At 53.7% G+C, this 66,920-nt stretch overlaps 6 protein-coding genes across 20 annotated transcripts; 2 read left to right on the forward strand and 4 right to left on the reverse strand.

Annotated features, from left to right (window-relative positions):
* Positions 1 to 1,357: 1,357 nt before the first annotated feature.
* On the forward strand, positions 1,358 to 5,693 carry Erfl (ETS repressor factor like). The gene is made up of 5 exons (XM_052180033.1): positions 1,358 to 1,424; positions 3,774 to 4,008; positions 4,222 to 4,417; positions 4,524 to 4,641; positions 5,248 to 5,693. Exons 1-5 carry the CDS (start codon positions 1,358 to 1,360, stop codon positions 5,691 to 5,693), a joined length of 1,062 nt encoding a protein of 353 aa, XP_052035993.1.
* Positions 5,694 to 6,733: 1,040 nt separating this feature from the next.
* Positions 6,734 to 29,754, reverse strand: Arhgef1 (Rho guanine nucleotide exchange factor 1). 13 transcript variants are annotated; one of them, XM_052169159.1, is made up of 32 exons: positions 29,614 to 29,754; positions 28,152 to 28,266; positions 24,758 to 24,804; positions 24,577 to 24,657; positions 24,143 to 24,256; positions 20,490 to 20,588; positions 20,300 to 20,342; positions 19,840 to 20,086; positions 19,508 to 19,537; positions 19,187 to 19,286; positions 18,966 to 19,062; positions 18,851 to 18,886; positions 18,319 to 18,459; positions 17,357 to 17,462; positions 16,421 to 16,432; positions 15,528 to 15,695; positions 15,080 to 15,225; positions 11,480 to 11,626; positions 11,184 to 11,266; positions 10,897 to 11,022; positions 10,647 to 10,761; positions 10,466 to 10,566; positions 10,156 to 10,233; positions 9,698 to 9,773; positions 9,464 to 9,631; positions 8,279 to 8,366; positions 8,104 to 8,190; positions 7,873 to 7,940; positions 7,705 to 7,791; positions 7,407 to 7,570; positions 7,207 to 7,306; positions 6,734 to 7,078 (listed from the first exon to the last, which is right to left on the reverse strand). In XM_052169159.1, exons 3-32 carry the CDS (start codon positions 24,779 to 24,781, stop codon positions 7,068 to 7,070), a joined length of 2,943 nt encoding a protein of 980 aa, XP_052025119.1. In that variant the 5' UTR covers positions 24,782 to 24,804; positions 28,152 to 28,266; positions 29,614 to 29,754; the 3' UTR covers positions 6,734 to 7,067. The 13 variants fall into 13 exon arrangements, with proteins under 13 accessions (XP_052025119.1, XP_052025083.1, XP_052025101.1 ...); XM_052169123.1 differs by having other exon boundaries at positions 24,749 to 24,804; XM_052169141.1 differs by lacking the exon at positions 28,152 to 28,266.
* A 1,131-nt stretch (positions 29,755 to 30,885) lies between these two features.
* Positions 30,886 to 35,485, reverse strand: Cd79a (CD79a molecule). Its single transcript, XM_052169176.1, has 5 exons — positions 35,345 to 35,485; positions 33,658 to 33,951; positions 33,350 to 33,468; positions 31,479 to 31,547; positions 30,886 to 31,347 (listed from the first exon to the last, which is right to left on the reverse strand). The coding sequence occupies exons 1-5, from the start codon at positions 35,412 to 35,414 to the stop codon at positions 31,234 to 31,236; spliced, it is 666 nt and encodes a 221-aa protein (XP_052025136.1). The 5' UTR covers positions 35,415 to 35,485; the 3' UTR covers positions 30,886 to 31,233.
* Positions 35,486 to 40,755: 5,270 nt separating this feature from the next.
* Rps19 (ribosomal protein S19) lies at positions 40,756 to 45,432 on the reverse strand. Its single transcript, XM_052169180.1, has 6 exons — positions 45,316 to 45,432; positions 44,775 to 44,845; positions 44,418 to 44,518; positions 41,600 to 41,783; positions 41,136 to 41,190; positions 40,756 to 40,821 (listed from the first exon to the last, which is right to left on the reverse strand). The coding sequence occupies exons 2-6, from the start codon at positions 44,843 to 44,845 to the stop codon at positions 40,795 to 40,797; spliced, it is 438 nt and encodes a 145-aa protein (XP_052025140.1). The 5' UTR covers positions 45,316 to 45,432; the 3' UTR covers positions 40,756 to 40,794.
* Positions 45,433 to 52,194: 6,762 nt separating this feature from the next.
* Positions 52,195 to 57,531, reverse strand: Dmrtc2 (DMRT like family C2). The gene is made up of 8 exons (XM_052169185.1): positions 57,308 to 57,531; positions 57,072 to 57,226; positions 56,051 to 56,127; positions 55,664 to 55,844; positions 54,829 to 54,955; positions 54,009 to 54,069; positions 53,696 to 53,870; positions 52,195 to 52,674 (listed from the first exon to the last, which is right to left on the reverse strand). The coding sequence occupies exons 1-8, from the start codon at positions 57,529 to 57,531 to the stop codon at positions 52,562 to 52,564; spliced, it is 1,113 nt and encodes a 370-aa protein (XP_052025145.1). The 3' UTR covers positions 52,195 to 52,561.
* On the forward strand, positions 54,658 to 65,391 carry Lypd4 (LY6/PLAUR domain containing 4). Of its 3 annotated transcripts, none has more exons than XM_052169192.1 (5): positions 54,658 to 54,797; positions 62,520 to 62,706; positions 63,103 to 63,246; positions 64,568 to 64,894; positions 65,156 to 65,391. In XM_052169192.1, the coding sequence occupies exons 2-5, from the start codon at positions 62,640 to 62,642 to the stop codon at positions 65,374 to 65,376; spliced, it is 759 nt and encodes a 252-aa protein (XP_052025152.1). In that variant the 5' UTR covers positions 54,658 to 54,797; positions 62,520 to 62,639; the 3' UTR covers positions 65,377 to 65,391. The 3 variants fall into 3 exon arrangements, with proteins under 3 accessions (XP_052025152.1, XP_052025149.1, XP_052025155.1); XM_052169189.1 differs by lacking the exon at positions 54,658 to 54,797 and adding an exon at positions 60,080 to 60,252; XM_052169195.1 differs by lacking the exon at positions 54,658 to 54,797 and adding an exon at positions 60,080 to 60,252 and having other exon boundaries at positions 62,520 to 62,642.
* The last annotated feature ends 1,529 nt before the right edge of the window (positions 65,392 to 66,920 follow it).

A 66,920-nucleotide genomic window follows, 5' to 3' on the forward strand; every position in this document is an offset into this window, starting at 1 on the left:
CTAATGGGTGGGGTATCTGAGGGAAAGGGTCTGTGGGGGTGTGAGGGGTCTCTGAGCGCAGGCAGGATGTCTGGTCTAAGGGCTGCTGCAGTGACTGAGCGGTCAGGCTATAGGCGAGGGTGTCTGAGGGGCTAGGCTCACAGAGGGCGAAGGTGCCGGCAAAGGGGTGAGGTATCTACAAAGCAGGTTCTCTACGGAGTGGGGATTTGAGGGATCTTGTGCGGGGAAGAGGCAGACCCAAGGGGAAAGAATGTCCTAAGATGGGGTGAATGTCACGGGAAGCAGGAAGCGGTGTCAGAGGACAGAGACCAGTCAAGGAAGGGGCATCTAAGTGGGGATGCCAGTCCGAGGGCAAGGGTATCTGAGGGAGAGGCTAGTCTGAGGGCAAGGGTATCTGAGGGGTAATGCCAATCTTAGTGGACAGGTGTTTGAGGGGGGAGACTGTCTGTGGGGAGGGAGTATCTGAGAAGGGAGGATGGCGGATCTTAGAAAGAATGGAGAATCTTCTTTGAGCAGCAGGTTTGAGGCAGGGGTCCATGGGTTCCTATGGGCAGCAGGCTTGGGTGGCTCTACCCTGAGAGGAAGGGAAAGGACTGTGTGTGTGTGTGTGTGTGTGTGTGTGTGTGTGTGTGTGTGTGTGTGTGGTGTAGCTCCTAAAAGGGGTGCCTGAGAGGCGGGCAGGCCAGTCTAAAGGGAAAAGATAGAGAACCTTCGATGACGAAGAGCAGTGGGCTGGGAGAGTGGTGGTCTGTGGGCTCAGAGGGCAGAGGGGGCTAGGGGCGTGTCTACTTGGGGAGAAAGGCAAGGGCTGGGCCTGCGGCTCCCAGCCTAGCTAGCAGGTACCCAGCTCTGCCAGCTCTGAGCCGGCCACTGCTGCAGTGTGAGCCTCAGAGGGAGCTGCAGGGGGTCAGCCAGGTGGGGGCGAATTTGTGTTTTTGAGCAGCGTGATAAATCTGAAGTAGCTGGAGAGAGCCACACAGCAGAGGGAGACAGAAAGACCCAGGGACCAATCCCTCACTCCCCCAGAGGTCAGGCGGGAGGCAGGAGATAGCCAGAGCCCGTGTGCGGGGCATCGCAGCGGGTGGAGGGTGTTGAGGGTCCGCGAGTGGCAGATTGTCAGACTTTAGTGAAGAGGACCACACAGAGGAGGGTGCAGGGCAGGGGGTGGGGGGGAACAGCTGCTTCAGTTAGGGACTGCGGGAGGGGAGAGGGCGGGCCTGGAAGGGCTGAGTACTAAAGGTGGGCTGGCATCAGGTTGAGGTCCTGGGAGGGGAGGAGCCCCGCGGCACCCCACTGGCTGACCGGGTTCTCTCCTGCTGTCCTGTCTCTGTCCCGCCTCTGCAGGGCTCGCTCTACCATGGACTGTAGCTGTGTCTCGGACCTCCTCTTCGCCCCGCCTGCCCTGCCGGCTCTCTGGACCCCTGGTAACTGTCCTGTCCATCCTCACAGCCCCTCGGTTCCTTGTTGTCTTTCCTACCCCCCTCCCCCAGTCTCTCTCACGCACCGTTTCTGTCCCCTGGCCACAAACCCTTTGATGAGAAACTTGATCAGAAACTTCTTCACGGTCTGCTATCCCTGTCACCTGCTTGCTGGGACACAAGGGTCGAGGGTCTTTTGGAGGCTGAATGAGGTGTGGGGAGGGATGAGGACTGAGGGACTGAGATGCAGGATTTCTCCGCCATGTCCATCTAGGCTGCACCTTCCTCGGTAGGGCAGAGCCCGGAGCTCTAGGCTAGGCACCAGGAGAGGCACAGCCTAGAGGAGAGGCGTGTGGTGCTTAAGTCAGGGGAAGACCTGCTCGGGCGTGGATGGGTCACTAATAAGAGGGAGTCTTTGAGATCATCTGTCTGTCTGTCTGCTCCGAGTTTCACTGTGGAGCGTAGGCATGCATGACACTTCAGTGTTCCTGAAGGGGTCACAGAGGGCAGGTGTCTGCAGGGGGCCATCTTTGTGTGAATGTGTGCCTGCTCATATACAGATTGGACCGCAGAGGCCACAGGGATGATTCCGGACTCCACATCGCAGGGTCAGGCACGTATACCTTTGGCGTCTGGCAGCCTGCGTGCTCGGCTCCTGCGTTGGTGGTTGGTGGGGTAGGGAGGATTTGCCTGTCTCTGGTAGTCTGTGGAGCTCTCAGTGGACCTATGCTTTGCAGGGTGTGGGCAGATGGCCCTGGGCCTGTGTATCAGGATCTGGGCCTGGATTCCAGACTGTGTCTCTGTGTCCCTCCCACTGCTAGGATCCGGGGTTGTCTATGCCTGCTCTAACAGTCCTCTCCAGCATGTCCCTTCTAGTCTCTTGGTTGTGCAAACATGTTTGTGACGCAGTGGCTTTCCAAGGGAAGTGTGCTATGGGTATGGATAGGCCAGGGTCCATGCAGACTGACTGTTGATGGCATCTGAGGTAAGATGGCTCAGAGATGAAAACTCCCTTCCCCTAGGGAGCGGCAGCTGCCTGTCTGTTGGCAGTTGGGGCATCACCTGCACACGTATGTCCGTATGTCCGTATGTCCCAGAGGGCAGCCTGGGTGAGATTCTGCTCCTCCCTGCCTCCTGCTTCCGGAACGTCAATCCAGAGAGGTCAGGGAACTACCCCCGGCTACACAGCAGCTAGATACAGGGACCCAGGTCTCCCAGCTCAGCACAGCCCCTCCCACACCCCAGCCTTCGATGGCTTCTTGAGCCTTCCCTGGCACTGCTCTCAGCTTTGCTAGAGACCAGATTTAAGCATGTGGTGATGTCGGGGCAGGTAGGAAACAGTGGATGACAGAGGAGCTGGCGACGACACTGGGAAAACCCAGGGGTCAGTGGGATGTCTGCTCCTGGTCTCTAAGTGTGTAGGGATAATAGGAACCGGAAGTTCCTCCCAGGGTAAAGCAATGACATTGGACCATGCACTGCCGACATGCATATGCCTGAGTGTAGACCTGGGAGGTGTTTGGTTGTCACTGTTACCGTGCCTGTGCTGGTCTGCCCATGTGGGGACTTCAGTGTCGTGGCCTCATTATCTCTATCACAGCAGGTGTTAGCTGGGCCCCTGTGTCTGTAACTGTGAATGTGGCGGGCGATAGATGCCCAAGGCTGGGTTGTTGAGTCCATACAGCGTGGGCAGCCTGCATCTGTTGGCTTGAGCAGTTCCAAACATGACTGTGTGGACTAACATGGCGTGCGGATGTCTGTGTGATGCGCTGTTTGCTGTGGGCACCGATAGGGCTGTGCCTGCATCAGACATACAGCCTTCTACTGGACAGCCTGGAGATGAGCACACGGGAAGGGACAGACTGGAGGCGGATACAGCTGCATACAGGCCGTGTGTGTGTGTGTGTGTGTGTGTGTGCGCGCGCGCGTGCGCGCCAGTGGGGGCTTTAGGCAGAGGGCACAGCACACAAGTCACAGGAAATACCTCAGGCCTCCTGACGGGGTGAACACTGCTCAGAGTTCACAGCCACATCTCAAGACAGCTGTGGATGCAGGAAACAGGTCCCTCTCAATTCCACCTTCTTCTCCCTTGCTGATCTGGGGTGTGTGTGTGTGTGTGTGTGTGTGTGTGCAGGGGGTCCGCACCAAGGCACGTTGGGAGGACAAACCTAGGGGCTTTCCCCAGCTGTTTAGGTAACTTAGGGAGCAGATTCAAGCATGGTAGGTCTAAAGAGTAACTTACACACCTGTAAGATGCTCCTCAGAGACTGGATGTCTCAAAGCTGCAGAACCCACTGATACCTGGAGCTCCCAACAGTTTCCTAACCTTAAGGCCTCCCTGTCTCCTGTCCCTAGGGTTTGCCTTCCCAGATTGGGCCTACAAGCCCGAGTCATCCCCCGGCTCGAGGCAGATCCAGCTGTGGCACTTCATCCTGGAGCTGTTGCAGAAGGAGGAGTACCAGGGCGTCATCGCCTGGCAGGGGGACTACGGGGAATTCGTCATCAAGGACCCCGATGAGGTGGCCCGCCTCTGGGGCATTCGCAAGTGCAAGCCCCACATGAATTATGACAAACTGAGCCGGGCCCTGCGGTGAGGAGGGGCTGTGGGCCAGACCCCCATCCTGCTCTCTTCTCCCTTCGCTGTCCCTTCTGGTCCCCCCCCAAAAGGTGGGGGCGTTCCCTCTGTATCCTAGGACTGGATCCCAGTACTTGTGAGTGGAAACTGGGTGGGGGTGGCGACAAGAGGAGCCCGAGCCCAGCGGCTGCCTCACCCCTCCCCAGTACCCCATCCTCTCTCTCACAGTTACTACTACAACAAGCGCATTCTCCACAAGACCAAAGGGAAGAGATTCACCTACAAGTTCAACTTCAGCAAAGTTGTGCTTGTTAATTACCCACTGCTGGATGTGGCTGCCGCAGCCACTGGCTCCCCACTCCTGCTGACCCCTGGGCCCTTTGCCGGGGCGCCTGGGCCAGATGCTCCACCCTTGACCCCTGAGGTGAGTCTGGATACTGCAGTCTTAGTGACGAAGAGGGGTTAGTGCCCTGACATCATGGTCATTCCCAGAGGGCTAAGCAGTGCCACCTCCCTGCCTCCCTCTCCAGACCCTGCAGAACCTGTTCTCTACCCCACGCCTAGGAGAGCCAGGGGGCCGGACACCCTTATTCACCCCAGAGACAGATAAACTACGTCTGGACAGCCCCTTCCCATTCCTGGGTTCCGGTAAGGGCCTGGGGGCTGGGGGCTGGGGGAGGGGATCTGCACAGGTGGAGAATGGACTCCAGGAGACAAGAGAGTGGGCTGCCCAGCTGTGTCTGTAGAGTATGTGTGTGTACCTGTGTTTGAAATCCAGGGACGGCATGCGGCGAGGGTGTAGCTCAGTCAGAGAGCTTGAAGGAAGCGGGGTACAGTTAACACTGCGGCAGCTGGGTGTGTTGCACACACCAGAGATCCCAGCACAAGAGAGGGACACTGGGAGACGCTGGAGGGGCGAGCTCAGACTAGACTGACTACAGGTCAAGTTCAGTACCCAGCTGAGATCCGAGAGACCCCGCGCTCAGGAGGCCGAGGCAGGCAGACTACAGCTGGAAGGCAACTTGGGTTACATAATGGGAACATTTCTAAAAACCAATCAAGGCAGAGTAGGCCCGGGAGGGAGTTGGCTCCTTGGAAGGAAGGCTTCAGGGAGAGGCAGGTTAGAGGAGTGGGCAGGGGAGGTGGAGGGTGGGAGACCTTAGTGGGATGACTGGGGAGGGTAGGAAGACCATGCAAATAGGCCCCGGGTGGCTAGCGGGCCAGCCTGACCTGTTCCCTATGCCCCCCCCCCAGGTGCCACCGGCTACTCCAAGCCACCCAGCCTGCTGGGTCCTTATGGCCGCGCCTTCCCTGAGTACCCCTGGAACTTTAACCCATACCTCACGGGCCCCTTCCCCAAGCTGGCCCCCTCTCTCTACCCACCTCACTTCTACCCCAACCCTCTGGGCTCCCTGGGCCACCTGCCCACTGCAGGGGCTGGGGGCGGGCCCGCGGCTACACCGCTGCTTGCTGCCACAGGGGAGGGCCTGGGCCCCGAGCGTCCCTCGGGACTTGCAGTGGCCCCTCGCCTGGCACTGCCGGGGGCTGGAGGTCCAGAGGCCACACTGGCTGGGAAGGAGGACAGTGACTCTGAGCTGGAGATCACGGACGTCAGTGGCTGCAGCTCCGACAGTGAGGGCGATGAGGGTCTACCAGTGTCCCCCAAGACCAAGTCAGGCAAAGGGGGGACCGGCAGCTGAGCAGGTGTAGGGTGGACTCTGCTGGTGACCAGGGCAGTCACCCATGAGCTTCTACTTGGTCTGCCCTTAACACCAGCCCAAGGCCCAGGACCAGCCCCTGGCACCCTCCTGGCCACTTCCAACCCTGAGTGGGGGCCACGCCCTCTCTACAGAGTGGAGAGGAACAGGATGGCCTCTCGTCTCCTCCCAGGTTCTGATTTAAGGGGGATAACCGCCTGGCCCCACTCTCAAAGTGCAATATGGCGCCCAGCCTCCCCCCGACCTCCTACGTGCTGTGACCTGCGTGTTCGTGTGGCAGTGTCCCCAATCCAGTGCCAGTCCCCTCTTGAAATCCTCCCACACAGGTCCCCCTGGGGACTGGGAGCTCAGAGCAATAACCCCGCCCGCCCTGCCCTCCCAGGAGGGCCTCTCCCCACTGGCTCCCGTTGAGATCCCACAGCCACCTCCAGAGTTTACTACAAAAATAAAAGAACTGAGTGTGCGACGTAGATGCCTCATTCTGGATGAGCACGGGGCATGCTTCACATGCAGTGTGCAGGTCCCTGTCACAAGTGAAGGGGAAAGGTACAGGTGCTGGTCATCAACCTGACGACCCGAGTCTGAGCTCTGAGACCCCGGGGTCGGAAGGAGAACCGACTCCCACAAGCTGTCCTCCGACGTGGCATACACGTGCGCGCCCCACCCATAATATACTAAATAAAAATGTGAGGCAAGCGGATAGATGGAAGGATGGGTGGATGGATGGATAGATGGGTGGATGGATGGTGGATGGATGGATGGTGGATGGATAGATGGGTGGATGGATAGATGGGTGGATAGGTGGATGGATGGATGGGTTAGGGTTAGGGATGGGTGGATGGATGGATGGATGGTGAATGGATGGATGGATGGATGGGTGGGTGGATGGATGGATGGGTGGCTTGAAAGGAAGCAGGAGTCATGGAGGTGAATGCAGCTCAGACCCAGGAAGTCATTACCAGTCAGTCAAGGACATGCCCGGACATGGGGCCTACTGCCCAACGCCCTCACACACACAGATCTCTCCTTAGATAATATATATTAAAAATAAACCTCCAATTCAGGATATAAAAACAGAGCAAAGGCACTTGGGGCAGGGGATGGAGGGTTGAGCCCCCCGATAGGCAATACTGAGATGGCCTGAAAGTGGGGACTAGAGGGGCACCCTAGGAGTGAAGCCCTGAGTCCCCCATGCAGAAGGCAGGAGGGAGAAAGGCAGAGGCCAGGGAGGGAGGCAGGGCCTGGGCAAGTCCGCTCTCAGGTTCAGCCAGCCTCCTACTGCTCAAGGCCTCTGGGGTGTGAGATGCTGAGGCAGCTGTGGGGTGGGGGCCTCGCATCCTCGCCCCACTCTTTTCTTCATGAAAGGCCTGAATGTAAGAAACACGGAGAGAGAGGGAAAGGAGTTGAGAAGAGAAGGTTGATGGAAGACAGGCAACTGTGGGACAAGGGTCCCCTTCCGCCCTCAGAACAGCATTGACCCCAGCTCCCCACTCACCTGTCTGAGCAGAGCGTTCGGATGCAGCCAGGTTGGGGGACAGAGTCCCCCCAAGCTGAGACAGGAGGGGTCTTAGGCGACAAAATTCCTCTTCTAACTCCTGGAGGGGATCACAAAGGAAGGATGCCTTTCCTCCCACAGCCCGCCCATGGCCCCGCCCACGGCCCTGCCCACGGCCCCGCCCACGGCCCCAAGCATACCTCCAGCTGTCTGACGGCCACTTCTAGGCTAAGCAGGTTTTCCTCAATCTCCTGGGTGTGCACTGGGCCAGGGGCACCACCACCAGGCACCCCATCCCCATCTCGGGGAGGCCCCGCTCCACTGTCCTCCTCAGTGCTTAACAGGAGCTGTTTCAGGGACCGTACTGGCCAAGGCAAGAGGAACAAGGTCACGAGGGGCAGGGCCGAGGGCCGGCTGACAGCTGAGGGATGAGGTGGCTATCTTTCAGAGGCTCCATTTGACTAGACACTGGACCCTGAAGATGCAGGGCTGGCCTACCTTTCTGAAGGGCTGTGGCAGCAAGCTGGCCCTCTGGGCCTGGTCTGCAGAAGGGCAGGAGGTCGCTGAGAATCCGCTCTGTCCGGGCTGGGTAGGCAGATGGAGAGGGATGCTCAGGTCCCGCCTGGTTTCAGGTGACCTCCCCTAGCCAGTGACCTTGAGACTTACCATCAGCTGGAGAGATGTCTGTGCCTCCAGTGCCATTCTCAGAGCTGCTGAGCAGGGGTTCTCGGGTGCTAGGGAGGGAAGCTAGGAGTGACCCCATGTCCCTGGCCCAGAGGCTGGCAGGTTGGGGTACAGACAGCTGGAGGCAGGCTGTGCTGGACTTGGCACACGCATCTGTGCATGCACAGGACACTGTGACCACGCCCCTTCTCAGCTTGCTCCTTGACCCCTTACCTGCTTGGGCTGGGACGGGGTTTGGGGCGGGAGGCAGGGGCAGGGACCTTCAGGGACCCAGCAGTCTCAGTGATGAGGGCACACCAGCTGGGGAGACAGGACAAGACCAGAGGCGGTCAGCACACCTAACCCACCCCGTGCGGGACACACCTCACGCCTTCCTTGGGGTTCTCACTTCTTGCGCTCCGATGATGTCTGTGCCACCAGCTCATATATCTGGGCATCCTGGTCCCAGGTGAAGATGACGTAGAAGGCTCTGTGATCTGTACAGGGAGGGCAGTGGTGTGGCTTGGAGCTGTGGTTCCCAGTGTGTCCCCCTCTTGGGCGCTGTCTGCTATTCTCCCCCTTGTGTGACACAGCTCACACTCACTGACCTGCTAACACTGAGCGAGGTCTTCGTCCACAGCCCTGAGCGTGTCAGGCCCCAGAGCCTAGGCTGCCCTCTCCTGAGAGTCCCTCCACCACCATGGCCCTACCATGACCTCTCAGCAATGCTCGCAAAACCCTCTGCCCTGGGCTTCTGCCTTATGCTCCAAGTGCCTCCAATTCCTGAACACAGGGAGTGGGGCAGCACTGCAGGGGGAAAACTAAAACTCCGCTGAGGCAGAGCACGCTTTTCTGTAAATGCAGGCGGTCTCCTCAATTTTTGCTCGTTTTTAGTTTTGTATTTTGTTGTTGTTTTTCCAGACAGGATTTCTCCACGTAGCCCTGGCTGTCCTAGAATTCACTCTGTAGACCAGGCTGGCCTTGAACTCAGAAATCTGCCTGCCTCTGTCTCTTGAGCGCTGTGATTACAGGTGTGCGCCACCAAGCATGGCTATTTTTAGTTTCTTGAGGCAGGGTGGTCCTTTGTAGCTCAAGCTGACCTCACACTCAAGTTCCCCCATCTTCTCTGCCTGCCTGTCTACCTATCTATCACCTATCTATCTATCTATCTATCTATCTATCTATCTATCACCTATCTATCTATCTATCTATCTATCTATCTATCTATCTATCTATCTATCTATCTATCTAACGTATGTGAGTACACTGTCATTCTCCTTGGAGAGGGCATCAGATTCCATTACAGATGGCTGTGAGACACCATGTGGTTGCTGAGATTTGAACTCAGGGCCTCTGGAAGAGCAGTCAGTGCTCTCAACCGCTGAGCCCTCTCTCCAGCCCTTCCCGCAACCTCGCAGTGCTGTGATGATGACAGTCTGTGCCCCCCTCCATCATCCTTACTTAGTCCCGCCCATTTCCTCCTCACCCGGACCCTTCGCGGTCTCTGTCCCTTCCCAGAGAGGGCTCTGCGGCTCTCAGAGTTCCACTGCCCACGTCACAGGATCCCTGCATCAGATGACCTGCCCGCACTCACCAGTGGCCACCTCCCGGGTCATGGCGGACGTGAGCCTGAGCACGGGCCGCAGCATGGTCTTGCCGTCCGGCGTGGGTGTTAGCGTCCGGCTGTGGGACTTGAGCAGCAGCCTCTCGTCCTGGCGCTGGAGCAGCAGCAGCAGGTCGTCCAGCAAGAGCACGTGCACCTCTGTGGGCAGGCAGCAAGGTCACCCCTGACCTCTGCCCCTGGCCCCGCCACCTCTGGGTCACTCACCTACAGCTTTGTCTTTGGTTACTCGCCACGTGAGGGGGCCTTCATGGACCAACTTCTTCTTAGTGATGTCCAGGTTCTGAGGCAGGAAGGAGCCACGGTCAGCTAAGGTGGTGAAGCGAGGGGGGGGGGCAAGCTGCCCAGCTAAGCCGGGAGTGAGGTCAGGGGTCACCATGGACACCCTGTGGGAGGGAGGTGGGGATGGAGACTCCCTGGAGGCATTCTCAGCTGCACTGTACAGACCACACACACACACACACACACACACACACACACACACACACACTTGTGCTTCCCTTCTTTTGTTTCAGGCAGGCAGACAGAATAACCACTGAGGTCACGAGACTTTGTAGGATAAGCTCTGAGAATGTCTAGCTGTTTTCTTAGCTGGTATCTGTCCACTGACAGCATCTCACGCGGCTCAGGGCCAAGGTAAGCGGAGGGAAGGCTATGGGGGTCACCTTGAACTCGCTCAGCATAGGGTCACTGCTTTGTCGTAGGTGGGTCAAGTCCAGGCGCCGCTGGTAATCCTTGAGCCGCTAGGACAGAGACAGGAGGGTTACAGGGAGCTAAACCAGGCACAGGGGCTGACCCTCAGTGACTCCAAGGTGATGGGTAAGCAGTGAACTAAGGCCAGCTTCCGGGGCACAAGCCGAGGTCCAGGTCTGACCTCCAGCAGTCCTGAGAGGACTCCAAGGCCACTGACCTCTGGGCCAGGCACATGCACTTTCCCACCATGCCCCGGGCCAGGGCAGCCACGCCCTGGCTCACCAGCAGGTCCTCCATGTCACGGACGGCTTGGTTGACGTGGTGCAGAATCTCCCGGCAGCACTCAGCCGCAAGCTCCACTTTCTCCCGTTCCGCAGGCTCTTCTGCAGGCAAAGGGAGGGGTGTGAGTCCTCACCCGCATGTCCTCACTCAGCGGCCACGGCCGAGGGAGGCCGGGAGGTACCTGTGTTCTGCCCAATGCTCTGTAGCAGCAGCGGGTACTTGGTCAGCCGCTGCATCTCCGTGGGGATCATGTCCTTTAACTGTAGGCGCCGGCATCGTGGGCGGCTCTCAGCCTCCTGAGGAGCAAGCGGGCAGCGCAGGGGTAGCCCAGGGTCTTCTGTCCTAAGACCCAGCGTCCAGTCCCAGCCCTCATCCCTCACACCCAGGACCCCACACTGTCCCCATCCCACGGGGGCTCGGGTCCCACTCACCTGCACGAAGGCACAGAACCGAGGCTCCTTGCGCTGTTTGGCTTTGAGCTGCTCTAGAGCGAATGACTGGCGGCTGCAGAAGCGGGAGGAGATCTTCTGGAACCATGAGCCCTCAGCACCATCGAACTGCAGGGAGAGTCAGGCCAGGGCCGGTCTCAGGTCGGGCTGTCAAAGCGTTCTCATGCAGCAATGGAAGCCCTAAGTACGACAGGCCTGGGGCCCGATCGCTGGGGTATGTAGGGACAGGACGGAGAGTCAGTGTCTGGGGCCAAGTCGGGGCGCCTCACCCGGGCCAGCAGCACATCGCCGATCTCCTCAATGAGGTAGCCACTCTCCTGTCTCCGCTTCATCAAGCGATCGAGGAACAGGGCTGTGGGGCACAGTGGAGGAGGTGGTTTATTGGAGCCTGGTTTGGCTTGCTGCTATCTCAGGCTGCACGTGTGTGTTTGACCCTTGGGGCTGGTGGGCTGTTGCACACATTTTATGTGCTCGTTTACGTGTCTGTGCCTCTGGGGCGCATGCTGTGGGGACAGGTATGTGTGGTCCCCGGGAGCAGGCCAGGCCGCCTGTGGCTGGCACTCACAGTGCACCTCGACGAGCTCGTCCAGGCTGGGGAAGATGTTCTGCAGCTCCTCTAGAGGGAAGAAGCCGCCATCCGCCATGGGCTGGTAGAAGAGGTCATGCAGTACCCGCAGCATGCGCACGTGAGCTGCCTCTGTCACCAGCAGCTCTGTGGGCCCAAAGAGGAAGCATCTCGAGGGAGGGCACAGGCTTAGAGCACTGGTTCTCAACCTTCTAACGCTGAAACCCTTTAATACAGTTCCTCATGTTGTGCTGACCCCAACCAGAAAACTATTTCATTGCTGCTTTATAACTGTAATTTTGCTACAGTTATGAAGTGTAATGTAAATATCTGATATGCAGGATATCACATAAGTGCCCCCCCCCAAAAGGGTGGAGACCCACAGGCTGAGAACTGCAGCTCTAGGGAAAGGTTCAAAGCCATGCTGGGAGAACGCAGAGGCTGAGGAAGGCTCCCAGACACTGGTGAGGCCAGAACGTACTTTGGGAGAAGCCATTACTGCCTTACGTAGGCACTGAGGAATACTACAGCATGCGCGCGCGCGTGCACACACACACACACACACAGATACATAGACACACATAGACACACAGACACACACACAAACAACAAACACACTCAGACACTCATATAGACACAGATACTCAGATATATACAGACATACAGACACAGACACACACACACACAGACATACACACAAGACATTCACACACAAAGAGACACATACAGACATTCAGACACACACATACAGACACACACACACACACACACACTTGTGCTTCCCTTCTTTTGTTTCAGGCAGGCGGACAGAATAACCACTGAGGTCACGAGACTTTGTAGGATCAACTCTGAGAACATCTAGCTATTTTCTTAGCTGGTATTTAATCCACTGACAGCATCTCACGTGGCTCAGGTTGTGCTGGAACTCAAGGTCCTCCCACCTCAGCCTACTCAGTGCTGGGGATACAGATGTATCACACAATGGTTCCCTCTGATATAGGTTGGCAGCTTCAGGTAGAGGGGACAACCCTCGATCTTCCACGACCAACCAGCCGTTGGGTACCTCAGCAAGTTTTAGGGGCGCACAAGTCTGCTGTATTAAATACATTATGTGCTGACAATGGTGTGTGTGAGCTCATGAATCAGGGTTTCATGAAGCTAGTCTGGCCTTGAACTGGCTTTGTAGCTGAGGATAACCTCGAACCCCCGACCATCCCTCCTCTACCTCTCAAGTCCTGAAATCACAGGCAGGCATGTCAACATTCTAAATGCTGTATTTCTCTGGAGAGAGACTGCTATATAACCTAGTGGGGCAGTCACTAGCTACGTGCTGCTTTTTCTATTTTAAATATCACAAATGTAAATGAAACATGATAGGCAGTTCTCAGCATAGCCACCACACGTCAAAGGTCCATTGCTAAGGTAGGCCTAATGGCGCAGCCCTGTAGGCCCAGACTCTCAGGATGCAGAGAGAAAAGTATTTTGAGTTCCAGGCCAACCTGGCCTACAGGGTAAGACTTTGTGTCACAAAACAAAAGCCAGAACCAGTCCTGGGTGGCACACAACTGCAATCCCAGCACTCAGGAGGTAGAGACAGGAGTATCAGGAGTTCAAGGCCACCTCAAGCTACTTAGAAAGTTAGAGACCAGCTTGGCCTATAGCGTGGAGAGATGGCTCAACAGTCAAGAGCACTAGCTCTTCTCGCAGAAGCCCAGATTTCCAGCCCTCACACAGTAGCTCACAACCAGCTGTAACTAAAGCCCCAAGGCACACAGGCATCTGCAAGGTATAGACACTCATATGCAGACAAAATACTCATACATATAAAATAAAAAGAAACTGTTTAAGTTAAAAACAACAAGCGAACAAGTCGGCAGTGGCTGGGTTAGGTGGGACATGCCTTCAATCTCAGCATATGGGTGGCAGATATGTCTGTCTGTTCACAGAAGGCCTGGTCTACAGAGTGAGTTCCGGCACAGCCAGGGCTAGTTTGAGACCGTCTCCAAAACAAACAACAAATAAAACCTAAAAACCCTCAAAAAAACCAAATAGCTGTCAGGGAGAAGCCCAGGAGAGGCAGAGGAGAGCAGTTTCACACTGTTTCTAGCTTCTTTTTCTTTTTTGGTTTGTTCTGGCTTTGGTGGTTAGAGGCAGTCTCTTGATAGAGTCCTAGAACTTGGTATGCAGTCTAGTCCAGCCTGGAACTCACAGACATCCACCTGCTTCTCACTCCAAAGGGCTGAGAATAAAGTGAATTTCATTCTTTAAATCAATCAATCAATCAATCAATCAATAAATAAATAAATAAATCGGGGCTGGAGGGAAGGCTCAGTGGTTAAGAGCACTGACTGCTTTTCTAGAGGTCCTGAGTTCAAACCCCAGCAACCACATGGAGGCTCACAACCATCTGTAATGGGATCTGATGTCCTTTTCTGGTGTGTCTGATGACAGCTACAATGTACTTAGGTATTATAATAAATAAATATTTTTTAAAAAAGAATTATTTATTTATTTTATGAGCATACTATAGCTGTCTTTGGACATACCAGAAGAGGGCATCTGATCCCATTACAGATAGTTATGAGCCTCCATGTGGTTGCTGGGATTTGAACTCAGAACCTTCCTAAGAATAGTCAGTCTTAACCAATGTGCTATCTCTCCAGCCCCCAATAAGTAATTCTTTTTTTTTTTTTGTTTTGTTTTGTTTTTTCGAGACAGGGTTTCTCTGTACAGCCCTGGCTGTCTCAAACCAGGCTGACCTCAACTCAGAAATCCACCTGCCTCTGCCTCCCAAGTGCTGGGATTAAAGGTGTACGCCACCACCGCCTGGCTAATAAGTAACTCTTAAAAAAAAAAATCCAGGGCTGGAGAGATGGCTCAGTGGCTAAGAGCACCGACTGCTTTTCCAAAGGTCTCAAGTTCAATTCCCAGCAACCACATGGTGGCTCACAACCATCTGTAATGGGGTTTGATGCACTCTTCTGGTGTGTGTCCGGGGACAGTGACAGTGTGCTCATATACATTGAATAAATAAATAAATGCATACATACATACAAAAAATATCCCACACTCATGTGCAGATATACACACACACAGAGACACACACACAGATACATACACACACAGACACACAGATAGGCACACACACACAGACAGACTCATAGACAGACTCACACAGACACTCTCATGCACACAGAGACACACACATGTGCATACACACACACTCATGCTCACACATACACACACAGACACTCACATGTGCACACACACACACTCATGCTCACACATACACACATACACAGACACACTCACATGTGCGCGCGCACACGCGCATACACACACACACACACACACACACACACATACACACATGGAGGTCAGAGGACAGTCTGTGGAGGTGGCTCTCAGCCAGCGTGAGGACCCTGGCGGCTGTCAGGCTGGGCCGCAGGCCCCTCTTACCTAGTAAGCCATCTCATGGACCCTAGCTTTGAACTTCTGATCCTCTTTCCCTTTGGCTGCCTGTTCCCCGGGGCATGCGGCTGCAGTGACAGGCTTTGCTGTCTGGCTGCTGGCCGCCCGCCCGCCACCCCTTGCACTCACCGCTGATGACCTCTTGCCGTTTCACTTGGCTCTTGGGCAGGCTGAGCAGGGTCTCTGGGGGCACGAGTTCCCTCCAGCCAGGAGGTTCTTCTGGTTCCAGTTCCAGGCCCGACCGTCCTGGCTCCCCATCATCTCCGGGCTCCGGGCTGTGGACAGAGGCACTGTCAAGCCCCACCCTGGAGCTCCCCAGGGGAGCCTCTTGCTCTTCTTTAGTTGTAAGCCCTCTGTGGCCTTGACATCTGATGCCCCCGGGAGGCCATGACACAGACTAATCCCCGGGTCTCTAGAAAGCCATGTCCCACCTCCCAGCTCCTCAATGGCCTGTGCTGTCCACAGCTGGCCCCAGCAACCTTGGACACTGGATGTCCCTTTCTCTGAGAGTCTAGCATCAACCCACCGCCTCCCAACTCTCTAGGCTCCCTCAGCTTACGACGGGGAAGTGACGTACGTGGCTCGTCGGGTAGGGCCAAGCACGGCCGTGGCAGAGCCCGGGTCCATGTCCACGTCGCTCCGGGAACGGCCCCCACCCCGGCCCTTAGCCCCGAGGCTGCCCCGGGAAGGCCGTCGGCGGTCACTCACCCGCAGGCTCTCTGAGCGCCCCAGACGCCCTGATAGCCTGGACCCCGCGGCCAAGGACAGAGACAAGGAGAGACCAGGACACGAACAGCCAACAGGGGAGACCAAGCAGGACAGGACAGACCAGGGCCGGGGCAGGGGAAACCAGAACAGACAGGACAGGGACAGGGGAAACCAGAACAGACAGGACAGGGACAGGACAGACCAGAACAGACAGGGCAGGGACAGGACAGACCAGAACAGACAGGACAGGGACAGGGGAAACCAGAACAGAGACAGGACAGGGACAGGACAGACCAGGCAGAGACAGAACGGGGACAGGACAGACCAGGACAGGGCAGGGCCAGCCAACAGGGGAGACCAGGCAGGGGCAAGGATAGGATAAACCAGGTACGGACAGGAACGGGACAGACAGGACAGGGATGGGATGAAAGAAGCAACAGAAGAGAGAAGAGAGGGTCAGAGGTGATGGACTTGGGGAGGTGCCTGGGGCTGGGAGTGGCCCCAAGGGTACTGAGATTTGGTGGGCAGATGGAAACCCACTGTGGCCCACAGGACCAGCCCCCCTCCCTTCCCTGAAGCTGGGGTCAGGGAGAGGGACAAGGAGAAAGGATTTCCATACTTAGCTCAATCGGGAGGGTGACGTACCTACCCAGCCCTCCCCTCACAGGGGGTGAAGGGGAGGAGGTGGCCATGGGGAGGGGGAGGGGCTGGGAGAGATGGGGGAGGGCTGGCCCTCCCCCCACCCAGGGCCCAGGCACCCACCTCTTCCACCTTCTGGGGAGAGAGGGCAACAGGGTCAGAGATGGACCAGGTGTGCCCGCCCAGCTCCCCATACCCACCCAGGGTTCCCCAAAGCAGCAGCACAAGGACAGGCAGGGGGCAGAGCCTGCCCCCCAACTGTGAGGGGGACAAGGCCCCCAGGACACAGCAGCCTGAAGCACAGAGGGGCAATAGACACCAGGAGCAGGGCCATGGGGGAGGCGGAGCTTACTGAGGAGGGAGGGGGTAGGATAAGAGATGAAGGAAGCTGAGTGGGTGTGAGGAGGAGGGAGAGAAGGGAGAAGAGGGGGAGGAGGGGGAGGAGGAGAAGGAAGGGGAAGGAGAAGGAAGAATAGGGGGAGGAGGAAGAGGAGAAAGAGGAAGAAGGGGAGGAGGAGGGGGAGGAGGAGGAAGAAGAAGGGGAGGAGGAGGAAGAAGAAGAAGGGGAGGAGGAGGAGGAGGAGAAAGGGGAGGAGGAGGAAGAAGAAGAAGGGGAGGAGGAGGGGGAGGAGGAGAAAGGGGAGGAGGAGGAAGAAGGGGAGGAGGAGGGGGAGGAGGAGGAAGAAGAAGGGGAGGAGGAGAAGGAGGAGGAGGAAGGGAAAGGAGAAGGAGGAGGAGTAGGGGGAGGAGGAAGAAGAGGAGGGGGAGGAGGAGGAAGAGGAAGAAGAGGAGGAGGGGGAGGAGGAGGAGAGAACCTGGCCTGAGGAGGCCTGAAACAGAGGGTAAGGAGACCAAGGGCGGAGGGGGAGGAGGGGAAGGCGAGGATGAAAGACGCCCAGAGACAGGCAGGAGGAGGCCGGCGGCACAGATGACTGAGACAGGCAGGTGCAGACTGCGGCAGCGATCCCAAGCGCCAGCCCTGGGCCCTCCTGCTGCCCTGCTCTGCCCTGCCCTGCCCTGCCCTGCCTGCCCGGGCCCTCCCAGCACCGCAGCGGGCACCTCTCAGTCTCGCCGTTGTCCTCCGTGCTCTCTGGGGGTGCCAGGGGCTCCAGGCTGGCAGGGCCCTGTGGGGGTGTTTCCCCCGGCTCCTGCGGGGTATCCACACCTATGGAGAGAGGGGCGTGGGTGGGGGAAGAGAGCTGGTTGGAAGGCGTCTGTGGTGGTCTCCCTGGCGGTGTGTGCACTGAGGGAGGGCTGGAAGGCGCAGTTACCACCCACTCACTTGGTGTCAGTGTGAGAGGACAGAGACACGCCCAGACCTCAGAACACGGGAGCACCGGAACTACAGAGTCCTCCCACCCGAGGGGGAGGGGACTGGAGGCGCCCGGTCCTCTGTCCACATAGCCTTAAGGGGAATGGACAGCCCCACTGAGAGGTAAGTGAGTCCAGAGAGGGAAGTGGCTTCCAGAACGCAGCCCAAGCAAACTGCAGAAGGGACCTGAACCCAGGTCACACAGCTTCCGGGACCTAAGGGCTAAGCTCAGAGACCTGTTGCTGTGGGGAGAAGGACGGGGCATTGGGGTTCACCATTCAAGATGACACAAGAATGTCATGCGGACATTCGTCACTGAGATTCCAGGAAATGAGCCCCGGGGACTGTTGGCCACAGTTGGATTATAGGTCAGGAGGGATACAGCTCATCCGTGCAGCCCTGGCCAGAGGCCAGCAGTGGGGGTTAGGGGTGCAGCCTGGTGGCCGAGAGAGAGATCCAACCCCCAGTGCTAAAACCAAAGCCCAAACAACAACAACACTAGAAACCTTGTTCAGGGATGAGGAAACATGACACCAACACAGAGGTCAGAGCCCAAAGGGTAAACTGAGGCAGAGGGTAATTACTCCCTGACCAGGAGCTAGAAAAGAAGCTGAGGACAAGGACAGCTCTCAATGGGACAGGGGCTTTCTGTCACCTGAGCAGGGGCTGAGGGCTTGTGGTACTCCCGCCCCGACTCAGAACCGCTTACCCTGTTCCCGGGAGTCGACAGTATCTGCAGACACAGGGTGCAGGGAGACTCCTGGGTTGTCCTGCCCAGGAGTGGCAACAGTCCTGTCCCGAGAAGACACGCCCAGGCCTCCCTTCCGCTCTGCAGGGCCTGGCTTCTCTGTGGGAAGACGGGAAGGAAGAATGGAAAATGGGAAATAAAACAGGTATCTAGACTCGCCTGTGCCTGCACCAGGGGACACTGTGCTCTTGGACTTCTTCCACACCAGAGCCCCTCCTCCCATGCTCAGCTCTTTACTGCTCACTCCTCCCTCAGACCCAGGGCTCCAGACCCAGCTGTCCTCCCTCAGACCCAAGGCTCCAGACCCAGGCCTCCTCCCTCAGACCCAGGGCTCCAGACCCAGCCCTCTTCCCTCAGACCCAGGGCTCCAGACCCAGTCCTCCTCCCTCAGACCCAGGGCTCCAGACCCAGCCCTCCTCCCTCAGACCCAGGGCTCCAGACCCAGCCCTCCTCCCTCAGTCCTGCATGGACACCCCAGCTACAGGTTCATTACCATCAACTTCGACCTTTAGATGTCGACAATCTGGAACTGAAACAAAAGAGTGGGATAGTGAGCTTGGGTGGCCTGGGACCAAGAGGGTGGGTAAGGCTGAGGCTAGCCCTCTTACCAGATGGCTCTCCCCGGTTCCAACGGGCAGGGTCTAGGATACTGCTCAGCCCTTTCTTTGTCTTGGGGGGCTCGTCAGACCTCCGATTCCCCATCACCTGTGGGAAGATGGTGAAAAGGAAGGCTACTGTTTCTAAAATGCACTAAGGACCATAAAGCAGGACTGCAGGTACCCAGTGGGTTCTTAGAGACAGATGACAGGGCCAGATTTGATCTCAGCACCTTTTTGCGAAAGAAGTTCCTCCCCGACTTCTTGTCCCCACTCTTGGTCCGGACTCCAAGGTGGCGCATATACAAGCTGATGGCGGTGACCACAGCAGCACTGAGGGGAGGAGATAGTGAGGTGGGGGCCCGGAGCAGAAACAGGAGCACGCATGTCCACAATGACAGACACAGTCCCTACAACCCCTCACCCACTTCCTGTGGACATAGGAAAGGGGTGGCTCCCAGGCCAGGAGCTAGGGGGCCACTCTAGGGGGCCACGGCTTCCCCACACCCACCCAGACCACGCCTTCCTTTCATAATACTCCCCATAGCTGTCACCTTTTCTCTTCATCTGTAGAGATGGTGTGTCTGCAAAGAAAGATTTTTACCATGAAACCACAAAACCTGGCTTCCCTGTCCACTGAGGCTCACTTCCGGGCTCTGTCTCCTCAGTAAGCAGGGTAAGCAGAAGGAAAGCAGTCCCGGAAGGCCCATCCCAGAGGACACGCATGCTACATACACAGGACCGCGGACAAGACCCAGAAACTTCAATGGGACCCCAAGGTTGTAAGAGTCAGGCTGAACTGAACTCTAGGCAGGCAAGACTATAAACACTAAGACCGACCCCGACGGAGACCCACGCGGGAGCCCAACTCCCATCACCCACTCACTGGATCTCCTCCAGGTGGGAGAGCAGGCGCTCTGCCACGTGCCGCTCGCGGGCCTCAGAGCTGCCTCGGTCTTTCCCAAGCCAGGGCTCCAGCAGGCTCAGCTCCTGCTCCCAGGGCGTCATGCCCATGAGCCGCTTGGAGCGGAAGTCCTCCAGCTGGCGGCTCACGGCGGCCTGCTGGCTCTGCACCACCTCTTGTACGAACCGCCTCTGGACATCCTCAGAGATGAGATCCGGCCGTGTGCGGTCTACAGACAGGCATGCCAGGGCTGGGGACCACATTCCGGGGGCCTGGCTCCCAACATACTTGGATCACTGTCCCCACCCATGAATTCCAATATGTCCCTGTGCTGCCACCACCAAGAATGAATGACTGAATCACAGCTTCCACCCCATGGGTCTGGGGGGGCTTGTCCCTCCCTGGAGACCCTCCCTTATCCCCAGACCCCTCCTCTTCTTACCAAGTTCAAAGGCGACATTGGGAGGGACCGGCACCCGAAGAACCTGCTCAGGGGAGACGGAGTAAGGTGGCAGGTGCAGCTCAGGAGGCCTTGGCGGGAAGGGTCTGAGGGAGGGCACTGGGGAGGACCCAGGCTGGGAGGCTCCTCCACAGGGGGACATGGGGGGGGGGGCAGCAGGGCTGTGTCTCACCGCAGTCTTCTCCAGGAAACTGTGGTAGAAGTCGAGGAAGGCCTTCTTGGCTTCTTTGGAGCCCAGTGAGCTTAGCATGTCTGCATGCAGGCAGCAGAGCTGGGGACACAGAGTGAGTGGGGCTCTTTCTCCGGGCTCCACCACCACACTCCCTCTTGGGATAGCCCAAGCAGCCTCCTGACCGCTGCCTGTCTGAGGTCAGACATGACTTCCTCTGGGAAGCGCTCTGACCTCTGCCCCAGCTGTCCAGGCTGGTCCCTGAGACTCCCTGGGTCACTGTTATCAACACTTTCTTATCCCTTACGACTCTCACTATGAGCTATGTGTACTAGCTGTTCTGAGGATTTGGGAACACCAGAGGCTATTCAAGAACCTGGCCCATCACCATTATCACCACTGTGTAGGTGGGGTCTTTGACCAGGTGTGGTGGAGCATGACTATGACCCATCATTCCCCAGGTAGACGTGGGAGTGTCAGGAGTCCACGGTCATCATTGCCCACTTGGGAGTGAGGCCAGGCCAGGCTACATGAGATCCTGACTGTTTCTAAAAACCAATGGTGCGGAATTGGAAGTTCAAAGCTTAGTGCCTTGGCGCCAGCCTGTAGCCACAGCCCTGGGGACTTCAGGCAGGAAGATCGGGGAGGCGTTCAAAGTCCCTGACTCAAAAAAAAACAAAACACCACCAAAAGGAAAGAGCTTCAGCCGCATGGTAAAAGGATCCGGGCTCAAGGGCAGTACTGGGCAACCGAGACCTTATTGCAAACTACAAGGTAAAGCCAGCATGGGCGGCGCCTCCCATCACGGGCTCAGAAGCAGATGCAGGAGGCCCAGTGTGAGTCCACGCCTCTCTATAAGACTGTCTCAGGAGGGCTGGAGGATGGGCCATGGGGTAACTCAGAAGGGCTGCACAGGCTGAGCCGTGAGCCGCTGCCTCTCTAGCTCTGACTGAAACCCACGCCTGGCAGCCTGAGTGCCTGCAGACCTTGGGGGCGGGTTCCTGGAGATCATGCTCCACAGCCTTGCCAGTCAGAGGAACTCCCTGATCAGGAGACACTGCCTCAAAAATAGAGAGACAGAGCCGGCTTAGCTCTGCCTACTGCCAGGCCTGCCAACTGGAGTTCAATCCCCGGGAATTACATGATGGGAAGAGAACCGACTCCTAGGGGCTATCCTCTGACCTCCACACACATGCTGTGGCATGCACGCATGCACACAGGCACCCACACACATGTTCATGCAGAAAGTAAATAAAAATTTAATAAAATTTAATAAAAATTTAAAAAGAGCTGGGGTGTAGTGGTGCATGACTTTAACACTTGGGAGTCAGAAGCAGGTGGATCTCGTTCAAAGCTAGCCTGGTGTATACAGTAAGTTCCAGGACAGCCAGTGCTATGTAAGAGACCTTGCCTCAAACAAACAAACAAATGGAATAAAATTTAAAAAGGAGAAAGAAACTAAGTAAAAGGAGATCAAAGAAGACACCGGCTGCTGGCCACTGGCTTCTGCACACAATGCATATGTACACATGTATGCACATATCCCATTGGACACAGATAGACCACCTAACACACACTCACACACGCTAAAGATAACGAGGCTCGGGAGGCAGCTTGGTGGTAGTGCTTGCCTGGCACAGCTGAGGCCCTGGTCTAAGCCTCAGTACCGCCATGAATGCACACGCCTGCTCACTGTCCCGCGGCAAAGGCAGGCTCAGACCCAGGCAGCTGACTCTGGCCATCTATAAACACCGTGAGCGATCTGCCTAGGGCGCAGAGTGGGGAGGAACAGACACGAGATGGGTGGGCAAGTGGGGGCCACTCATTCTTGCCAGGTGTCTGCTGAGCCTGCCTACGGTGCCGGCCGTCGGTGGGTGACACTGGAAAGGCACAGACACCCTGACTGGCTCCTACAGCTGCTGCCTGCCAAGTGACATGTCCTTAGTTATGCTTGGGGACACTCCTGTGCAGGCAGGAACGCCCCCCCCCTTTGTGTTTTCTTTTTTGTTCGTTTGTTTGTTTTTGGATTTGGTTTATTCGAGACAGGGTTTCTCTGCGTAGCCCTGGCTGTCCTGGAGCTCACTCTGTAGACCAGGCTGGCCTCGAACTCAGAAATCCACCTGCCTCTGCCTCCCCGAGGGCTGGGATTACAGGCGTGTGCCACCACCGCCCAACAGTCTTTGGTTTTTTGAGACAAGATTTCTCTGTGTAGCCGTGGTTACTTGGAACTCGCTCTGTAGATCAGGCTAGCCTTACAGAACATTTTATGTTTCCAGGTTAACACATCTACGTCTGTTCTTCCACAGTATGGCGGGCGAGGAGGCGGCATAAGGGCGCCTCCCACAAAGCCAGAAGACATCTGGCTCACACACAGCACTCCCCACAGTCCTGGAGTTAAGTACAGTACGGCTAGGACAGGAAACCTCTGAGCTCCAGCGCTTAGGCAGGGACAGCCTCTGTGTCCCCGGGAGGGACAGCTTTTCCCAAGCATGTAGACGGAGAGAATGTATCCGTTTCTCAATTTTCCTCCAGTTCCTAAAGCTTGGTGTCAGGGCAACTAGCTGCAGACTTCAAGTTCATGACTTTTTCTTGAGACAAGGTCTCATGTAGCCCAGGCTGGCCTCCAACTTGCTTAGTAGCTGAGGAGCGTCCTCTTATCCTGAGTGCCTGGGTCACTATGCTTGCTTTACGCAACGCCCAGGCTCAAACCCAGGCCTTCGCACTTGCTAGGTGTATCTCCTACCAACCAAGGCACACCCAGGGCCCCCCTGTGTCCGTCTTTCTTCACCCTGGGGTGTCCCCGCCTGTGATTTCTTCTAGTGTCCTAGTTTTGGTTGGGGGGGTCCTCCGTGCATTTTCATGTAGTGGGAGACCCTCGGACATCCCCTGCCAAGTAGCTTGTGCTGGGTGGTATCGAATCTTCTTAGGAAGAGGTCTAACCCCCATGCTCCCACCTAATACCCCCCTATCCCACACCCACCTACCTACCCACCCACCCCTAGCCAGTGCTGTGGCTTCTTGCTAAGTCAGGGACTGGGGTTCTACTCCATGGGTATTTCTGGACCACATAGCTCTGTATCTGGGTCTCCCAGGTGTCTCCTGCCTGGTCCCAGAAGTTTCTTTTGTTTGAGGTCAAGTCTGTCACTCAGCCTTAGCTGTCTATGAAGGTGGGGCTATCCTCCTGCCTCAGCCTCTAATGTGCTAGGATCACAGGTGTGTATTATCTTGCCAGGCTCAAGAAGTTTCTAGCTTAGCAACCACATAGTTTGGGTATTTGGATCAAGGTCTGAGGGGCTCTCTCAAGTCTGAGATGGCTAAGGGAACCAATTCCTTGATGCAGGACTGGTGACACCTGCTGAGAAGGCCTTGCTGCCACCCCCAACCCTTCCCACCACCAAGGCCAGCTAGGTGAGGGGCAGTATTACCAGCTGGAGATGCTTGAAAAGGGCAGGACAGGCACGAGAGGGTGCTGGGTTATGCCCTATGTACTCGGGGCTGGGCTCCCTGCCTACTGAGGCTCACCGGGCATCTGCAAGCCTGCTTTTTATATGTTGTCTGGGCTCCTATTTCTAAAACTCACGCTGTGCTCTGGATTTTCCAGACCTTAGTTGCCCCGCCTTGCTCGTCCCTCCTGTGCCCCACTCTTGTCCCCTCACCAGCGGGCCCGGCTCGAACTGCAGGGCCACGTGCTGCAGGAGCGCCATGAGGTGGGCCGGGCGACGCTTCACTTGCTCCAGGCTCTGGAACTGGCTGTTTTGATCTTCTGAGTTCTGGAGGGTGGGGACAAGGGAGCTGAGTGTCCCATCCTAGGCTTGCCCTACCCACCTCTCAGGGGTTTCGTGGCAGGGAACTGGGGGTGGATGGGCCGAAGCTGTAACCCAGACGGTAAGGGCAAGACGTTGGGAAGAAGGGATGAGACTTGGTTACTGAGCCAGTCCTGAGAAGGGAGGTGAGTCACACGGGGGAGGGGCAGTGATCAGCTGGGGTCAGTGAGACAGGTGGACTTCAGTGGACACTGTGAGCAGAGAGGACACATCCCAGGAGGGAGACTGGGTCCCTGGTGGATGACTGCCCACCCCGCCCTGCTCACCGCCTCTAGCTCGTTCTCAAAATCCTCATCCTCGGCCCCGATGATGATAGACACCAGGCCAGACCGGGGAGGCCCTGGGGCCTGCAAGGGGAGACGTGACTTCAATCCACGGTGCTCCCTACCTCCCAGAGCACCAGAGCACCCTCACCTTGGCTCAGGTCTGCTCCCTCACCGCACTCACCGCCCCTCCGGCGACTTCTCCCATCTCCAGGACTCCACTGGGCTGGGCTGCAGAGAGGAGGAGCAGTTAGGGGCAGGGAGGAAGTGCCCGAGGCCGGGCAGTTACTCACAGATTCCTGGCCCAGGTGCGGAAGGTGAGTAAACACCCCCACCCCACCCCAGCCTCCTAAGCTCAATGGAGCCTCTGTGTGGCGACAAAGAGCTCTTCACAGCCCAGCTGAGGCAGAGAGACCAGGGTCGGGGGAGGCAGGCGGGTAGGGGAAGGGGGGGCAGGTGCTGGAGCCCAGGAACATGGGTCCACGGGTGGGCTGGGTGGCTGTGGGTAAAACCACTAATTTGGGTCACTAAAGAAGGAAGGGCCAGGGATCCAGAGGGCTAGTCCTCAGGGGGGAAGGACTTAGGAACAAGTAAAATTAAAAGAACAGTCCTTAAGGAGAAGGTAGGAAGGGTGTGTGTATATGTGTGTGTGTGTGTGTGTGTGTGTATGTGTGATATACTCTGATCTGCGGCAGGCCTGGGCCAGGATGTTGCCTCTGAACCCACCAGCCCCATTTCCTGTGACAGGAAACGTCAATGGTGAACCCCCAACCTCCAACTCTTTCTACATGAGAAAACAAAACCCTCTCAGACGGGCACACGGAGCTCTTGGACCTGGGGTGTGTGTGGGGGGGGGGGGGGAGAGGGTGTTCCCAGCTTTTGTAGCTATGGCCCCAGAAAAATGATCAAGAGGGTGGGGCTCAAAAGCCCACTCCCAGGTGCGTGCCAGCCCCCCTGGCGTCTGGGACCCACCTCTCCTCTCAGACCCACCTCATCCTTCCTATCACTTCTGCTGGCCCCTCCCCGCCTCCCTATCTCTCCTCCCCCATCTCAGGACAGCTGTTCTTCCACAGCTGGTGCTGGTTCTGTCCAGCTCCCTGCCGTGTCTCGTCCCATCTTCCCTCGACGCTCCCTTTCAGCAGTGTCTTCCAGACCCTGATTAGTCTGACTAACTGTGTGGGTCAGGGTCAGGAGGGAAGGAACGGTGGAAAGAGCAATGGGTGGACCAGAGGGGGCGGGGCGGGTCCCCACACCCCAAAGCTATTTATAACTCCCGCTGCCCGAGACCCGCCCTTCTCCCTCTTCCATGAGCCTCCTCCCTAGCACTCAAGGAGCAGTTGCTCTGATTCTGACTTCTGAACAAAGATGCTTTCTGGCGTGTCCAGAAGTCATGGTGGGGTTCCCCAAGCAAGGCACCGCTTGCATTCCCTCTCAGAAGCTGTACCTGTCCACCATAAGAGCTCAGGCAATTTCAAGATGTGAACACTGTTGAGTGTTTAATAAATAAACGTGCCAACCACAACAGCAAAGTAATCGTGGTTGGAGTGACAAGCCATCCAGTGTGTAAGCGTTGTTCTGGGTTAATCAACTCAGCTTTTGCTCTTCTGTTTTCTAGGCAGGATCTCACTCTGTAGACTGGCCTCAAGCTTGAGGGCATCCTCCTGCCTCCGTCTCTCAAGTTCTGGGATTATCGGAGGGAAACAGTGTCTAACCCCATCAACTGCATTATCCCCCCAACTGCAAGCACCCACACACACTCATCCCCTGAGAACCACCAGGCCTTCAAAGACCACGCTTTCCAGTCAGACCTTCTAGGCTGGAAGCTATGAGCACAGACCAGGGGTTCCCAGGCTCATCTTGGTTAGCAGGAAACATATTCGCCTGAGAGACCTCAAAGCAGCCAAGGAGGGTTTGGGGGTGTAGGTCAACGACAAGACACTTGTCATGTAAGAGGCCTTGAGTTGTACCCCGAGCAGCACCAGCACCAAGCAACGTAACCAGATAAACCAAAAAGAGAAAGAAGACGTCTCTTAGACCTACACTCATCTTCTCTTCCTTCCTTCCTTCTTTGTTTCCTTTTAAGACAGAAGACAGGGTTTATCTGTGTAGCCCTGACTATCCGGGAACTCTGTACAGCAGGCCAGCCTTGAACTCAAGAGAATCACCTGTTTCCTCCTCCCTAGTGCTGGGATCAAAGGCGTGTGCCACCATACCTGGCTTGTACACATCATTAGAAATGGCCCCCTTAACCCTCAGGCTTTATTAACTCACGGCCTCCCCACCCCCGCAAAAAAGGGAACGAACCCAAGGAAGGTACAAAATTTGAACTAAGGCTCGCCAGAAGACCCTGATTCCCATCCACAGTTAACGTGAATTATCTCCGTACTTCCCATCACAACAAGGAGCAATGACTGACACTCACGAGTTCTCAGTATGTGTCAGACACAGCAAAGATGGCACACACAGGCTTAGGTTCTCTGCAAGGTTCAGGGCCTGTCTACAGATGTTAACGAATTTAATCCTCTTACTGACCCAATGAGGCCAGCATTATTTTGGAAGGAGAGTGTCACTATTCTTTTGTTTTTGGTTTTTCAAGGCAGGGTTTCTTGAGACAGGGTTTCTCTGTGTGGCCTGGCTGTCCTGGAACTCACTCTGTAGACCAGGCTGGCCTCGAACTCAGAAATCCTCTGCCTCCCAAGTGCTGGGATTAAAGGTGTGCGCCACCACCGCCCAGCTGAGTGTCACTATTCTTATTGCTGTTTTACAGAGGGGTAAACTGAGGCATGGCTTAGAATCAGAGCCAGGTTTCTGGGTCAGACGGTCTGGCTCCAGTTTAAACATTCAGCACTCAATACTGCTTTGAGGCACCCCTCCTCCCCCCATACACACACACTTTGACCTTAGGACACTAAAATGTGCGTCTATTCTGAGATACATCAGGTCTGACGATGCCTGGAAAAGTCACGTGCCTGCCGTGACCTTAGCAGTCAGTCACCCTGGACAGACTCAGCAGCTCCAGAAGCTGGAGCTCTGAGAGGATTTGAAAATTAGATATAGGCAAAGCTGGCAAAATGAAGCAACTGACAAAGTCCACTACTGTCCGGCAGAGGGAGCATTTTGCATTTGAGGCTCTGGAGGTGGGGTGGATGGGAGAAGTCAAGGCAGGTTTAGGTTTATGCAGTGGGGGGTCCGGTAGAACAAGCAAATAAAGGCGCCCGTGTTCTGAGGACTCGCATTCATCAAGTCCTTGGACCGGATTATTCAGGTCTCCAAGAACCTCTAGGTGCCTTGATAAACCTACGAGAGGGCCCTGGAATGTATACAAGCCCACATTCTATTTGATACAGAGTGGGCCTCAAGACTCCACAGAGCTGGTGATTCTAAAGGGAAAACTAATGGTTTCTGGGACCTCGATAGTGGTGTGCGGTGGTTTCTGTGGGGCCCTGCCTGGATCTATGAGAAGCCTACGTTTATGCTAGAAGCCGGGTCTCCGTGAAAGGCTTCCTGAAACCTGGAAGGTACGTAAGATCTTTTGGACCTGTGTAACGTGGCGGGTCTTCACGAGCCCTAAATCTTACGCGGGACGTGGCTGATCCACACAGGCGCTCTATCATTCTGCAACTGTGGCAGTGCGGGTGACAGGGGAGACGTGTGGGGTCAGGTTTCACGGCAGCCAAGGGCTGCCCATCTCACCTGTCGGATGAGAAGAGAAGCAAGCCACTGCAGCCTCAGGAACCGAAGCCTCCGCGCTCGAGCTCCGGGTTCCCCCACCCGTGCCGCAGAGTCGCTCTAGCCGAGCCAGAGGCCGCCTCGGCGTCCAGCTCCACTCCTCCCTCCGGCCGCTCTAGGCCGCCTCCTACCGCTCTCGGGCCTCGGCAACTCCACTCCTCCTGCCGGCCGCTCTATCACTAGGCGGCGCCACGCTGGCCCGATAGGGCCGCTCTGGGCTGCCCTGGAGGACCCTGGTTTCCGTATTTCGACTGCCCCTGTCACTCTCCCGGGCCCCGCCCCCTTTGCAGGAGTGGTGGATGGTTCCAGCGCCTGGTTTGGGCTCAATCTCCGAGAAACTTCAAGTCGCACAGGTAGCTATTGGGACCTTGCATGGCTCTTCCCACCTTCTCTACCTCCCCAACTCGGACCTATTAAATTCCAAATGCTTGTATACCGACTCCCTCTGTCAACTCCTTACGGTGTAATTGGAAAGAAAGAACAAAATAAAAACAGAAACCCCCACATAGACACACACACACACACAAAACAAAAGCATAAAACACTCATGTGCTCGACCATATATTTCCTCCTGACAGACTAACCCGTAAAAAAGCAACGACTTCCCTTTAGGCCTCAGTCTTCCCATCTGTACAATGCGGATATGTTTCCGGTTCTCTCCCCTACAGCCATCTCCCAGAGTATTATTAATAACACAGAGGGGAGGGAGGTGTGTAAAATAAAAAAGCTTTCTCTGTAACTCTCGGCTTCAAAATGATCTGCAGAGATATTTGTTTATTTTAGGGAGCTCTGATCGAGATTGCAGGGACAGCGCTTGACAGGAAACAGGTTCGAGTTCAAGTCCCAGCTGCTATGTCCCTACGACTAGGCAGTCCGACTCCCTGGGCCTCAGTTTCCCTGCTGATAAATGGGTGTTGACGTTCTGCGCTGGGAGCCTGGATTCCAGCTTAGTTCATCTCTACCTACTGTGCACTCGACAAATGCTCTCTCATTCTCTCTGTCTGTCTCTGTCTGTCCGTCTCTCTGTCTCTCTCTGTTTTGTTTTTCCTTTTGAGGCAGGGTCACGCTAGGTCGCTGACCTCGCACTTAGGGCAATTCTCCTGTCTCTGCTTCCCAACTTGTGGGATGACAGGCGCGCGCCACCGCGCCGGGTTTTTCCTCTTTGCTGTCTTTGACAGATGAGAAAACCGAGGCCAGGGAGAGGCGACCGCAGGTCCACTGGGCGCCCCCCCGGGAGGCCCCGGTCCCCTCCCTGCTCCTCCCCCGGCGGCGGAGAGGGGAGGAGGCCGGGCGGGGCCAGGGACGGTGTACCTGGTGTCCGCGCGGGGAGGTGACCGGCGGGGCGCCCGAGGTCGGGCTCGGCGATCCCGGGCCCGGCGTCCCGACTCCGGCTTCCTGGCTCCGGCGGGCAGGAAGTCGGGGCGTTTTTCCGGAGCCCCCGCCCGCCCGCTCGCCCGCCGCCCCTCCCCGCTTCCTGCCCGCGCCCCGTGCCCGCCCGGCACCTCGGCTTCCTTCCCCTTCTCGCCGCCCGCGTGGCTCCTCCTCTCCCCACGGGCGCGGCCCCACCCGGCCCCGCCCGGCTCCCCTTCGCCTTTGTCCGCCTCTGCCGCCCTCCCTGCAGCTGCCCAACTCCTGCCCTGGCCCTTACTCTCTCTTTCTCTTAGTTTGAGACAAGGGCTCGCTATGTAACCCTGGCTGGCCTCGAACTTGTGGTGTAGAGCTGGCTGGATTCGAACTCTCTGCCTCGGGAGTCCAGAGATTAAAGCTAAAGGTGTGCGCCACCACCTTGGTCTCTTTTTCAAAGCTCCCAGGCCTTCAAAGTTCAAAGGGCTCCCGACTGGGTGCCCACAAGGTCAGGGGCCCATCTAGCACTCTGGCCTCTGCTGCATCACCCTGCTGCAGCGCTGATCACCGTGGGCCCATTTCTCTCTGTCTCAACCTCTGCGATTTCAGGCTTTCTCCAGCTGTTGTTATCCCCCGGGCTCAGGCCAGCCATTTTGTGACTGCTTCTTCCTTTGGCTTCTATCTCTGCATCCTTGTCTCTGGGGATTCCCCACCCCCTAAGTCTCCTCTTTTCCTCCTGTCCTTTAACAACCCTGAGTCTGCTCTTCCCATCCCAGTGTCTGTCACACCAACGTCACTCTAGAGCTCTCCATCCTCCCCAGGTTCTTGACAGAAACTCTCCAAATCTGCCTATGCACGAGAACCCATGAGGGAATTAGGTCCCACTGCAGGAAATAATACCTTGTGTTCTCAGAGCTTAAATATGGGTAAAAATTTGCTAACACCCGGGCTGGTTCCCCCTTGCTTAGGGCCATGTGGAGGGTGAGGCTCTACAGAGATCAACCAACATTTCAATTGGGGTGGGGACTTCCCCAAGAGACTTCCTGTTATTTTGGGGCAGGGGGGTTGGGGAGGACGGACAGCAAGGACTATCTGGTCCCAGATCTCAGAAGTGGTCAGGTGAGAACTTCAGCCCAGAATCCTGGGTCTGAGGGAGGAGGGGACTTGGGTTTTCCGCTCCGGGTTCCCTGGCAGCGTTGAGGAGCAGTCCCCATGCGATCCATGACTCCTGCCAAAGGCTGCTTTGGGAAGGATTTATTATCACTTAAGTGGCCATGACAGATCTGGGAGGAGGGGGTGACACTAACGAGGCTGCTGTAATCAGCTCCCCTAGAGGCAGCGATTAAGGGCTCATTACCCACTAGAGAGGGAACCTGACTTGGGGAAGGACAAGATTACGTGGGAGAATAGGGCGGGGCAGTCTGGGGGGCAAGGGTGGGACACTGTGGAGACACAAGCACTGGGAAGGGGGGGGGACTTCAGGGGAAGAACAAACTAGCAAGGATGCTGGAGTCCGGCGCGTGGCAGGCAGGGGCGGACAGCACAGCACAGCAGGACTCGGAGTGGGAACGGTGGGGGGACCATCAGTCATGGCTTTTCCAGCTGGACATCTCCAATGTGGAGGCTGCCCACGTCCTGATAGGTGCCCTGGAGTCCCCTGGAAATGTCCTCATACATAGAGCAGTCATCAAGGTTCAGGCCCTGCAGGGGACAGAGGGAGGAGACATCAGTCCCCTGAGAGCTGGGGGCCCCTGCCTCCAGTCCACCCCAGGGTGGGACTCAGTGCAGACCCCATGCCCCACACCCCGAAGCCTGCTGCACCCAGTGCTTACCTCATAGAGGTTTTCGTCTTCGTAGTCATCTGGCATGTCCACCCCAAACTTCTCATTTTGCCACCGTTTCTGCAGAAGGGAGGAAGCAGAGGCGGCGTTAGCAAGGCCGGAGGTGAAGGGTTTTTAGACTCTCTCCTGCTAGCAAGTGCTTTCTCAGAAAGAGAAAGGGGCAATGCCCCCTCGCCAAAGCCACATGTTGGGGTCTGGCAGATTCTATTCTCTGTCCCCTCCTCCCTTTCTTCTTCTGGGCCTCAAACTTTGAGCAACCTTCCTGCCTTCAAGTGGTGGTCGGCTGCCACGCCACTCCACTGACCCTCTGAGGATCGCTATCTAGCAAGAGCTACCTGGGAACTCACTATGTGGACCAGGCTGGCCGTGACTCCCGAAAGAGAGAGAGATCTCCCTGCCTCTGCCTCCCGAGTGCCGCCAGCATCAAAACTGTGCGCCATGGTGCTGGCTCGCTACTGTTCTTCAGTGACAAGCAGAACAGCCAGCGAGCAGGGAGTGGTGAGATCATCTGTAATTCCAGTGCTTGGCAAACTGAGGCTGGAGCATTGTGAATTCCACACCAATATGATATATCTCTCTATATATATCTCTATAGTGAGTTCTAGCCCAGCCTGAGCAACACAGCAAGATGCTATCTTACCCTCCCCACAAAAAGAAAACAAAACAAAAAAATAAAACAAAAATAAAACTGGTGGTGACACATGCCTGTAATTTCAGTGCTTGGAAGGTAAAGACAAATCGAGCCAGCCATGGAGATATAGTAAGTCTGGGGATAGCCTAGACTAATATCTAGGTTAAAAAAAAAAAGTGAAAGCAAAGAAATTCCAGGAGGTAGCCCAAGCTGCTCAGTGTACCAGGAGATAGCCCAAGCTGCTAAGTGTACCAGGAGATAGCCCAAGCTGCTCAGTGTACCAGGAGATAGCCCAAGCTGCTCAGTGTACCAGGAGATAGCCCAAGCTGCTCAGTGTACCAGGAGATAGCCCAAGCTGCTCAGTGTACCAGGAGATAGCCCAAGCTGCTAAGTGTATTGCCATGCAAACCTAAGGACATGAATTTGGTCTGGGGAATCCCACAGTGGAAAGAAAGAATCAACTCCCGAAAGTTGATCCCCGACCTCCACGCTTTCATGTCCACAAACATACTGATAAGAAATAAATAAAGTGCGGGGCGATGCTGACACACAACTTTTTTGTTTTTTGTTTTTGTTGTTGTTTTGATTTGGTCGAGACAGGGTTTCTCTGTATAGTCCTGGCTGTCCTAGAACTCACTTCTTTAGACCAGGCTGGCCTCAAACTCAGAAATCCACCTGCCTCTGCTTCCCAGAGTGCTGGGATTACAGGTGTGCGCCACCACCGCCCGGCTTTTGTTTTGTGTTTTGTGTTTTTGTTTTTTGTTTTGGCTGGCACACAACTTTAATCCCAGCACACAGGAAGCAGAGGCAGGTGGATCTCCGTGAGTTTGAAGCCAGTCTTGTCTACAGAGTGAGCTCCAGGCTAGCCAGGGCTACATAGTGAATCCCCATTGGAAAAATAAACTAAAATGTTGTCTTCTGGCCTGAGGAGAAGCAGGGGCTCTGACAGGACACACCTTTTCCCCTTGTCTTGGCTGCATTTGCAGGGGACTCGCTTTGGCGAGCCAGGAGGACAGCGAGAGGGTATCTATGAGGGCCATGCTGACCCCATTTGAGCCCCATGCCCCTGGAAATCCTTTATTCCCAGCCTCCCAAACTTTGAAGGAAGAACCTCGGAATTCAGAGGACCTGCTGGACCCTGGGAGTCACAGGTCAGGCCCAGGTGAGCCAAGATGACTTGAGGGTGTGGCTCGGGGCGGCGGGGGGGGGGGGGGACGGGGGGGGGACTCACTTTGAATAGCAGCAGCGTCCCAGGTACCACGGCACAGAAGAGCAAGATGATCCCTTCTGCTGTGATGATGCGGTTCTTGGTTCCTTCCCCCATGTCCAGGAAGGGCCTAGGGACTGGCTCTGTGAAGACAGGGTGCTGTTCAGAGTCTCAGTATCCCTTGCTCTCCCAGCCCTGCCCCTTGTGAGGTCAGGGAGGCCCTGAAGCCACCATCTGCCTGGCTGGTTACAGGTCCGGGAGGGAGGAGCTAGGTCTGCTCCCAGTGTTCCGGAGGAAACAGGCTACCAAGGGTCAGCGCCCTCCCTACTCACTGCGCACTCGGAGGAAAGTGCCACAGGAGCGTTTCGTCACGTTCTTTTCTGTCACTTCGCACCAGTACAAGCCCGAGTGGCTCTTGTTTACTTCGGAGAAGATCAGCTCGCCTGAGGGGCCCTTTCCAGGACCCACCGGCATTGGGGGCCATGTGTTGTTGGACTGAAGGCTTAAAAACCACGTGACATTCGGGTTCCTGCCATTGTTTCCACAGGTGAGGCGCACCTCCTCGCCCAGGTTCACTGTCAGGGATGGTGGACCCCCTTCTACCTGCAGGGCCTGGCATCCGGGACCTGTGGAGAGAGGAGAGGAGACAGATGGGTGAGAGCTTGGAGACGGAGATGATCGCCCCAGCCCAGACCCCTTCACACCAGTACCCTCATGGAAATGGTACGCGGAAAAAGAATGGATGCCCGGAGACGCTGGGAGACACGCCCTGTGGCCTCTTTTTTTCCATTTCCCCTTTACATTTTGATGCACCCCCAACTAGCCCAGAGACTCTCTCAAGAAGACCTTCCCATTGGTCCCCATTCCTTTCAGCTCTTAAGAACCTCCATGGGGGTGGGGAGATGATGGTTGGGCACACCTTAGATGCAGGGTGGGCGGGGCTCAGCCGTACCCAGCCTATTGGAAAAGGTACCAGAGCCCAGTTCCCACCTCCCTGGAGGTCTCCTTTCCTGGCCTGGCCTTGTTTTCTTGTGCCTAGGCTGTTTCGTAAATGTGGCCACCTGCCAGGCAGTAGTGGTCCATGCCTTTAATCCCAGCACTCAGGAGAGAGAGGCAGGCAGATCTCTGTGAGTTTGAGGGCCAGCCTGGTCTAACAGAGCGACAACCAGGGCAGCACACAGAAACCCTGTTTGGAAAAACAAAACAAAGACACCAGTGTCCACCTAGGCACTTGGGACTGAATTCTGTCCGGGGCATCGGAGGAGACTGAGAGAGACGAGGGTGGATGGGTGGCTAAGGTGTCTGCTCTTGTGTTTATCGTGAACCCCTCCCCCCTCCCACCCCTGTTCTTGTCTTCCCCAGCACCACACTGGCTTGTGGCTCCTTCTGTGGACATAACAGGAAAAAGAGGAAGATTGGAAGTGAGGAAGAAAGAAAAGGAGGGGAACACGGCCCCAGCAAGTTCCTGGTCGGGCTTAAATCTCAGGCAGCTGGCCTCCAGTCCCTGGTCCTGAGACTGTCTTTGGGCACCGTGCACCTTAGGAAGCATGCCCTCCAGATGTAAGGCAGAGGAAAAAACAAACAAACCAAAGCTCTTTCCCTCGCCAACACCCTTCGCTACCTCCATGCCCTGAGGTTCAGTCAGTCAGTGCTCACCTCATTCTGACTTGTGGAGCTAAGGGCGTGTGTTGCCGGCCAAGGCAGTCTTGGTCCTAACAGTGGACTTACATCAAGCCTGTGCTTGGTACAGAAGGTTTTCCCTGATTCCCTGCTCCTATTCCTTTTCTTTGGGGGACAGGCAATCAGTAAATTGCCCAGGTTGGCCTCGCTAGAACTCATTACATAGCCCAGGCTGGCCTCAAATGCAGCATTCCTCAGTTTCCTAGAGCTCAGGCAGTACTTTAAGAGATGCGACGCTCTGCATCAACTGTCTGGCCACTGCTGCGGCCACTGCACCCCGCCCCACCCTGCCCGCCTGTCAGCCGCACCCCCCACGCCACCTTCCCTTCGGCCCATTACCCAGGCAGGCTTCGGAGAAGAGGAGGAGGAGGACAGGCAGGGCTCGGAGGACTCCTAGATCCCCTGGCATCGTCGGCTCCCAGTGAGTCAGTTAGTCTGGGTGGCCGTAGCCTTGAGGTACCAGATTTTACTCCCAACTCCGCCTCACTTCCTGTTCGGCCCTGCCGGAGATGGGCTCCAGTGGCCCTTACTCCTTGGTGTGCGCCCTGAGTGGAGAGGAACTGCCTTGCACCTGGGCTGGCCACAATTCCCTTGAGTCTCTAGTGCGTGGGGTCGGGAGAGGTTGGTTCAAGGCCTGGTTCTTCACTGCTGAACCCGGGAGAGGCTCCTGGCTAGCCGAGGTCCTGGGCGCCTGCTGCAGGCAGGTCCAGGGCTATCTCAACGTTGGCTTCTGCTCTCTCTCTCATCTGGTCTTTTCTTTCTAACCCCACCCCCTTTCTCTCTCTCTCCATTTTTTGAAACAGGGTTTCACATAGCCTGGCTTGGCCTTGAACTCATTATGCAGGTAGAAACTTTGTTTCTCTCCGATACCTTTGTTTTATTGTTTGTAATTGATGAAGCTTTATTTAATGTATATGAGAGTTTGCTTACATGTGTGCACGTGCGTGCCTGGTACGTGTGAAGGCTAGAAGAGGGTGACAGATCCCTAGGAAGTGGAGTTATAAAATGCCACGTGGTGCTGAAAGCCAAACCCTGGTCCTCTGCAAGGGCAGCCCGTGCTCCTAACGCCCGAGTCAATCCCCGGCTCTGAAGATGCTCTTGAAGTCCTGATCCTCTTGTCTCTGCCTTCTTCTGAGTATTGGGATTACAGATGTGCTCCACTGTGCCTTGCAAAATTTTTCTTTCAGTGTAAGAGATGACACCCAGGGCCTCATGCCTTCTAGGTGACTGGTCTGCTGCTCGACAACACCCTCCCCGCCTTGAAGTTCTTTTATATCCTCTTAATGGGGCAGAGACCATCCTCCACAAGACAGAGAGGAAACTGAGGCTCAGTGAGGAGGAGTGGTCACTTCCCAGTGCTGTACAGTCGATGTCGCTGACCTGTGGTGGTGGCTCATGCCTCTCATCCCAGATTTTGGGAGGCTGAGAATAATGAATCAAGAGGCTAGCCTGGGCAACATAAGAAACAGGCAGATTATGTCTCAAGGGGAAGGGATGGCAGTGAGCTCCCAGGCCAGCCAGTTTGGCCAGTATGTTGAGCTCAGGGTTCAGTGAGGAGAGCCTTTTTTTTTTTTTTCTTTTAAAGGTGAGGAATTAGCTGGACAAAAGAAAAACCTTATCTCAAAAATGTAGGTATAATTTTCTTTTCACACAGGGTTTCTCTGTGTAGCCCTGGCTGTCCTGGAACTCACTCTGTAGACCAGGCTGGCCTTGAACTCAGAAATCCGCCTGCCTCTGCCTCCTAAGTGCTGGGATTAAAAGTGTGCGCCACCGCCGCCCAGCTGGAAGTTTTGACTACCCAAAAAGCCAAAAAAAAAAAAAAAGGAAGAATTGGATGGCTCTGTGGCTCAGTGGTTAAGACCACTTGTTTTTCTTGATGAGGAACTAGGTTTAAGTCTTTTCATTCACATGGTGGTTCACCAACATACATATAAACACTAAATAAATGAAAAAAAAAAACCCATAAACTAAAAGCATCTGTAAACATTTCTTTAAAGCCAAATAGTGGCGGCGCACACCTTTTATCCTAACATCAGCCCACAAATGAAAACAAGAAGGGGGATGGGTGAGGAGAATGAGGAAGACATTTGAGGTCAGCCTTCGTCTCCACATGTTCTGCAAGCACAAGGCATGTGCACACACAAGTAATTAAAGAGAAAGCAGCAGATGGGGGTGGCGGCCTGCTCCAGTGATCTCCAGATGACCTGGGTTTGATCACGCTAAGGCCAGGCAGGGCCAGGGGCTCTCACACCCTTTTCCTGCCTCTGTGGGCACCAGACCAACACATGGTGCACAGACATGTGTACACAAAGCAACCACGCGCACACACACACACACACACACACACAAATTTAAAATGTTAGTGAGAGTCTGATTTATACTCAGGGAAATGAGGTCTGAGTGGGAAGTGAGCTTTTGAGATACTGTAAGTAGGTGGTTTTCACATATGTAAAGACATGGCAAAAATACATGTATTAAAATAGGTGTATTGGCATACACCAGTAATTCCCCAGTGTGACAGGATAAAGGCAAGTTCCAGGTCAGCCTGTAGACTTTGCCTCAGGAAAAAACAAACAGAAAAACCAAATCAAAACAACAAAAGGGAAGCAGAGGCAGGGGGACTGTCATGAGTTCTAGGATAGCCAGAGCTTTACAAAAGACCCTGACGCAGACACAGACAAACTGACCAACCCCAAAAATAGGGGCTCGAGAGATGAGAGATGGCTCCGCTGTTAAGAGCATTTACTGTTCTTGTAGAGGACAGGGGTTCATGCCCTGAACTCATGCAGTAGGTTACACCTGTTTGTTACTCCAGTTTCAGACAGTCCGACTCCTGGGGTACATGGGCACACGTATACATGTAGTGCACACGCATGCTCATAAAGTACCTCCCACAAATAAAAAAAATAAATGAAAAAACTTGAAAGAGGCTTTAGGTGGCAGCTGAGCCCTGTTTTGGTAGGAAAATGGCAAAGGAATTCCAAGGTACATTTGTAGGAGGGAGGACAGGCTTTGTAGCGAGGCTAGGCTAGCTGAAAGCCACAGAGTAGGGGAGAAGTCACTGGAGAAATGGGGAGGGGAGAAAACCTGGTGGAGATGATGCGATGCGGTTGACTGATCCCCCCCACCCCTACCCCACCCCCCAGACAGGGTTTCTCTGTGTAACCCTGGCTGTCCTGGGACTCACTGTGAGGACCAGGCTGGCCTCAAACTGACAAAGATCTGTGTCTGCCTTTGCCTCCCAAGTGCTGGGATTAAAGGTGTGTGTGTCACCATGCCTGGCAGTTGATTTGTCACCGTGCTGTTTGGAGGGACAAAGGTGGAGATGCATGTGCACTCCACATCATGTTTACGTCCTAGGGAGGAGGACTGGGCAGGGCTGGGGAAGCAGGGCACAGCTGGATTCACCCGCCTTAAAAAGAAAAGCTTTAAAAAAAGTGTGTGTGTGTGTGGGGGGGAGGCTGGGTGTTAGTGATGTGTACTTTTAAATCCAGCAGAGTAGGCAGGATTTGAGGCCAGCCTGGTCTACAGAGTGAATTCCAGGACAGCCATGGCCACACAGAGAAACCCTGCCTCAAAAAAACCCAAAAAGTTTCATTTTCATTTTATGTGTGCTGTCAGATCCCTGGACTTACAGATGCAGCATAGATGAAGGGAATAGCGCTGAGGACCGCTGAAGAGCAGCAGGTGGGCTTTTATGGTTTGGTTTTTTGAGACATTGTTTCTCTCTGTGTAGTGCTGGCTGTCCTGGAACTCGTTTGGTAGACTAGGCTGGCCTTAAATCCACACATCGGCTTGCCTCTGCCCGAGTGCATCACCGCCGCCCACCGTGGCAGGTGTTCCTAACCGCTGAGCCACCTCCCCAGGTCCTGTTTTGACTTTGTAGTGGTTGTGTGGGCCTTTATTCCTTTTTGTTTGGTTCTGTGCTGAGGGTGGAACTCGGAGCTCCTCCAGTGCCAGGTCTGCTACTGAGTTACAATTGGTTTTTGCATAACCCCTTTTTTCCTGTTTGTCTTTGCCATGAAGCTCTGGCTGGCCTGGATCTCCCGATGTAGATCAGGCTGGCCTCCAACTTGTGATTCTCTGGACTCTTGGCTTCCTAGTATCTTTAGGTGTATTCTGCCATTCCTGATTCCCCTGCATTATTCAAGCTGGGCCTTGTAAAGATTTACTGTTATTACTTTTTTTTTTGGGTTTGGTCGAGACAGGGTTTTTTTTTCTGTGTAGCCCTGGCTGTCCTGGAACTCACTCTGTAGACCAGGCTGACCTCCAACTCAGAAATTCACCTGCCTCTGCCTCCCAAGTGCTGGGATTAAAGGCGTGTGCCACCACCACCTAGTTTACTACTTTTAATAATGTGGGATTGCTCGTAGGCATGTGCACTTGAGTGAGGTGTCTTGAGACAGAGGCATTGCATTCTCTAGATCTGGAGTTACAGTTACCTGACATGTGAGTGCTGGGAACTGAATTTAGGCCCTCTGGGAGAGCAGCAAAAGTTCTTAAACCCTGGAGGCATCTTCCCAGCCATGGGTGGAGAGTTTTTGCAAGCTGCTTTGAGTGCTGTTTTACATGCCTGGAATATTTCATAATATAAAAATACTAGTGGCCAGACTTGCTGGGTGACTGTAACACCAACACTCTAAAAGGTGGAGGAAAGGGGCCTGAGAGTTTAGGGCCACTTTGGACTATACAACTATGACATAGGTTTCAAGATGGTCCTAAGAGCTCTTGGAGGCGTGACCCCCCTTTTTATGTAATATCACTAAGTGCAGTTGGCAGTTCGAGAGATTAGTTTCCCTTCTGCACAAGCTCCAGTGTTGAGGTAGGTTGTCTACCCATACAGCACAGCTTATCTTGGGGCTCCCAGTACCTCAGGAAGAGCTGGAATTTATCTTGTCCAACAGTGGCTAGCTGCTTCCCCCTAGTGGCTGAAGAGCAAAGCTGCAGCTAGGCCTACTTGGCCAGGCAGTTTATCCTGCCATGGGCCCAGCCTAGCCAAATGGAATTGTAGGAGCCTGAGGTTGAGGCCAAGGGTGGCCACGTGATTCTCACTGCCTTAGAGCATTCAGCAAATCACCAGGTAACTTTCCTTCAAATGCTTCAAGACACTTCAGAGGATTGCAGGCCATGGAAAACATCTGCAAATTGCTTGGCATGCACTACACTGGGAGAATTGCACATATCTCACATACAGGAAGTCACCAGCCACCTCCAGCAAGGGTTCTTCTGGGAGCCAGTTTACCCCAGTTACCATGGGGGAAACAAGTTAACAGAACATCTAAATCTGGGTAGGACAGATAGGCCTGGGAGGTTCCCATTACTGAGTTGAGCCTGGTTAGACTAGAGAGGGTTTATTTAGGCTTAGTGCATCCACCTGTCAAGTGACTTGGGTCAAATCTGCTGGACCACATTAGGGTGCTCCACAGTCTGGAGGAGCACCTCAGCTGGGGCATAGCACCATTCCATCTTCAGCAGAGGGGACTGTTAGGGGAGGCCAGGGTCACTCCCAACTGTACTGCTTTCTTCTCTGGGTATAGCATCACAGCTGTGGAGCACTGCCTTGCCGCCATACCACACCACCACTGGTGTCTTGCAACAATCACAATGCCTATTCCTCCACTACTAAATGAAGCCAAGAAGAGACCCGGAGCAGAACTGGTGATGGTTTAAGGCCAGTCTCACCACCAGGAGAGCTGGGGACACCCAGGGAAACCCAGTTTTTGAAAACCAAAACCAGATCCAGACCATGATTAAGAATGAGGCAATTTATTAACCCAGCATCCTTTGTTCTAATGCTTCTTGTTGGCAGCTGCCACCTGTGGAAGACAGAGAAGGACCAGGGTGGGGGTCAAGGTTTATCTTAGCTCACTAAAATCATACCCGCCTCCCCACTGTTGCAGACACCTCTAATTCTGTGGATTATACATCCAGCGCTCAAGCTGCCCACTGTCCTGAGGGGTGTGCCATGTTTGTCTGTACAGGCTACAGGCCCAAGTTTAGAGAAGCCCTGCACCACCCTGGTCGCCAGTCTGCAGCCATTACAGTCCACCTTATCCCCCCCTCCTTTCCCAGTGTGGCCTCCAGCCCTCCCAAGCTATGTCCCATCAGAAACACAAAGTGCACCTCTCACCTGTCCAGCGATCCTGTCCAGATCTCTCTGTCCCTGAGGTGTTAGCTTGCGGCCCCTGTGCAAAGGGAAAAAGAACCAACTTGGATGAGCACAGCCCAACCCCCCCAGGGGTGGTGTAGAGAAAAGTACCAAGTGATGGAACTGCATTGTTTGCCAAGTCCCACCTGTGCCCAAGCCAGCAGCATCCTAACGAGCCAGGGCAGGAGAGGGAGACCCTTGGGAGCTGACGGGGTGTCGTTTGTGCAAGCATTAGATCAAAAGCCCCGAAAAATCAATTGGAAAAAGTTAACGAGCAGGCTAATGAAAGTGGACAGTCTCTAAATTACCTTCCCAGAGCCAGAGGAAGTCAGCCAGAGAGGTCTGGGTGAGGCCCTCACCAGTGCTTTCTCAAGACCCTGGACCTCCACTTACACCCCCCACCACTGGGCAATGACTACCCCTGGCCCAGCCCCAACCCTGCATACCCATCTTGGTCCTTCTCCACCATTTTCAGTCCCTCCAGGGCCTGGAGGACCCGGCGAGCCACACTCTTAGAGCCTCTGCTGAAATGGCTGGGCCTGACACCATTTCTCTGCCGTCCTCCATAGATCTTGGTCATGGAACCAACCCCGGCACCACCACGGAGGTACAGGTGCCGCGCTGTGGAAGCTGGGGGCGGGGCAAGAGGGAACCTGAGGTCATGTGCTTGTCACTCACTGTGTGAAACTCATTTTACCAGGAAAACTGAGATCATGTACCCCAACTGGGGCTTGACACCCCTGGTTCCCTGCCCCTCTTCAAGGCTGGCCCCGTGCTCCGGACATGCCTCAAGTGTGATCATATTTATGTGCCCAGGATTACTGTCCTTGGGCATCCTCGGGCCCATCAAACCAGCTTCAAAGCCAAGGCACCAAGCCCAGGCTGTACCCCGTATTCTTCACTTCTGAAATAACACAACAGTCGAGAGCCACAACATCGTGGAGCCCCAGGCAATTCGCTTCCCGTGCGAATTATCACTAACTTCCCGTTAGTGATGAACACTCCTAAGGAAGACTCAGTCCTCCTTCAGCTGTCCAGGTTCCATTTAGCAACGGATGGGCACCCAAGACATCACTCCACAGCCTGCCTCTGTTCATTTTGCTCCATTTTTAAAAAAAGCCAGCCCCGTATCAATGCCAAGATTTACAGTCATTTCCCACCTTCTTGCAAGGCAACATCACCAGGTCACCCCAATCCTGTCTGCTGGCACAGTGGGTGCTGGAATCTCAGCACAGCACCAAGGACCCAGCCAACTGCAAGCACAGTGGACAAACGGAGGGAATTCTGCAAGGCTAGCTAGCTCCTGCAATGGGGATTTATCTGTCATCTAGTGGAAAGCACCCGTCAGCTGATAAGGCTTGGGCTGCTGCTCCTGAGCTTGTGCGCACTCCTTCTTTGACTGAAGAAAGAACTATTTAGAGGCTGTAGGTAGCAAACAGTCTATTTTTTATTACTCTCAACAAGACCTGGCTTTTGCTCATTTTAAGGGCAGAACTTTAGGCAACGCTACCGAATTGTTGCTGGCATTCCAGAGGGCTGCTGAGCCAGGGCTCTGGTCCCATGGCGTCTGACCATGGGAGCTGCCCAGGAGGGACGGGCATCCTGGATTTGAACTTACTTGCTGACCAAGGTTTCAGGAGACACTGCAGCAGGTTAGCAACACAACTTGTGCTAGGCGCAGGTGGTGACCCCATCCTGACCAAGCCTGTCTAAGGAATGGGATGTAAATCCTTGTTCATTTCCCTCCCCAACCCTATGGTAAACTTCTACCCAATGGAAGCGGGTTTCCCACCAAGGTCAGACTAACTCACCAGGCCAGGACTCCATGCACAGCCCCAAGACAAACATGAGCCCACTGCCCTACTGCACTCTAGTCCTAAATACAAGTGGCAGCAGAACAGGCCAGCTCCTTATGATCCAGAGGAAACTGTTAACAGTCTAAAAATTAATTCTGAACAAACTACCTTTGAATGAAGTAATGCCATCTCTGTAGCCCCTTCTTCAATGTCATGACAATGGCTATAATCTGATCAGAGCATAAACCCAGATGAGAGTCCCATTAGACTCCAGAGCAGATATAAGTACCAGAAAGTCTACAACCCAAACAGAGTAGCTAGGAAAAGGGGGAAAAGCCTTCTGGGGTTCAGGAGAGGCGACAGCAGTTGGCAGAAGCCGCACACCCAGTGAGGTCAGGGAAGGAATCATGGACTCTAGAGCTAGCCCCATCCTGCATGGGATACCACTGACTGTCTGGAACAGAGCTGGGGTCAATCCTCAGGAGGCAGAAGGCAGCCTGGTCTACTTGGCAAATCCAAAACCAAACAGGGTGTACGCAGTGATACTGTTTCAAAATCACAAACCAGCAGGGACAAGGATGGTAGCACATCACCAGCGGGTGGACCTGGACATGCCAGTGCCCCCCCCCCCCCCGTACTGTGAAAACCAGACAACCAACTCTGTCCATCCCAGAGGGACCACACAACAGGCGCGCCATTCTACCCAGAGAAACCCAACATTTTTCCTCTTGCAATTCCAACTCCACAGCTGCCCTAATCTACCACCTGAAGCACTGTCAGCGCCATTGGAAGCTTGCTTCCACGAGGCTGTGTGAAGCGCACTCTCTCTGCTAGGCCTCACCACCCTTCCTCACATCACCCTCCTTCTTAAAAATGCATCGGCAGGTGGAAGCACCGACCTTTTCCCACACTGTGGAATTGACCTTTTGGTTTTCAGAGGCTGTGTTGAGTCATGGTGGTCCCTGTGCCCATGCCAAAGCCTGAAACAAAGTGGATCCCGTGGACATTTAATATAAAGGCAGAAATGGCTTCCCGTGACCTGGGGAGTCCTCAGGCTGGGGCCCTTAGCAAGGCCTGAACCTGAATTGCAGCCCTGGCACAACCCAGTCGTAAACTCCCCACCAGCTAAAGCTAGAGACAACAGAATGCACACAGCATCCAGGTAGGATCCATAACTCCTTGAGACCCACAAAAAACAGGGGCACCCCAAAGTTTTACTTCGGGCACCACATCTCTAAGTTTCCTTTATAACAAGGAGTGGCATTCCCAACCGAGCAACCAAACAGGACTTGACAGAGATATTTAAATCTAGATGCTACACCATGGACACAGAACTAATAAGACTCTCAAGCAAGCAAAATATGGACCGACACTCACTTGCCCGCAGATTTCCTTTCTAGTTCAAGGCTACAGCTATTAAAACCACGAGGTCCGCCTCCTAGTGCAGCCGGGAGGTCTGGGTTCTTACCAGCTCGTGTGTAGAACCAGTTCTCATCGTATGGGGCAAGCTCTTTATGTTTGGCCAACTTCACTGTGTCCACCCATTCGGGGACTTTCAGCTTCCCGGACCTAGGACCAAGAGAGTTGAGAAATGCACACGTCAGAAATTCCCATCTAGATTTCCTAATCCTCCCCCCTTATCAAGGTTGGATTAAAGAAAAGAAATAGGGGCAAGACAGATCCTAGCACACGAACGATCAGACTTTAAAAAAGGAAGCACGGTCGCCGCGGGCCCAGAAAGAACCCCAACAAGCGGCCATCGCGACGATGACACGTCGGGGTCACGGCTCGCTCGCAGGGGTCAGGCCTCCGCTCCGCCACTTACTTTTTGAGGAATGCTGCCAGAGCTCTGACGAACTCCTGCTGGTTAACGTCTTTTACAGTAACTCCAGGCATCTGCGAACGGGGCAAGCACGCCGAGTCAGGTTTGGTGCAAACCCCCGGCGCGGCTCCGGGTCAGCACGCGCGCTGCTGCTCCCCGACCCGGCCCGGGGCTCCGGCGTCCACGCTGCCCCATCCCGCCGGAGCCGCACTCGGCTCCTGGAGATCCCAGAGCTGCCGGGCGCCCACGCCGCGCGGATCGCAGCGCCGCGGCGTGGTGACCGCGTGGGCAGCGTCCCGCGCACGCCTCTCCCCCAGCCCACCCTCCGGGCGCTCCGCTCAGCCCTCGCTGCCCACCTAGCCCTCCGGGCTCCCGGGCTGCGGCGATCAGGCATGTCCGGGCCTGCCGCTCGCACGTGGCCGCGGCTCCAGGGGGCGGAGCGGCCCCGCGCCGGGCTTCCCGCGGTCCCCGGCACGAGCTCTTGGGGCAAGATAGCCCGGCCCCGTGGCCCCGTGCACAGCCGCGTCCCAGAGCCCTCGCTTACCGTGCGGCCTCCGCGCTGCCAGCCAGGGGAAAGGGAACGACGGGGTTTCCCGGGCGCACAAGTCGGGCGTCGAGTCTCGCGAGATTTCGGAGTGCTCGCGAGAGCGGCTAAACCAGAGGCCTCCGCCTCTCTGAGGGCGAATATGGCTTCGTCTCCACCAAAATGGGAGGGTCTGTAAGAGGAAGGGGTGGAGAAGCCAAGAGAAGGGGCCGGGGAGGAGAAGAAGGGTCCGTTTCCTCTTTCCGTTTCCTTGGGCGTGACCGGAGCGCGTCGGAGGAGTCGGCCTTCATTTGAGCCCTGTGGGTCTGGCGGGAACAGGAGAGGCGGAAACTACTGAGGGCGGAAGTGCGGGCGAAGTTGAGAGCGCACGGAAGGAAGGCGGGATTTCACGCAAGACCCTACTTCCTGGCCGGAAATGGGCGTAGTAAGGGCGGAACCGTGAGAGGCCACCCTGGGAAAGGGCAACGTGACATGTGGCCACCAGTGCCTTTTTGTGCGAGCTTTCGTATTCGAGACGCCAAGATTTACACGGAAGCCCCACCCTTCTTTGGGCGGAAGTTGCTTCAGCTTTGATGGTAGCGGAGTGGAAAGGCGGCCTTGGAGGCGGGGAGGAGATTAGGGCGGGGACGAGGAGGCAGAGGCGGGCCCTGGGCGGAGGTTCAGCCCCGCCATCGAGTGCCGGAGTCTGTTCAGGCCGTCAGACTCCCCGTCTGCCGCTTCCGAGTCTTCCACGCCGACTTGTGCAACTTTATTATATCTCTGCCTGCCTGTCTACCGTTTGGTGTTGTGAGACAGGGTCTCATTATTTAGCCAAGACTCGCCGGGGACTTTTTAATTTCTCTAAGGCTGGCCTTGAACTCACGATCCTCCTGCTTCACGCTACAGGAGAGTCACTATGGCCGGGTCTTAGTTTGTTCCGCGCCCCGCCTCCCCCCGAAGCTTGTGTTGCATCCGGACGATTATGCATTATTCAAGATAAAAAAGAAACGGGGGCCATCGAGATGGTTCACTTGGTACAAGTTCTTGCCGTGCAAGGCTGATGACCCGGATGATGATAGGATTCTTGGAACCCATGATGGTGCTAGAACCAACGACAGAATTTTGTCCTCTGACTTCCACAGGCTCGTCCCAGGGACAGGCGGACGTTCGTGTATCACACCTCTACACTCACACTGAGATTTAAAATTAGAAAAAAATATTAAAAAGAAATGAATTATGAATACGTAAGATGGAAAGTCAAGCCGGCGTGTGGGGCCGGAGAGGCAGGTGGCTCAGGTCTTTCAGAGAAGCTGAGTTCGGTTCCCAGCACCAACACTGGTAGCTCACGATAGCTTGTCATTTCACCTCAAGTATGCACATCCGCATACACATGCAATTAAAAGTAAATTAAAAAATCATAAAATCATAAACACCTAGATGCGCATAGCGAGGCACACCTATAGTCCTGACACTCAGGAGGCAGAGGCAGGAGGATTACCACAAATTCAAAGTCAGACTGGTTTACATAGTGAGTTTTTTTTGTTTGTTTGTTTTGTTTTTAAAGATTGATCTACTTTTTATGAGTATACTATAGCTGTCTTCATCACACACTTCAGAAGAGGGCATCAGATCTCATTACAGATGGTTGTGAGCCACCATGTGGTTGCTGGGATTTGAACTCAGGACCTCTGGAAGAGCAATCAGTGCGCTTAACCCCTGAGCGGTCTGTTCAGCCTACCTAGTGAGCTCTAAGGCTGCCAAACGTAAGGAGATCTTTGTGTCAAAACCCCCAAACCAAAACACCACCAGTACTAAAACCGTGTATGAGATTAATAAAGCGCACTTCTGGGATGTTTTTGAGGACTCTCCCAGAGTTTGAGTGGGAGGAATCTGGCGGAATCAATGGTGAGAGGCGGTGGGAGACAGGCTGGAGGGACGGCATAACTGGGAGCTCATCTTACCTGGCCTGTGTGGTCCTCCTAGCCCCTCAGCAGGACACACCCAGCACAACGGTGACTGGCCCAAGGGCATGGGGCCACGTGGCAATAAACCAGCCCCCCCTCCAAACAGAAAAATCAAATCCTTAGGTCGTTTCTATCTGGTCACAGTGACAAAGATGCTCGTTGTGTCACTGAGGGCGCACCCTCGTGGCGGATGTCTGACTTTGGTGTGAGGTTGGCAGAGAGGCTCTTGAAGGAGTTAATACGTGGGAACATCTTTTCTTCATTACAAGTCAGCGCGCAGCGCGCTGGGTTCCAGCGTGGCGTTCTCAGCCACGCGTGTCTTTTCACACTGTTCCCATTCATGTCCCCTCGCCCCTCCTTCTGGTTCCTGTCCTCCAGTCCCTTCTATTTCTGTCCCATGGGTTCCACTGCCATATTTCCTGCCTCCCTCAAGACCACTTCCTCCCCTCTCATGACCCCACTTTCTAATTGCAGGACCCCTCTCTCCCCACGTAAGTACAAAAACATGATTTTAAATCTAGATTCTGTACATATGTATTTTTTGTTTTTCTCAGTCTGGCCAATTTCACTTAACATAATCATTTCCAGTTCTGTTCCTTTTCCTGGAAATGCTATGACTTCATTTCCTCCTCCTCCTTCTCTTCTTCTTGTTTTTTTTTTTTTTTTAAAGATTCATTTATTTATTATGTGTAAGTGCACTATAGCTGTCTTCAAACACCAGAAGAGGGCATTAGATCTCATTACAGATGGTTGTGAGCCACCATGTGGTTGCTGAGATTTGAACTCAGGACCTTTGGAAGAGCAGTCAGTGCTCTTAACCGCTGAGCCATCTCTCCAGCCCCTTCTTGTTTTGAGTCAGGGTTTCTCTGTGTAGTCCTGGCTGTCCTGGAACTCACTCTGTAGACCAGGCTGGCCTCGAACTCAGAAATCCACCTGCCTCTGCCTCCCAAGTGCTGGGATTAAAGGTGTGCGCCACCACTGCCCTGTTGCTGCTTTTTTTTTTTTTTTTTTTTTTTAACTCTGGTGATTGGAAACACTATCTGTAAAACTAAAAGTAAGCAGAATAAAAAAGAATGGCTTTGCCGGGCGGTGGTGGCGCACGCCTGTAATCCCAGCACTTGGGAGGCAGAGGCAGGCAGATTTCTGAGTTCGAGGCCAGCCTGGTCTACAGAGTGAGTTCCAGGACAGCCAGGGCTACACAGAGAAACCCTGTCTCGAAAAAACCAAATCAAAAAAACAAAAAAACAAAAAAAAACAAAAAAACAAAAAAACCCATAAAGAATGGCTTTAGGAAGGAAGCTGTTGATTTTACAGTGGATGGAGCTGGCGCTGGAGTATACTAACTGAGTAGGAACACCATTCCTAAGGGACTGGACAGAATGAGTTCACTGAGTCATTTACTCTGAGTCCCCCAGAAAGAAACTGCACAATAGGCCTGTCCTCTTTGAATAATTATTCTGGGGGTTGGGGACACAGATTGACAGCAGCACAGCTTACAGTGATCAAATTTGTACCTCTAAAGAACATAAAGGCCGGGCGGTGGTAGCGCACACCTGTAATCCTAGCACTTGGGAGGCAGAGGCAGGCGGATTTCTGAGTTCGAGGCCAGCCTGCTCTACAGAGTGAGTTCCAGGACAGCCAGGGCTACACGGAGAAATCCTGTCTCAAAACAAACAAACAAACAAAAGGAACTTAAAGGCTCCAGGAGCTTAACAAGTTGGATAAAAGGATTGATCTTGTCTTGGGGAAAAGCTCCAGACCCCATAAGGGGTCTGTCTACACAGGGTACAATCACTTGCTACAGAGCATGAACACGGTGTTGCACAGCTAGCTACCCAAGGAGATGGGGTAAGTGGGAGCCTCCGTGAGTCAGGACTGAGAAGCACGTGTAGCCTCCCTGGACTCCAAGTGTGGCCAGGAGTGGGCCATGTTCCTGTAGGGCTGGCGTGACAAGAACGTGGGTTTTCTTTTTTTCTTTTTTTTTTTTTTTTTTTTTTTTTTTTTTTTTTTTTTTGGCTTTTTGGATTTGGTTTTTTAGAGACAGGGTTTCTCTGTGTAGCCCTGGCTGTCCTGGAACTCAATCTGTAGACCAGGCTGGTCTTGAACTCAGAAATCCGCCTGCCTCTGCCTCCCAGAGTGCTGGGATTACAGGTGTGGGCACCACCGCCCGGCTCAGAATGTGAAATGTACTCTTGAAACTAAACTTGGGTTGTTGTGGGCAGGAGCAAGGAGGGCACTTCACGGTTGGAAACTTATTGGTCATTTTTGTAGAGCGTCAAGGCAGAAGCTTTGAGGCTTAACACTCAGCTCAGGTGCCACCCCTCCCTGCTCTGTGACGGCAGCCACAGCGACTGGCCAGGAAGCTCTGTTCACAGTCCACTAGTACAACCACTCTGGAAATCAGTTTGGTGGTTCCTCAGAAAATTAGACATAGTACTACCTGAGGATCCAGCCATGCCACTCCTGGGCATCTATCGACCCAGAGGATTCTCCAACAGGTAATAAGGACACATGCTCCACTATGTGCATAGCAGCCTTATTTATAATAGCCAGAAGCTGGAAAGAACCCAGATGTCCCTCAATGGAGGGATGGATACAGAAAATGTGGTCCATTTATACAATGGAATACTACTCAGCTATTAAAAAAACAATGAATTCACGAAATTCTTAGGTAAATAGATGGAACTAGAAAATATCTACTCACTGAGTGAGGTAACCCAATCACAAAAGAACACACACGGTATGCACTCACTGATAAGTGGATATTAGCCCAGAAGCTTGGAATACCCAAGACACAGTTCACAGACCAAACGAAGCTCAAGCAGAGGATGGCTTTGTTGGTCATCAGAGGGAGGAGAGGCCCTTGGTTCTGAGGAGGCTGGATGCCCCAGTATAAGGGAATGCCAGGACAGGGAAGAGAGTGGGTGGGTTGGTGAGTAGGGGGAGGGGGAAATGGGATAGGGTGTTTTGGGAGAGGAAACCAGGAAACGGGATAACATTTGAAATGTAAATTAAGAAAATATCTAATAAAAATAAATAAATGAAAAAAAGATGTATTTATCTATTTTATGTATATGAGTACACTGTAGCTATACAGATGCCTTTAATCCCAGCACTCGGGAGGCAGAGGCAGGCGGATTTCTGAGTTCAAGGCCAGCCTGGTCTACAGAGTGAGTTTCGGGACAGCCAGGGCTACACAGAGAAACCCTGTTTCCAAAAACCAAAAACAAGCAAACAAACAAAAAATAATCTGAGTTCTAAGTCAGCCTGGTCTATATACTGAGTCCTAGGACAGCAAGGACTATATAGAGAAACCCTGAACCAAAAAACCACACATACATATATATACACACATATACAAAAGGACTGCGTTTTATGGTTTTATGTTGTGATACTAATATTAACATGAGATCTTGGGGATAAGCAAGAAAGGAAATTGTTAAATAGTGGTGTGTGTATGTTTATATATGCATGTATGTATGTATTTGTGTGAATATATGTGTACATGTGTGTTTATGCATGTATGTGTTTGTGTGAATATATATGTGTGTGTGTGTTTAAGTTGGCAAAGGATCAACTGTACTGGTTAGTTTGTCAGCTTGACACAAACTGCAGTCGTCTGGGAAGAAGACCTCAATTCAGGAGATGCTCCAATAAGGCTGGCCTGCAGGCAAGTCTGTGGAGCAATTTCTTGATTAGTAATTGAAGTGGGAGAGCCCAGCCTAGTGTGTTGATACCAGCCTTGGGCAGGTAGTCCTAAGATGTGTAAGAAAGCAGGCTGAGAAAATCATGACGAAGAAGTCAGGAAGCAGACGAAGAAGTCAAGAGGCAGTGCCCCTCAGGCGCCTCTGCATCAGTTCCTACTTCTAGGGTTCTGCCTTGAGTTCCTGCCCGGAACCCCTCCAGTGACTGACTGTGGTTGGGACTTGTCAGTCAAATAGACTCTCCCCTCTCTAAGTTGCTTTGGTCATGCTTATCACAGCAATAGAACACCAACCAAAACCAACATACCAACCTTGGTAGGAAATGGGAGAGTTGTTTGTGAGAAGTGCTTCTTTCTGCCTGATGTGTTCCCTGAAACCTCAACTCTTTCATTCTGTGCAACAAGGAATCCTTCTGATTGGTTTCTAGAAAATGGCCATGAACTTTGGGCTAACCACTTTCTCTCTTTTAGCATAGACTGCATACAGAGTTGCTGATGGGGTTGTTGGTACTCAACAAATGGAAAATATTCTAATCCTTGATTGAATCTTGTATTTTCAGATTTATATTTTGTGTGACATGCTGAGTATTGAATTTAGTGCCCCGATGTTCCACGCAAGCATTGTGACACAGCCCCAGACCCTCTAACAGGGACTTTTTAAAAAACACAATGAACCCTCTTAGTTAGGAAAAACTGATAAAGATTAACTTCTTTCTTCTTGTCCTGACTGTTCTGACTTCCCATCTGGAAAATGTCATGTTAGATTAGAATCAAATTAGTGCTCTATTGGCCAGAGTTGACCTGAAGCTATGTTATCTGGCCAATAAAACATTTAAAGGAGGCTGTATCAATGTTTGAAAATTATTATAAGATGTTGAACACAGAAACCTAGTTTCCAAATTTCTCTTGAAAAAAATCAGAGGATGTGGCACCACTGAGCCTATGTTTCATCCTGGAGTAATTGAACAGGTCAAAGATGGCTGCCTGCAGATCAGGCATGTAAACTGTTTCCCAGCCCCCATCTGGCCATCTCCTTTAGATGGTCTACTTGACCCCGGTGTAGGTATTTTAATTTGAGGCTCTCTGGATAGCAGAAAACAGGTTATATCAGGTACAGAGCATGTGATAGGAGTGAGCCAACACGCCCAGCTTTGTGGAAGTCTCAAGAGACAGCCCTTCCTTTAAGTCAGGATACACTACTGATGATAAACTCCATGGCTGAAATGGCAAAGGTTTATTTCTTGCTTACAGAAACCTACATACAAAGTGAACATATTCCTGTGTTTTCACATTCAGAGACAGACATAAGAACACAGGCATGTATAGAGCATACACTCATGACAAAGTGTATTTACATATGGGCCATCTTAAACTGCCCAACTGCCTTTATTGGGGGCTTAGTATCTAAACGGGCTACAAGAATATCCACCTTCAGCCAAGGAAATACCCACACTAAAAAAGGAACCGGAAAGCTTATATAAAAAAAAAAGGCTGAAGCTTGCATTACATTAAATCCCATGCAAAACTCATAAATAAATACCAAATTTGCAGTGCTGTGGTTGGCCGTCTTTGTCCCAGTGAGAGCTTCCACCTCTGCTCTCTAGCTGAGGAGGGAGATGGATCCCAGACGCCCAATGTGCAGAGAGACAGAGGAACCTGGACTGGGCCGGAGAGGTGGGCCAACAGGCTGGAATCCTCTTCCCCCAGGAGGCGCTGAGGGCACAGGGAGGCAGGTCCGGGTCAACCCAGGCCACTGACCCTCACTCCGCCAGTCCCACTGACCTAGCCCCACCCTGCCTGTGTTCTTACTCTCTGCTGGTGCTCCTGCCTCCAGTCCTGCTCTCTCTAGTCCTCCCACCAAAGCTACCATGCTCTGTCTAGCTCGGAACATTCCCTGATGCCCTGTGTACAGTTGCTGTTCCAGACTCACAGGCCACATCTATAATCAGAAGCCTTCCAGCCCCAGCTCTCCTGGGCCCAGCAGATCCTCTGGGGCGGTGGTTCCTAATGCTGCAACCCTTTAATACAGTTCCTCATGTTGTGGGGACCCACCTCACCCCCAACCATAAAAATGTTATTACTTCATAGTTTGCTATTTGTAATTTTACTACTGTTATGAATTGTAATGCAAATCTCTGTTTTCCTCATGGTCTTAGGTGACCTCTGTGAAAGGATCATTTGATCCCCAGGGGGCTGTGGCCCACAGGTTAAGAACCACAGCTCTAGACCACTACAGCACTGGACAGGGGCCTTCTCAGCCTTCATCTCTGCTCCACTGAATTTTCTCCTTCCTCACATATCTTCCAGTATTGCCACTGAGCCTTGTGAGGGTTCCAGGTTCCCCAACCAGAATAGAAGCTCCTGGAAAACAGTTATCAGCCCCTCTAGTCCAGACCTGGCTACTTCACCCCCTTTTAGACTTGAGCAGGAAGGCGGGGTCTGGAGTCCAGCCTGGGCAGCGCTTCACTGTATGTCAACCCCTGAAGTCTCTTCCTTCCTGGGGCCTCATTTTCCTGGCGTCAAGGCACTGGACATTGCCATTCAGAACAGAACTGGTAAGGAGTGGCTCAGAAGAACGTTCAACTACAGTCTCAGGCCTGGTTCAGAAACTCTGGGGCCCTGACCTGAGGGCACTCAACTAGTGTCTGCCCCACTTTTGGTTAGTCCCTGCTTGTTCTAATAGCTACCATTTCCCAACCAAACTTATCTCATCCTCTCTTCTCAGGAAGGTTACCTGGTGGGCCACAGGGGTGGAGCAGAGAGATCCAGGCAGGGTTAGGGGGGACAGATGGGGTCAGGCGGGGAGCCTGGGATGAATCTTTCAGACCTACAAGGGCCTCAGCGGCCTCCCGCTGCAGCTGCCGTTCTGAGGGGCCGGATGTCCAGGCCAGGCAGGAGGCTCCGGGGGCCTGCGAAGGACATGGAGGGCATACTGGGAACCCCACTTCCCTGCGACCTGCATAGAGTTCCTTCCTTTGATCCCCTGGTTTCCCTTCTACAGATTCAACTTCCTCCCAGGTTCCTGGCTGCCACTTCTTTCCCGAGACCTGGGGCTGTAGCAGAAGAGAGTCTGGGGTGCCACAGGACTGGAGTATCAGAGTTGAACATCTGGAAAAAGGAGAGAGACACAGCAAGTGGGTGGGGCATTCAGATCTGGGACCTGGAGAACTTGTGGGTTTGGGTAAGTCCTGTTCATTATCTTGGCCATTTTACTTTGTATAAAATGAAAATATCTGTGAGCTCTCCCCTCTGAGGCTGTGGTGAAGGTTCTAGGCAGTCACTGGGGACTGAAATGGTGAGCGAGGGCCTGGGTGCTGTCTGCTCCACTAGCCTTCTCCTCTAGCCCAGCTGCCTGTCCCCAAGGAATAGTGCCTTCAAGAAGCTTGCTCTAATGGCATCTGCCCGGACCTGTGCCTTTCCGTGTCACCAGACAACCCATCCCTGTTGTACCTGTTTCAGAAGAGTGAACTGCTTGTTCACGTTCGGGCCAGTGTTAGGTGTTTTTAATTATTTTAATTTTTTTTTGGTTCCAAACTGTTTATTGATTGTGCATTGTGGCACATCGGTGCTGTTAATTATTAGAAGGGCCTGAGATGAATGGCATGTAGAAACGACTGATAGGATAGGATGGTTCTGAGAGGCGCACAGCCTCAGGACACAGGAGCTCGGCCTGCCTGCCAGTCTGTGACCTTTCCCTGTTTTCACAGAAGGCTCTGAGGGCCCCACCTTGCTGGCCCTGCCCGCCCAGCTCTAGGATTACAGTGTGCACAGCACACTTGCACACTCAGCCTGAGACTTCCAGCTGTTACAGTCTACAGCACGAAGACAGAGTCCAAGTGAGCACACTTCCTTTTGTGTCCTGCTTACGTGTGAGGCAGGTTGGGGGGTCCCGGGGGCTCTCCAGAAAGTGGGGCCGTCAGCACTGAGCGAGATCCTGGGCAGCTCGGGAGGGTCCCATGGGTGGGCAGCCGGAGAGAGGTGCCAGGGTCAAAGGCTAAGGAGACAAACCCACAGAGCGTACAGGGTCACGCGACTGCTTCCTCCCCTGCCCGCACCCCTTTCCTCTCCCCTTTCTGGTAAAGTGGAAACTTAGCATTTAAATATCTGTGGAAGAAGCACGCCTGTGATCCCAGCACTCTGGGAGGCAGAGGCAGGAGGATTTCTGAGTTCGAGGCCAGCCTGGTCTACAGAGTGAGTTCCAGGACAGCCAGGGCTACACAGAGAAACCCTGTCTCAAACAAACAAACAAACAAACAAACAAACAAACAACAAAAAACCCAAAAAACAAACAAACAAAAAATCAAATCCAAAAAACCAAAAAAAAAAAATTTAACTTCTTCATTTTTTTAAATTCACTTTATATCCCCATCATAGTCCCCTCCTCTCCTCTATTTCCAGTCCCACCCTTACAAATCCTTCCCCCACTGTCCCCCCCTCTTCTCCTCAGAGAACGTGAGTCCCCTTGGGTACTCCCCATACCCTGGTAGTCCCAGCAGGTCTAGGCACATCCACTGAGGCCCAAGCAGGTAGTCTAAGTAGAGGGAAGGGGGTCCAATGGCAGGCAGCGGGGTCAGAGAGGCCCCCTTTCCACTTGTTAGGGTCCCACAGGAACACCAAGCCGCACCTTTGTTACAAATGTGCGGAGTCTAGGACCAGCTCTTGCACGCTCCCTGGTTGGTGGCAAGGTGAATTAACGTCTTACCAGGGAAAGGATGTAGAGGGACAGCAGGTTCTTGGCACAGCAAGCGGCACACCACTGGAGGTGGCATTGAGAGGCCTGGGGGCAGCCAGTGTCCAGGGCCCCAAGGCCCAGGAGGCACTGGAGTCCAGGGCAAAGGCAAGGCTTCCGGGGGGCGGCTGAGCAGCAGTGGCCCATAGTTCTCCTGCAAGGGCAGAGGTCAAGCCTGAAGTGAGCACGCTCTGGGATGAGGGTGGGGCCTGCAGCTGTGGGAGGCTCGTCAGCCCCACCCTAGTTCACCTGCTCAGCACATCACAAGTCAGGGCTGCAGCTGGAGCCCAGAGAGCACCGAGGAAACTGTCGGGGCAGGAGCCAGGCTAGGAGCTGTCCCGCAGGATGCAGGTCTCTTACCTTCCCAGGGGGTGTCAGGACCAGTGGGACTGCTCCATGGGGACTCGGAGGCTGGGGTGCTATGTTCTCCTTTCCCGCTGTGAGGAACCAGGGAGAGATCAGTGAGCCCGTTTCCTGACTCCTCTCCTACCCGAACTTAAGCTAAGGTCTCTGGCTTCTTTATTCTTTGGTTCACGAGGCCCGGGCTGGCTTTGAAGCCCTGAGCCTCCACACGCTGCCATGGCCAGGCTGTTCTGATGCTTGCCTCTGCGCAGCCTCCCCGAGGCAGGGGGCTAGCGTGGCTGGTTTAAACCTTCTGTCTCCAGTGCTGGCATTATGACGTGCCCACCACATCCCAGTCCTCTCTTTCTTTAAAAATGTGTATTTTTGTGTTTGGGCGCCACCGTGTGCACATGGAGGCCCGGGCAACTGTGGGCAGTCAGTTCTGCTCCTCTGTCCTTCTGCAGCTCCAAGGACTGAGCTCAGGTCACTAGGTTTGCAGAGCTGGACCTTCTCCCTGACCCAGCCCGTTGCCCTGCCCTTCCGTTTTCTCTCTTCAGCTGTCACTGTATCCCTGCCCACATAAATAAATAAAATTGTACGTGTTCATGTGTATGAGCATTTTGCTTCCATGTCTGTCTGTCTGTGTACCACGTGTGTGCAGTGCCTGGAGAGAGGTGGTTGTGACCTGCCTTGTGAGACCACGCTCTTGACTGCTGGCCCATCTCTCTAGCCCTCTTGAGCACATTTTGTTTGTTTTTTCAAGACAGGGTTTCTCTATGTAGCCCTGGCTATCCCGACGCTCGATTTGTAGATCAGTCAGGCCTTAAACTCAGAGATTTGCCTTTGCCTCCTGAGTGATAAGATGAAAGGCGTGCGCCACCCCTGCCCAGCTCTTGAACACATTCATAGTTGGAGAAGGTGAGGCTCGGAGCGAGGAGACACGGAGCCCAAGTCCACACTAACTTAGTTTCAGACAGGGACACCTGTCCTTATTGTCCCACAGCGACATCCTGTCCCATTCCTAAGCAGAGTCACTCACAAGGGACCCCCGGCCGGATGGCTCCCTTCTTGACGCGGAGTGGCGCTTTCAGAGGGGCCGCCCCTTTCATCAGTCCCTGAGCCAGGTGCCTTTTCAGCTGTGCCTCCTGCTGCCTGCGCAAGGCCACTTGGGCAGCCATGACCCTCCGACGTTCCCTAAGAGAGGGGGTGTTACAAGTCAAAGTCGGCCTTTGGAGGAGAGTCCCCGTCCCCGTCCCCCCTGAACCATATACTCACAGGATGAGGACACATTTGTGACACTCGCAAGCCTGAAAGAGGCAGAGGCGCTTGTGGCCCTTGAGATGGGCTGTGACCCCATGGTTGCGACAGCGGGCACAGGTTGGCGAGCGACTGACTGGTCTCCTGGGAATAAGCTCTGTGCTCTGGGGCCCTCTGGCCTCATCCGCTGGGGAAGAGTCAGCAGCACAGTGGTGGAGAGCAGGCGTTTCAGTGGGGTCCATGGATCTAGGGGCAGGAGTGGTGGGTCGGGACAGTTACACGGGTTCTGTCCTACCCAGCCCTTCTGCTGTTTGGAAGCCACATCTGCGGCCTTCTCAGGACCCAGCCGTCACCTTGGCTTCTCTTCACCCCACAACCTTTCTCACAGATTCTCTTTTTTTTTTTTAAGTATTCATTCAACACAAAGATCCTCCCCTTTTGCTCACCCGCATGCTCTGCCAGGCTCGGGCATATGTGTGCCCACCCCCCAGACCCTCAAGTGTGCTCACACTCTGGTCTACACAGAGGGCCCTTCAACAGCTGTCATCATATCCTTGCATTTATCCAGTCCTTACAAATACTTTTTTAATGTGGCCCCTCAGTTCTAAGTCCCACGTGAGCTATCCAATTCAACCCACTCTTCCTCTGCCATCACTGTGACTTTAGGGTGTGCTTTAACAGTATGGAAGCGTGTTTGGAGCCTAGTGGCTGACATTACATGTGTCTCCTCCACTGCTCTCCAGTTTCTTTTTCCAGACAGGGTCATCTCACTAAACCTGAAGTGTACGGCTGTAGCTAGACTGGCTGGCCAGTGAGCTTCAGAGATCCGCCTGTCTCAGCTCCCCACCCCTAGTGGGATCACAGGTATATGTCACTGCACCCACTTTTCAATGCTGGGATCTGAACTCAGGTACTCACGAATGTGCTCAAGGTGCTTTATTAACTGAGTCCCCTTCTCAGCCCCCTTGATCTTTTTTAAATTAATTACTTTTGGAGACAAGATGTCACTATTATGTGTGTATCCCTGGATGGCCTGGAATGCTCTATGAAGACCTGGTTGGATTCAAACTCATACACATCCATCTGCCTATGTTTCCAGAGTGCTGGGGTTGAAGGTGTCTGTTAGCAAAGCCCGGCTTTTGTTTTTGTACTCTATAGTAACAATATCATCTCCAAGAGATTTTCTATAGGGCTGGAGAGATGGCTTAGCGGTTAAGAGTACTGGTTGCTCTGAGGTCCTGAGTTCAATTCCCAGCAACTGCATGGTGGCTCACAACCATCTGTAATGGGGTCTGATGCCCTCTTCTGGTGTGTCTGAAGACAGCCACAGTGTACTCATATACATAAAATAAATATTTAAAAATGTTTTCTATCCCATTTTCACTAGAGGGGATCTTTTTTTTTTAAAGGGCATTGAACACACGCTAGCCAAATGCTTCTCCCGAGCTGCCTCCCCAGTCTCCCCACTTTTCCCCACTTTTTTTTTTTGATACGAGGTCTTAATAAGCGGTCCCTGATGGCCTTCAATTTGAGAAATTCCTCCCTCAGCCTCCTGGATAACTGAGATTACACTACTGGCTTATACCACCTACTTGCTAGAGATTTTATCCAGACTCCATTAGGTTAACAAGTCAAGTATTTACTAAACCAGGCAGGCTGGCCCAGACCTGTAATCCCAGCAGTTAGGAGTGCAAGGCAGGGGTATTGTTGTGAGTTCTAGGCCAGTCTGGGCAATTGACTATCTTTACAACCAAACAACAACAAAACCTGACTGTGGCAGATACTTAAGATGACAGGTTTTGTGGGGCCGAGGCAGGAGGATCAGTGGTTTAAGGTTGCTGCTAGGAGTTGACGTCTGTCCTACATGAGACCCTGTCATTAAAAAAAAAAATCCATCCCCCTTCCCAAATGGCTACCGAGTCCCTGCTAAGGGTGGGGTCCTGATGGAGGCCATAGGTGTTCTCAGAACGCCACTTTCTCGTCCCCAACTGCACGGGCGTCTTGAAAACCCGTGTAGCCGCCGCAGCTCGCGGCGCCCATGGCCCTGTACCCCGTGCAGGCGGCATGCGCTGCCCCTTCCCAGGCAACCATTCCTAGGGTGCCCCCCTTCCAGCAGCCATCCATCGCCCCCAAACGCTGGGCCCGCGGCCCCTCCCGCTCCAGGGCCCCAGGGAGGGGGCTGGGCACGAGGACCGCGCTCAGCAGGTGGGGGTGGGGGCAGAGATGAGCAGCGCGAGGGGGCAGCAAGGGGAGGCCATGGTGGGGACCCAGCTCAGGAGAGGGGGGGCAAGGAGGGGCGGTATGGTGTTCATGCCGCCAGCGGGTGGTTACCACAGCCTCGAGCCGAATCACAAGTCAGCCAGGAGAAGGCCCCGGGGCAAAAGGGCGACAAAGTGGCGAAGAGGAACGGCCGGCTCGAACGGCTTTTCCCGCCCCTTCGCACAAGGACCAATGAGCTCCAAGCACAGCGCTCCAGCGGCGCGGCGCAACCAATGGGGCTGGCGCTCGTCTCCCGATGGCCCGCCCCTCTCTTGCCTACCCGCTTCTCCGCGGCAACAATCACGCCAGCCAATAGCGCGTCGAGTTGAGGCTCACACGCGTTGCCTCCCGCCTTGACCTCACCAGACTGTTCTTCACTCTGGAAGCAGGCAGCCAATGGGGCGTCGAATTAGCTCAGCCAGAGCGAGGCTGGCCCTGCCCCCACCCTGCCCCCACCGCAGGAACCACAGGCTTCCGCGGTCGGTCCGGAGGCGTTGACTCGGACCCACTGCGCTTGCGCACAACCCGGGCTTGGCGCTGAGGCCTCCTTCGTTCCCCCGTCCATGTCTGGTGTGTAGTGCAGGCTTCTTAGCCTGCCTTCTGGCACGCACAGGTGTCTGTGGCATTCCTGGCTAAAGAAGGTGGCAGAAGTGACTTCCAGCTGGACTGCTGCTATGCAGAGGAGGTGTCCTGGAGCTGGAGAGGTGCTTTCTGCCCGGCCTGGGGTGTTGCGATTGCTTAATGGCGGGGTGGACAGAGGTTGAGCTTTAACCTCGGGAGGAGGGAGCGCGAAAGGAGCGAGCGCTTAAGCAGTTGGCCTTCTATTCGGGGATGGATAGTCCTATGGGTTTTGTGAATGAAGAAGAGTTTGACAAAGCGCACGAGATCTCCCAGCTAGAGCTCGGATTTGGAGATGACAACTTTGGTTTTGCTGGGAGAGCGCCGGAGCCTGGCAGCTGTAGCCCTTCCCACGCGGTTTTAATTACTTCCGCCATCCCCATTCCTCAAGCTTCCCGCAGGCAGGCAGGCAGTCGTCCTAGGTGGTTAGTGTGTTTCTTCTGATTTTGTGGGTGATCTTCAGAGGTGTATAGTGTCTTGTGTATACGAGGATTTTGTGGATGTGGTAATGTCTGATTTAATGACAGGACTCTGCTTTTTATGATTAATCCACGTGCATGCATACACCTATACTTTTTAAATCATTTTTATTATTTCATGTGCTTTGGTGTAAGTTGTTGGATCCCTGAAACTGGAGTTACAGAAAGTTGTGAGCTTTGTGTAGGTGCTGGGAATTGAACCTGGGTCCTCTGGAAGAGCAGTCAGTGCTCTTAATTGCTGAGCCATCTCTCTAGCTTCCCTCACCCCACCTCCGAGACAGGGTTTCTCTGTGTAGCCCTGGCTGTCCTGGAACTCACCCTGTAGACCAGGCTGGCCTCAAACTAAGAGATCCACCTGCCTCTGCCTCCCGAGTGCTGGAATTAAAGGCCTTTGTCACCGTGGTGTGATATTCTGTGATGTGCCTTCTTGCAGATGGTGCACTGCCTTAGTTTTAGGAAGGGTGAACCTCTTACCTATCACATCACACAATGATGACTCCTTGTGTATTGGAGGGTGGAGATTTTCATTATATTTATCTAGTGGGCATTTATAAGCCTAATTTGACTATTGTCAGACTTCTCCCTGCACTAGACTTCAGACACTGGTGGGAACTCCCAATTCCTCTTTTCCCAGGGGTCCCATTTGTTCTTCCCTTAATCCCTCCACAGACAACAGTGCACAGAGGTGTCTTTATTACCTAAGCCTGCAGACACTTGCTCTTTTCCAGCTCACTGATTGCGGTCAGTCTGTGAATTGTATAAAAAATTGTACACTTTGCAAGATAATTGCATTTCCCAGGCTACAGTTAGATTTGAGCACCTCCTCAAATGCCTAGTCCTGACTGTTGAGAGGATAGTTTCTTCATGGACTTAGCCAAACTGTGCTCTCTTTTTCTTGGTGATGTAAAGAAGAGCCTTAGTTTTATCGGCTTAAAGAATAACGTAAGCCGGACGGTGGTGGCGCACGCCTGTAATCCCAGCACTTGGGAGGCAGAGGCAGGCAGATTTCTGAGTTCGAGGCCAGCCTCATCTACAGAGTGAGTTCCAGGACAGCCAGGGTTATACAGAGAAACCTTGTCTCGAAAAAACCAAATCCAAAAAAAAAAAAAAAATAATAATAACGTATTTTCTTGTGCCATTTGCTTTAAATAAGTTTACATGTTTTGCGTAGTTTTTGTTGTTTGCTTGACACAGGGTAGGCTGGGCTAGCCTTGAACTTGTGGAGTTCAAGGTGATCTTTAACTTCTGGTTCTCCAATCTCCCCCTTAAAAATGTTGCGGTTATAGGCATACACCACCATGGTGTATTATGAAATCGATGGGGTAATACTGTAACTAGACTGTGTTTAGTTTCTTGCAGATTTTATATGCATCTTTGTCTGTGAGTGATATGCATTACAGTTGCTATCCTTCAGTTCTAAATATCTTTTCATTTCCTTAGTCAAAAAAGGGTACTGAGGAATATATGTATTTACTCTCTCCCAAGCTTTTTGTGTTTGAGACGGGGTCTCCTGCAGTGAATTTGTTCGTTTGGCCTGGCTGGCCTTAAGCATAGGTTTAGCCTGTGCTGGAGCTGCAGGTGTGCAGGTGTGACCCACCACGCTTGGTTCACGTTGAAGTGCCAGTTCTCATGTTCGTGGTTCTGCTTGCCTTGCATTTGGCCGGAGGACAGCCTGTGTAATGGTGGGCCTTGGATCCGCACCACGGCCAGAGGGAGGACCCAGGCAGCAGAGCGAGAGGTGTCCTTTGAAATGTAGATAGTGCTGGGTATGAATTATTTTGAAGGGGAGACCACTGAGATGGGAAACCTGTGTCATTGAAGGTCTCAAGGGAGCCCATACCACAGCAGCTGACACAGTTGCTTTTCTTCCCTAGACACAGTGACCCACAGGGAGGTGGACAGAGGATTCAGGCACTGACAAGAGCCAAACTTGAGATTCCATCTGAAATTGGCTCCAGAGTGACCTGTCACACCCAGGACCCTGACACGGAACCATGGTACTGCGGGACTGGAGACCTCTGCAGCTGCTGTGCCTCTTAGAAGCCGTCTCTTTACTGCCTTGTATGTCCTGCAGGGCCGTATGCTATACGGCCACATATGGGAGGCTGTGCTATGTTCTGGTGGAAAGTGGGCCGAGTATCTGCTCCCTTCAGGGGTCAGGCTTTCTGCGTGCTGATGTTAAGATGGTGACATGGGAAGCCGTGATGGGTCATTGGTCCCAGCACTTGGGAGGCAGATGGTTTGGTTCTCTGAGTTCGAGGCCAGCCTGGTCTATAGAGTAAGTTCCAGGGCAGCCAGGGCTGCACAGAGAAACCCCGTCTCGAAAAAAACAAAACAAAGACAAAAATAAAGATTAAAAACAACTTCCCCTCTCCCCAAAAAACTCCTAAAGAACCAACATGCAAAAAGAGAAGGTGGTGTGGGAGACAGATGACTGGGAGAATATTGTGTCTTTAGGCACTGAAGCTCTTCTGTGCTACGAGGCGACAGCTTCAGCCTTCAGAGCTGTGTCCTTGAATAACTGGAAGTGGCTTCTGATGAGGAGCATGGTGTGCAACCAGAGAGAGGGCTGCGAGGAGACTGTGGTGTTCATCGAGACAGGTGACTCACCGCTGCTCTGTCTCCTACCCATCCACCTTCTTAGCTGTAGTCCATCACCTGGGACTAGGGTCACACACACGCACATGCACACGGACACACACACACACACGTACATACACACGGACACACACACACGTACATACACACGGACACACACACATATATATATACACAGACACACACACACATGGACACATACATGGACATACACATACACGGACGTGCACACACACACACGCATATACACACAGACATGGACACACACACGTACACACATGGACACGGACACACGCACACACACACATGGAAACGGACACACACGCATACACATGGGCACACACACATGCATACACACATGGACATGCACACATGCACATGGGTGCACACACACAAATCCACAATGGGATTGTAACACATACACACATTGGGTTTATATACACAGGGATTATAAACACATACACTGGGATTATACACGCATACACATTGGGACTATAAACACACAGACATTGGGATTATACACATACACACTGGAATTATATACACAGGGACTATATACACACATACACACACACTGAGATTATGCATACACACATACACTGGGATTATATATACACACATATATACACTGGAATTATATACATATACACACACTGGGATTATATATACTGGGACTATATACACACATACACACACACTGAGATTATATACACACACTGAGATTATATACACACACTGGGATTATATACATAGTATACACACACACACTGGAATTATATACACATACATTGGGATCACACACATACACACTGGGATTACACACACACACACACACATACACACAGATTATACACTCATACGTGTACAGATTGACCCTAAAAGAATAGTGCTGATCATTTTAGACTGTAACACTACCACATGAACACAATTAAAATGTGTGACTGTGAAGCACTTCACATGCCTCAATGGCACGCCGAAAGGGGACACACCAGCTACTTCTGTGTGACTGCTCTGGGGGACGTTAAGGAGGGAGAGGGAGGACTAGGGGTTACTGGGGTGGGTCTCAGATAACTGTGGTGTAGGATGGCAGTGACAGGTCCCTGGGGGCAGGGACAACCGGGGAAGAGGGAAGGACGGCTTAGATAGAGGAACAAGAGCAGCAAGAAGGACCAGAAGACAGACATGCAGGTACAGTCTGTGGACACGGAAGACGCAAGCTAATCCCGGGGCCTGGGGAGTCCAGGGCGTCCAGGGCTTAGGGAGGGGAGCAGCCTGAGTTGTGCTGGGCCAGCAGCAGTAACCTCTCTGCTCCTCTGCTCTTCAGGGACCAATAAGGGCGTCTTGAGCTTCAAAGGTTGCAGCTCTGCCTTTTCTTACCCTCCACAAATCTCCTACCTCGTGTCTCCACCCGGAGTGTCTATCGCCTCCTACAGCCGTGTCTGCAGGTCCTATCTCTGCAACAATCTAACCAACCTGGAACCTTTTGTGAGACTCAAGGCTAGCCAACCCATGTCCACACTGCCTTCTGCCAAAAGCTGTCCAACCTGCGTGGGCAAGCACGACCAGGAATGCCTTCCGAGTTTTGTCACCACTGAGAATTGCCCCTTTGCTGCTTCCACGTGTTACAGTTCCACCTTACAATTCCAGGCAGGTGAGAGCAGGCCGACTTTCATTAAGTGGGTAATGTAGGGTCTCCAGAGCCTTTGGTACACCGGAGAGACTGGAGGGATCCGAGATAAGATTGGAGTGCAGGTGGCTAGACACATGGATTCCGAGTCAGACCAGGTACGGTTCCTGGAATGCAAATCTTTGGTGGGAGAGCAGGCGTCCTGGCTGGCGAGGGGTCTCCAGGAGGAGAGCAGGACTCTCGGTCGTTGAAGCTCTCCCTGAATCTTGCCTCCCTTCCTTGTAGGGAATCTCAACACCACCTTCCTCATCATGGGCTGTACTCGGGAGTCACACAAGCTTCTGGCCGACTTTCAGCACATCGGGAGCATCAAGGTGACCGAGGTCATCAACGTCCTAGACAAGTCCCATGCTGTCAGTGCGGGGCACTGCAGTCGGGGTCCTCCCTGGAGCCCTCTCTTATGCCTTCTTAGCGTCTTCAGACCCTCCCCTTGCATAATCAAATAAAACCTCAGGATTATCCTGCGTTGTCCTGTGGTCTGTGAGTGTGTAGAGGGGCCCCACATGTACAGGGAGGGGGCAGAGGAGCCAACAAGGCCAAGAAAGCCGGGCTCCTAGATGGCTGCTGTTCTCTGCTCAGAAGCCAGTCCTGAGGGGAGGAGAGCTGGGGGAGGGGAGCAGCTTAGGATCTGGCAGCGAGGAAGGAGAAAGGTGCATTGTCCTCAAAGGTCAGCATTGTGGAACTCAGGTCTAGAGAGATGCTTTGGTAGGGAGAGAAGGCAAACAGGCAAGAAGGCTGCCTGCTGAGTGGAGTCTGTCCTCTAGGCACTGCCCCTTTGGAAAATCACAAGTTTGACCAGCTAGCTGCCATCTTTCTCTCCTTCTCCACCTCTCCATGTTTTCTTCCTTCCTCTGGCTCTAGCTCCACCCAACTTTCCTTCTCCTTCCCTCTCTTTCCCCTTGAGTTGGGGGTTTAAGGCAGCTCTGGCTCAGGCAAGTCAAACGGTCTCTCACTGAGTAACTTCCTAGGTCCCCCTCAGCTCCTGAACACACACACACACACACACACACACACACACACACACCACTTCCTTTTCTGAGGAAGGGTGGTATGGTTTAGATAGGAAATGTCCCCAACAGGCTCATTTATTAAATTCTTGGCCCCTACTTGGTGACATTCTTTTGGCAGGCCCAGTGACTTCAGGAAGTGAGGTCTTGTTGGAAGGTAGGGATTAGCCTTGGGCCTTGAGGGTGTTTTGTCCATGGTGCCTCCTTTCTTTCTGTGTCTTGACTTCCATGAGCTGACAGAAGTTCTGTCACTTCATGGCCCTGCCACCGTGATGATCTTGAGCACACAGGGTCAAGAGACCATGGATCATTCCGTCAAAAACCTTGAGCAAAACCATCTCTCCTCCCTTAAATGACTTCTGCATGCAGGACGGTGAAAGGCAGCCTGGTTTCCGGTTGAGCTAGAACCGCGGTGACGTTCTGTCATGCTCCTGGACACCATGCTCCCGATGGGGCTGCAGCTCTCCATAGGTCTGTGGCCATCAGTCATGTAAGGGCAATGCCCCAAGGCCCTCCACAGGTAGAGGACATAGCCTCAAGACAGATCTCCATTTTAATGAGGTATCTAAAGGCCTGGAGGCTTAGCCAATAAACTCCTCTTCCCAGACACTGCTCCCTGCACAAGGTATTTAACCTCAGGCCCGCCCTGAGAAAGTGGGGTACGGATACTCACCACCACTCTCAGCCATGACAGTAAATGCCTTGAAACCATGGACTGCCTCTTTTCATCAGGATCCACCGTGGGCAGCAATAGTCTTTGCTAAAGAACCTGTCTAGGCTCCTGCAGGAGGCCTCCCCTGCCTCCACCAAACCATGCTGCCCGCTCACTGAGCAAGCCAAGGACTCTCCTCCCCTCCCCTGGACCCGGCAGGAGCTCCCCCTCTTTTCCCTTTGGCCCCACGCTAGGTCCAGCCCCTGGCCCCCAACTCCGTTCTCAGTTCTTCCGTGGCATCCAGCGGTGCATGGGTGCCCAGGAGTCTGAG

The sequence above is a fragment of the Apodemus sylvaticus genome, chromosome 1, assembly GCF_947179515.1.
Source record: "Apodemus sylvaticus chromosome 1, mApoSyl1.1, whole genome shotgun sequence".
In the NCBI taxonomy this organism is placed as follows: domain Eukaryota; kingdom Metazoa; phylum Chordata; class Mammalia; order Rodentia; family Muridae; genus Apodemus; species Apodemus sylvaticus.

Bases quoted from the DNA above. Each gene is read 5' to 3' on its own strand.
- Arhgef1 (XM_052169109.1), bottom strand. From the start codon at position 24,781: ATGGGAGAAGTCGCCGGAGGGGCGGTGAGTGCG. The intron at 18,460-18,850 runs GTAATGAACCTG...CCCGTCTTCCCA, and splicing joins TCTAAAGGTCGAAGTTGATG to CAGAGAAGCCAGGCCCTGCA. The intron at 7,792-7,872 runs GTAAGTCTCAAG...CTGCCTACCCAG, and splicing joins AGACATCTCTCCAGCTGATG to CCCGGACAGAGCGGATTCTC.
- Rps19 (XM_052169180.1), bottom strand. From the start codon at position 44,845: ATGCCTGGAGTTACTGTAAAAGACGTTAACCAGCAGGAGTTCGTCAGA. The intron at 41,784-44,417 runs GTAAGAACCCAG...CCCCGCCCCCAG, and splicing joins CTGGTTCTACACACGAGCTG to CTTCCACAGCGCGGCACCTG. The intron at 41,191-41,599 runs GTATGCAGGGTT...CCCTTTGCACAG, and splicing joins GTGGAGAAGGACCAAGATGG to GGGCCGCAAGCTAACACCTC.
- Cd79a (XM_052169176.1), bottom strand. From the start codon at position 35,414: ATGCCAGGGGATCTAGGAGTCCTCCGAGCCCTGCCTGTCCTCCTCCTC. The intron at 33,469-33,657 runs GTGAGTAGGGAG...CTGTCTTCACAG, and splicing joins CACTTTCCTCCGAGTGCGCA to AGCCAGTCCCTAGGCCCTTC. The intron at 31,548-33,349 runs GTGAGTCCCCCC...TCCCTTCTGCAG, and splicing joins GGACGCTGCTGCTATTCAAA to AAACGGTGGCAAAATGAGAA.
- Erfl (XM_052180033.1), top strand. From the start codon at position 1,358: ATGGACTGTAGCTGTGTCTCGGACCTCCTCTTCGCCCCGCCTGCCCTG. The intron at 1,425-3,773 runs GTAACTGTCCTG...TCCTGTCCCTAG, and splicing joins GCCGGCTCTCTGGACCCCTG to GGTTTGCCTTCCCAGATTGG. The intron at 4,642-5,247 runs GTAAGGGCCTGG...CCCCCCCCCCAG, and splicing joins CTTCCCATTCCTGGGTTCCG to GTGCCACCGGCTACTCCAAG.
- Lypd4 (XM_052169192.1), top strand. From the start codon at position 62,640: ATGGTACTGCGGGACTGGAGACCTCTGCAGCTGCTGTGCCTCTTAGAA. The intron at 62,707-63,102 runs GTATGTCCTGCA...TTGTGTCTTTAG, and splicing joins AGCCGTCTCTTTACTGCCTT to GCACTGAAGCTCTTCTGTGC. The intron at 64,895-65,155 runs GTGAGAGCAGGC...CCTTCCTTGTAG, and splicing joins CACCTTACAATTCCAGGCAG to GGAATCTCAACACCACCTTC.
- Dmrtc2 (XM_052169185.1), bottom strand. From the start codon at position 57,531: ATGGACCCCACTGAAACGCCTGCTCTCCACCACTGTGCTGCTGACTCT. The intron at 57,227-57,307 runs GTGAGTATATGG...CCCCTCTCTTAG, and splicing joins CACAAATGTGTCCTCATCCT to GGAACGTCGGAGGGTCATGG. The intron at 55,845-56,050 runs GTAAGAGACCTG...CTGCCCTTGCAG, and splicing joins TCCTGACACCCCCTGGGAAG to GAGAACTATGGGCCACTGCT.